This window comes from Balaenoptera ricei, chromosome 1 (genome assembly GCF_028023285.1).
Source record: "Balaenoptera ricei isolate mBalRic1 chromosome 1, mBalRic1.hap2, whole genome shotgun sequence".
NCBI lineage: Eukaryota > Metazoa > Chordata > Mammalia > Artiodactyla > Balaenopteridae > Balaenoptera > Balaenoptera ricei.
In genome coordinates this window covers 89,918,479-89,985,000 of record NC_082639.1, presented here as the reverse complement: position 1 = coordinate 89,985,000, position 66,522 = coordinate 89,918,479, and the positions used below count along the sequence as shown (strand labels likewise).

Genomic DNA, 66,522 nt, shown 5'->3' with positions numbered 1-66,522 from the left:
AAAGCGCTGAATTCTAGGAGCTACAAGTGGTCCCTAATTGATTGCCAGGAGCCAAATGAAAGGAAGTTGAGTGAATGGACACTCAGATCTCCATCTTCTCCAATTCATTTTATTTAAACTCATTCTTTCCATAGCCTACAGTCCCTTCCATCCTCCCCTATGTTATTAGAGACAAACTTCATTAGCCAAAGGCAAGAGGAAGAGACGACTGCTTTCATATTTATTCAGGGTTCCAGTGACTTGAGGCTTACCAAGAGAAGTCAAAATAAGAGAGACAGTACTTCTTGGCTTAGACCAAAAGTGCTTGCATTCTAAATATCAAATTTGGAAGGAAGAAGCATTCTTAACTTTTAAGTTTACACTATCTTTTTACTCAGGTATACATTCATCATGTACATGTAAAAACACACATGCAAAATGCAATAATATTACACTGGCTCATTTTGCAACAAGGGGGGGGGCTCTATTTTAATTTTTGCATTTAAAATGGTCTCCATTTTACAATGGGGGAAGTTCAGGAACAAAACAGTAATATATTAATTTATGCATTAATTTAATACTTACTGATAACCTGCTATGTACTAGGTACTCTCCTAGGCATAGAGAATACCCCAGTGAACAAAATAGGCAATGTTCCTGCTTTCATGGAACTTTATTTCTAGTGGAGAAAACAAATAACAAGATGAATAATTAAAATATATAGGAGCCTAACCTGTGATAAGTTTTAAGGAGAAAAAATGTAAACCAGCAAAAGGCAACGTGAAATGATCAGATGAAAAGTGTAGAAATTTGAGATAGTGTGGTCAGCAAAGATCTTATGAGAAAGTGATCTTTGAATTAAAACAAAAAGGAAGTGAGAAGACATTTGAGAGACTGGAAGCCCTGAGGTGGAAAATTATCTTGCATTTCTGAAGAACCAGAGTGACTCCAGTGAAGGGAAGGGTTATAAGAAATGAGATCAGAGAAATAAGAGGAAGCCAGATCATGCAGAACCTTGTGGTTCATGCTAAATATTTTCACTTTTACCAGGAGTGAAATGGGAATCTATTAAAGAGTTTTAAGAAGAGGAATAACATAATCTGACTTACAATTTAACAGAATCACTCTGGTTGGGGGGTTAAAAAAGGACTGAAGTGGTACAAGGTCAATAATCGGTGGCTCTTGTAATAAACCAGATGAGAGGTGATGATGACTTTGGAGCAGCATGGTGGCAGTGAGAGTGGTGTAAAATGGTTGAATGCTGGGTATATTTTGAAAGTAGAGATGAAAAGACCTATTGATGAAACTGATAAGAGATGCGAAAAAGTTAAGGTTGAAATCTAACTTTTCAACCATGGAATTGAAATGAAGAAGACTACAGGAATGGTTGCATGTATATAATTTTTTGGTTTATTTCTTTTGTTTTCTTTTGTTTGCTGGAGATGGGAAAGGCATATCAGAAGCTCATCTTTTTTAACATGTTCAATTGAAGATGTCTATTAACCATCCAAGTGGAGATGTCAAGTAGATAATTGGATATACAGGTCTGAATTGATAGGAGAGGTCTGCGAGGAAGAAATGAATTTGGGAGTCATTGGCATATAGATGAGGAAGAATCGACAAAAGAGACTGAGAAAGATAGGTCAGAAAGTAGAAGGAAAACTAGGTGGATATGGTATCCTCGAAGACAAGTGAATAAATTATTTCAGGAAGGATAAAGTAAAAGTCTAATGAATGCTATTCATAGGTCAAGAAAGTTGAGGACTGAGAATTGACTGCTGGATTTAGCAACATGGTATCATTGGTAGCCTTGATAAAAGTGGTATCAGTGGAGTAGAGAAGTGTGAACAAAACCTTGATTAGGGAAAGAGAAACTGAAGATGGTGAGTATAGACAACTCTCAGGAAGGTATGCTGTGAAGGGATAGTGAGTGATAGGGGAAATAAATGGAGAGAAAATAGGATCAGGAAACTATTGTTTACCTGTTTGTATTTAAAATGAGTGATATAAGGGGGTGTTTATATCCTGCTGTGAATGGCCCATTAAAGTGGGAAGATTTATTGATGTCAGTAAGAGAGGAAAGGATTAAGAGAGCTGTCATTGAGTTAATGAGATGGATGTGATCTACTCAAGGGTGGTCCAAGAATGGCAGAATGAGCATCAGCTAGGAGACTGTCAGAAATGCAAATTATTTGGCCCTGTGCTAGAGCTAATAAGTCAGACTCTCAGGGTGGAACAAAGGAATCTGGGTCTTATCAAGCTCTCCTGGTAATTCCTATGCATGATAGTTTGAAAAGCACTGATCTAGTGCAGAGTGGGGGAATCAACCTTACCTAGGAACACAAACAATTTATCTGTGGAACAGGAGAAAGGGTAGAGTCATGTGGGCACAGGTGAGGTAGGTGGGTAGGTAGAGTACTGGGACCTTACGGAAGTTCTCTTGTAATTGCTTTGACTTCTCAGTGAAGGAAGAAGCAAGAACATCAGTCCTTTTTCTCTATTTTGAGTTGGACTATTAGCTCCAGAGACCCAGAATGACTTTGTGTCACTCAGCAAAGTTGTATTATTCTCTTCATCCTCTGTGACTGAGTACGAAGTCAGCATAAACTTTAAGCCTCTTCCTCTACTTTATGCCACTCTTCCAATTTTTCCTCCTTGCTAGCAAGAGTCTACTTTGTTTTTTCTAGAGGTCACTTTGGTTCACCTATTCTTTTAGTCAAGCTAGGTTCCCCAGAAACCAACACACACACCTACCATACAGATAGTCCCCAGACTAGCAAGTGTACTGAGTACCAAAGTAATGTTAAACTTTTGTGCTCCAGATCAAAGAAAAATAAAATTCCAATGACAGCACATGCCAATATTACATAAGATTACCTATAAGTCTTTCTTGGTCATTAATTATTTGCTTCATAATTATTTACTATATAGGTTTATCATGAAATCACTCTGAATAATAAAATGTCTACCATAAAATATCTAATGAATAAATATATTAATCAAGTAACTCCTCACATGTATTCAATCACTGAGTGCTATCGATTTCACCCTAATTCTTTACAGTATCCATCCTTTTGAGCTCCACTGACAGTTTCTTGTTCTAGGCCCTCATCATCTCTTGCCTAAACTATGAGAATATGCTCCTAAGTGACGTTCCTGTCTCTGATATGCTTTGCTGTTCCTACAACCCCCATCGGCCTATCCTGCATCATGAAAATGCCAATGTAATAATTTCAGACATGAAACTAATGACTTCACAGCCTTGCTTAAAATTCTTGAATTACATCCAAGATAATATCCAAACATCTTTGGCTGTGAAGCCCTGGGAGTTGGTAACTGCTAGTATTTCCAGCCTTGTCTCTTGCTACTTTACTCCATCAACATTCACACCATGCTTGTGGGACTTCTGTAACCACTGGGTTTCTGGCCCTGAACACAGGTTGCTACATCCACATAGAAAAATCAGCTTCCCCATCTGCAAACAAGAACCCAACTTATAAAATGAAAATTATAATCAATTTACTAGATTATGAGAGCAATGCAACCTATTTAACATTTTACAAATCATAGCTATTTTATTTCCCATAACTAACAATCATTATAATTTAAGCTTTTCTATTTCAATGTGTGCCATTTAAATGTTTTTTTTTTAAACCACACATTATAGCTTTTACATTGTTCATAAACATCATCAAATCATAAACTTTCACTGTTGTTCTCTTTCAGTTCTTCAGTGCAGGTATTTGAGTCTCTGGGAAATTGCAAGAAGCCTTCCATTTATATTGTATTTTTCTTTAAGTTCTTCATTTCTTTTTAATTTGCAAATAAGAGTACTGGTTTCCCCTGACATTCATGCTATATTCTTCTAAAGAAGCTATTATTTTGTTGATTGACAGCTCATTAATAAGTATAATTACCATCTGCCATGTTGCATCTTAAATTATCCAGTAATTGCATTTATATTAGTTTTCAATTTTGGAAATTAAGCTCTTAAAAGACACTCTTCTCCTTTATTAAAGTCAGGTAGAGTTCCTGGTAATTTTTTGAACAACTAGATTTATATATCCACTTTACTTTTTGTTACTGCCACATTGTAATAATAATGTAAAATTTAACAGTCCTTTCTATGAATGCTGTTATTTAATACTAAGTTTAATATATAAACTATGGTGCTTTTATGTTAAATTTTTCATATGATACGATTTTTGAAAAAGACAAAAATACGTAATATTTGGTTTTCTGGGCACTGTGGTTAAAAAATAAGGGTCAGCTGAAATCATCTGGATGTATTCTGAAGGAGAAAATGTAGCCTGGATTTCAAGGTAATATATGCAAGGAAGATTTGAGGAGTCTCAGTATTCACCCCAGTTTAAAGCTGTTTTGAAGAATAAAGGCACACACAACTTTATAAATATCTATGTCTTTCAATTTTATTAAAGATATTCTCTTTAATTCTCCTGCCAAAACTGTTTAAGAAAATACATATCTTTCCAGATACAAACAATTCCAGAATTCTCCTAAGGAATCAAAACAGTATTTTTTTCCTTTTCATATGATTCTTTTTCACTTAATTTTCATTCACCCATATTTCCCTTCATGTCTTCTCTCTGTATTTTTATTTTAAACCACATATATTATATAAGACAATGGTCTCTGATTTATTCCATTTGGGACCTGAGATTTGGATGTGGACAATTTTGCAGTATTTGTAAAAAGAATATAATAAAATTACCCATAAGCCGCAAATTCAATATACACATTTGCCGTCGGAACTCTAATAAACAGATCATTGAATTTTACAGCTGGAAGGGGCCTTGGAGAGCAGGGAGTCCACCCCCCACATATCGTAGGGAAAAAAAAAGTGAAGCCAAGGAGTTTTAATTCACTGGTCATTCACTCAACTAACTGCAAGAGAACAAGGAGCTAGACCTCAGACTCCCTGGGGAGTCACAGAAGCCAAGTCTTGTGCTTTTTTAATGTCACATGTTCTCTCATGACATAGACTTGCGGTACTGGTCTGTCATTCTTCACAAGGTGAAAATAGAGTTAACTGAGTTTGCTGTGTGCCTGAGAAACTGCTAAGCATTCATTCGTGAAAGCAAAACTGGGAACCTATGAAATTTCTTTATCAGGAGCTTTTCTCCAAGGCTGCCTTTTCTGTCTGTTCACATGTAAGGTGCCTAGGGCAATGTCCTCCACAGGCAGTAGCTATTAATCTCTGACATTTTTTTTAAGAGGCAACAGTGCTAATTTTAGGTTACTATATAAAAAATAATAATTTCTTACTCAATATCTAATCATCTTGGATATTCTCTGCAGACTTTGTTTTCATGTTTTGTCTAAAAGCACTTTTTTCCATGCTCAGAGAAATCTGTGGATATTAAATTTGGTGTTTGAAATGGGCGCTTTGACAGACCTCAATTTAAGGGTGCTATGTTTTTTTATGAAGGATAAAGAGCAGCTGATTATACTGACAGAAATCCCAGAGGCAGTAAACTCTGTTGATGGTAACTGACTATATAGTGGAGCAGGAAAAGCTCAAATTTCCTCCTTCCTTCAAGCTCTGCTCTAACAATTACCAGCGAAGCCAGAATATTTTGTTTGATGATCCAGCAGAGTATCTGGTAAAGGAGGAAAAGGAAGAGCAGGGCACTTCCTGTGAGGGTGAGGGAAAGAGGTTCTGTGAGCTTTCCCTGCATGATTAGAGCTTGGGAAGTTGATCTCTTTTCATGCTGTACATGTGGCGTGCTGCAGTCACGCCTCCCGCTGCCAGCCCAGAACCGGGATCTTAATCAGTCACTATGAAAACTCATTAGCTCCACAGCAATGAGTCTTCCACTGCTGAAGCTTGGCGCTGTGCTTAGCACCATGGCAATGATATCAAACTGGATGTCCCAAACTCTCCCATCCTTGGTAGGACTGAACACCACGAGGCTATCAACGCCAGATACCTTAGTAAGTCACTCCGGTGGGTTTGGCCGTCTTGGGAAGTAAGTGCATTAAACCAGTGGGCTTTATTTTGTAAATTGCAAAGGCTGAGATTTTGCTTCTCTATTTACAGGTCTTCTTCAACAATACAATATTTATGTGGTAACTTTAGTCATGGATGTTCCTTTAGGAACACTTTAAAGTTACATCAAAGAATAAACGAACTGCCTGAGAAATTAGCTGTGAAAGGAAATACTAGATTCATTAAATTCTTAATGAAAAGCTTTAATTTATATTGTTCTGAGGTTTTGAAGAATTCTTTCTTTTAAAATGTTTTGTTTCTTATTATTTTACTTCTTTTAACATCTGTAAAATCCCCATAATTTTTCCTACAGAATATGCTATTGGGTATATTCTAGCTAATCTAGTTTTACTATAGCAGGTTCTTCTTTGGAATTCAATTCCTGTGACTGAAATGCATTCAGTCAGAGAAACCAACCTCTTTTAAACATAAATGAATAAAAACAAAAAACCTCAGCAATTTAAAGCATGACCAAAAAAACCTTTAAGAGAGCTAAGAATCATGAACAGAAAACTTACTTGATAAAATCATCTCCCTGTATTGTTTAATTTTTTCATAAAGTCTTCTCCTGTCACAAGTCTAACTCTTGTAGTCTTCATTAGTCTACAATTAGTGGCTTTTTAACCCTTCCCACATTATAACAAATGTCTTTTCTCACGGTTTATTTAGCAATACTCTAAAACATTTCAAATAAAAATGAAAACTATTGGTTTTTCAAATAGAAGCTTACAAATTGAAATAGAAGGAATATCCTGGAAAAACAATTTCCCTGCTAGCAAATAAAAAGTACAGAAACAATTAGTATTCAGAGCCCTTTACCTTTTTATCTTTATCTGTCTTTTACCATTGGACTGCTCCCACAGATCAGAAAAAGTCAGATACTTAAAAAAAAAAAAAGCAACTCTCCATTTTGAAGATATGTTTGCAGTTACTAATAATAATTACTCTATCAATCAACGTGTAACTGAGTCAGATCAAATTAATTACATAATTTACCAGATTCACCTGGTGCTCAGGGCAACAGCAGAGCACATGTGAGGCACACTCTGACCTGCTTTTATATTTTTACCTCCCTTGAATCACTTATGGTACCTCAGTGCCTCCATTATTGAGATTCCCCTCCTTCCCTGTATGACGTGTGTGGCAGGAGGCATGTAAAAGACATTTGTAGTTATAAAGAAACCATGACATGGCATCAATAAGCAATCACAAAACAAAGAAATTTACATTATTTAATATTTACTGAGCCAAATTTCCTCAATGTTCAAGTACCTGGTGACTTTTAACAACTTAGTTGTTGAATTAACTCTTTCAAGAAATGAACCTAAGCTAAGCAATTCATGAATAAGCTATGTTTCAAACTTGGTACCTTGGTTCTGATATGTATATTTTCTGTGTCTACAGATATTGGTTTGGTTATTTCCTGTTTCTTGTTGATGGAGGAGAATCAACTTTCCAAAAGTATGCATGATTCTTTTAGAACTTCTTGCTCTCTTATGAGTTTAAAGTAAATCCATTTTCTTTACCTTCTGATTAGTAATCTGTTGGTTGAAAAATATAAAATATTGGTATGGTCTACAAATGTTCTGCCACAACTGAATCACCCTTTGAGTGACAAAAAATAAATAAAGTTCAGAAAAGTTTACACTATGTTATTCACTGGAATGGAGAAATCATGTTGCAAAAGTGTGTGAGTATGAGTGAATGAGTGTGAGTGTGTGTGCATGCATGTTTTACAGAAGTGCCAAATATTACAGAAGTAATTTCCCCACCTTAACTATTCAAGATAATTGCTCATATCTTAGGATTCCCATGGTGAGAAATGAATGAATCTATTTCCTAGATTAAGATCATTAAATGTTAATGCTGGAAAGGATCTTAGAAACTATCCAGGCCAGTTATTTTTACACTATTTTTTGGCAGCAGTGCCTTTTTTTTCCGAATTAAATCTTATGTAATACATGCAGAATAAATATTTGTTGAATGAATCTTGAGGTGGAAATCCAATATATAAAACAGGTCATGGGTCAAATAATAAATTATGGGGGGGGAGGCATTTACTGTGTCTCTGTCATCTGTTCCCTCCCCACATAATCAACCCCTTTCCCTGGTCAAAATGCCTCCATAGAAACCTTAGAACTCTCAGGAGCTTAGCTGGAAATAAGACTGATCTAATCCAACCTCCTCATTCTGCAAGTGGGAAGAATGATCCCAAATGTTTAAGTGACTAAAGAGATTTCCCCCAGCTGGTTAATGACAGAATCAAGGGTAGAAGCAAGTCACCTGACTGCAGTCCTGACCAGGGAAGTCGTCTCACCCACCTTTGCTCTCCTTGCCCCTCCTGGTCCCTGGTGCCACACTAGGTTCTCTCTGTCCATCTCAGGTGGTTTCCTATGACCCTGGACTCCACTTTCCTAGATGGAAGGGTTGACAGTTCCCTTCCCAGTAAGTAGAGCTATGATGTCCAGCCCTTCTCAACTCTCTCACTCTACATTCTCACTTTAGACAGTACGAATGGTATAAGCTTGCAAGTCTGTATACACCCCCAAAAAAATGAATGAATGAATAAATACATAATGTAGGTCTTAAAATTTGTTTTATGAGTGTTTGTGGGATGTGCAGATGGCAAAAAGTACAGATTTACACAAATATGAATGTGGTCTTTCTTTAAAATGGTAGTTTCAAATGACCTTGAAAAAACAAAAATAAGAAATATAGGGCTTTAATCATTAAAGGCAGTTAAATCTGTTTATGGCAGGTACCTCTGAAATAGGCAGTGTATGTTTGATTGTCTTAAAAGCTGAAACAGGTTTTTAAATTTCCAGGATATTTTTGTCAGTAAGTAGTTAAACACAGCTCCTTATTAGGGGAATAAGCTCCCTCTGGCTTCTCTTAGAATCTTGAAACATCCCTTTATCCTCCTCTTTGGCCCTGTTTCCTTTCTTTCTTTCTTTCTTTCTTTCCTTCCCCTCCTAATCTATAACTGGGCCCATCTGCCTTCGGAGGAGCTGGTGTCTGCAGAGACCAAAGCCTGGGCTCTGAGAAAGCTCAGGCTCCCTCTGGCATGTCTCTCTGATGCAGAGTAACTTCCCCCTGAGGCTGAGCTTCTGAGAAATCACTCACACTGTGGATTCCACACCAGTAAGAACCTGGAAAAGAATAATTAAATAAGCAGAGGACATTTAGCAGACACCAGCTGTTCTCAATCAGCCCCTCCGCTATGGTGGGAAGAGGCCTCCCAGGGACCTGTGGGCATCAGTGATTTGTTTTGCTACATTTTGAAATGTCTAGCCAGCTTCTCCTCATAAATAACTACTCCAATGAGTTAGTCAGTTTTAAGTTCTGGAAAATGAGTAGAATACTCTGATACAAACTCTCAATACTCTCTAAGTTTCTTAACTCACCAATTTTTTTTTTTTTTTTTTAGTCCTGGATGAAGACATCTGACTTCTCTGTTTTGTACCACTGTTTTTCTTCCCCAAATCCTTAGGCAATGTTTATTTTGTGAAAGACCAACTAAACAAATTAAGGAAATGGATGAGAGAACAGAACGGTAAATCTTGAAAGTCACAGAGAATGTGACAATTGCCTTTTTAGAGTAGAACTGTGGCATAGGTAAGAGGGTAGATTTATTCTTAAGTCCTTAAAGCAGAAGGAGGGCAAAAGGGGGAACATTACAAAGAGAGAAGTTCAGAGCCAGTCCTTTAGCTTTCCACCGATGGAAGGGGCTGCCTATGAAGCAGGGAAATCCCTATCATGTAGAGTTCAAGCGGAAACACAAGGAGAATACATAGGAGAAGTGTCACTGAGTGGAAAGACATAGGACCAGATATGACTTCTAAGTCCTTCCCAACTCTGAGTCATTACGATTTCCAGGATATGAGAAGAAGTGATCAACCAACCTGAATTTGAGGATGTCTTCGGTTTTGTGTTTAACTGTTTTTTGTCGTTGTTTTTACAGTTGTTTTTTTTAGAGCCTTGAGGTTGCCTTGAGTGAAGAATATACATTTCTTATTTCAGTTCCAACTAGTCTCATAAGAAATAGGAAAACTGCTATGCAGTGACATCTTTATTAATACATCCTCCAGAACACAGCTTCTTTTAGTGTGGTCTGTCAACATCTCTATTATTCCTGTCCTCACATTTCTTCTCTTCACAACTAAAGTCATTAGCATGCTAAACCACATTTCATTCTCTGAGACGAAACCTATCTTCAGACAGAAAATTTATAAGGACTTTTCATCAGGTATCTCCTCTAAATCATCAGGTATCTCCTATTCTAAATTGAATAGGTTTTAGTAAATGGATTTTTTTCTGCTTTATTTTCCCCTACCTTGTACCCCCCTTTCATTAGCTAGATCCCTTATTCTTTTTTGCCTCAGTCTGTACTTTCATGAAATTCCCAGACATTCAGCATAAACATAAGACCTAGCAATGTTCAACCAGTTGATTCTGTCCTCTTCAAAGAATCAGAATGCTGTCCCTTTGCCTGTCCCTCCACTTGTGTCTTGCCAAGCCTTTACTGCTAATTATTCCTTTGGAGTCCCAACTGCTACTTGTTTCCACATTGTTTGGATAATGCCCTCCACCTCGCTGGGTGCATCTCCTCTAAAGCGAAGTTTTTTCAGCTATTGGTGAATGGACATAGGTGATCTATCTGCAATTTATCTGCAGAGGATGAACATAAAGAGCTCTGATCTGAAAATGGGAGAAAACTGGTATAAGTCCCATATATAGCATATATGCTATATATATATTTATATATATATAAATATATATCATATATATTTGATTATATTATATATGTTATATATAATATATGTATATATATTATATATACATATATTATATATATGATATATATGTATATCATATATATAACATATATAATATATTACTAAACGGGTGACTTCGGAAAACACTGCTTCAGTTCTTTGCGTTTGTTTCCTCATAAATAAGATAATGTCTATTTCTAAGGGTATTGGTTCAAAAGAAGTGAGACTAATATAAGAGAAGGGGTTTTATAAAAAGAAAAACATGCTGAAATGCAAGATATTTTTATTTTTATTTTTACCTCAGTCTTCAGGATCTTTCTTTCCTGTTCAAAGCCCCTGAAGTTCTCAGAGACTTCTCACAAAGTAACTTTGTATTTATAAAGCATAGCTCTGTAATTAAATTGTAAGTAAAAAATCCAAACTTGAAATCCAATTGTTAAAATTATCATTTTAATTCTATTTAGAGCATGCCTAAATATTTCATGAGTTTTGTAATATTAAAAACTGCTAAATAGTTCATTTAGTTCTTCTAATTAACACAAAAGGTTCAAAGAGAATTGCATCAGTAATCACAGTGATTAGCAATGCTTTGGATAGCAATAAACCGTATGCACCCTCCAGGTCCAAGTAGTCAGCTTCACGGTAGTTCAGAAAATGCTATCAGAATTATCGTCATCATATATAAAAGGGAATTTCAGATAACTGGTGGTGCAGTATGGGGGTTAAACTTTCAAGCTCTGATATCAGACTGTGCAAGTGCAAATCTCAGCTCTGCTGATTACCTCCTACATGACCTTGAGCAAGTTCCTTACTGTCTCTAAGTCTCAGTTTCCTAACCTATAAAATGGGCAGAATAACATCACCTGGTTCATAGAGTTACTGTGATATTCAAAGGCAGTAATGTATGTGAACTGCCAACTAATGGCTAGAGCACCATAAATGTTTGCTATTACTATTATATGAGTTTTATTGACACCTAAGTAACTGCTCTTTTAAGTTAAAATGAGAGCAGATCTTTTCTCATTGGTATCCAAAATCCATCTAAATATTTCTTTCCACCTGAGGTCTTAGCTGGTTTTATTTTTATCCTCTTTTCAATGCCAATATGGGTGTCATAAAAGAGAACACTAGACACGCTCATAAAGCTTCCTTTATCACTAAACCTGACACGGAAGTCTCTGTCAAACCCACACAACTGTCAAGCACTCATCTTTTATACTAGCTTTTTTCTCTTTTGAGTTACCTTTTTCTTGCCAGAGAGGTAACTTGCTATAGTTGAGATCATTCAGACTAACTCTGTAGCAGATAAAGCCATGGCTCTTTTCAATAATTCTTACAAGAAGACAATTGAAAGTACAAACAAAACTGGAGTCTACTTTTATTAAGCTGACACTTCAGGAAGAATACTAAATGAACATCAAACCCTATTCACCTTTTCTGCTTCCCTCATTCCAGAGAGCAACTGACACCTTGCCCTGACATTATAAGCTCTTTACTAGTTAGCCAAACACCTGGCAAGAGAACATCAATATTAATGATGCCAGGTTTAATAATCAGTATTTGCACTGCTGTTAAAGATATTTTAATATTATAATTGGGTGGTCCCTGCTCCTTTATACAAAAGCTAAATTTATTCTAGTGAGAAGCCTTAATTTTCTGACATATTTGAGATTTGTGTCCAACGTCAGGAGAAGCCTAGTTGAAACTGTAGAACCTATGTCGAGATATATTCGTTCCATACTGTTACTCAGCTTAAACCTTTAATTACATCATTGAAACTACTCTGCTAAGCTGTACCTATCTCCGTTCTGTAGATAATCTCTTTGCATTTTTTCTTCTTTAGTATGAAAAGATTATCTTTACGATCTTATCTGATTCTAATAATATATAATTCTAAGTACATCTTTCTGTCCCAATCATAGTCAGGCATAAATGCTAGAAAGAAGGAGTAAGGGGAATCAAAAGAAAGAAATGATAATGAATCCAATACCTCAGAAATAAAAGGCAGCACAGGACACTTCTATGAGCTATCTGAAAAAGGAGACTAAAAGACAGGTTTGGCACCATTTCCTTTTCATTACAGACCAAGGACAAGGACTATGACATCTTTTTGAATTTCACGAGTTTATAATTTATAGCTTCCCCATGATTGTTGTTGGAATGCCTATTAAGCACCCTATAGTGATTTTCTCTAAAGCCCTTGAAAGGAAAAAATCTGTGTGTTGGTTGATGGTATGTGACGAGCTAGGGCCTGGGAGAGAATAAGTAGGAGATTATATCTCTTCTGCTGCAAATTACAAGACAGAAGATGCCACAGACTATGGCAGCTCTGTGGAGAGAGGTCAGGCTGGTTTAGTCCTTTTAAGAATCTGCTTCCTACCAGGCAAAGCGCTCCAGTCTAAAGGCAAACAGACCAGCCCAGTAACACTGGGCATTGTGCAAAATAGTTCTCTGCTGGGCACCATTCACCTCCATGTTCCTAGCCCCATCTCAGCCTCTCTTTCATCCTTCCTTGTTCCAGCCCCTCCAGCCTGAGTCATTAAATACTTTCTTTTCTAGACAAAATTCATCTCCCTCTTCTCCTGATAATATAAGAAATATCTCCTTATCTGCTGATTCCCCTGGAAACCACAGAGGGAAGGACAAAGACTGAAGAATTTCAGATCCCAGCTGTAGAAGTTAGTCAGAGCTTAGCTAGAAGGAGGCCCACTGGTTTATCTGACATTTCCACAGGCAAAAGAAACTCAGATGCAAACTGGATGGTTTGTCTATGTAACACCTGTCAGGTAGGTTTTTCAATATCCATATGATTGACCTTTAAGAACGATTATCTGGATGTTCAGCATCATAGTAATATGGCCATAGCAGTGGAATTAAAAGCAAGATTCTATAGCTATACAGTCCAATAAGGAGGCCACTGTGGCTACTGGGCACTTGGGATGTGGCTGGTCCGAGCTGGGGTGTGCTATAAGTGTAAAATGCACACTCAATTTCAAAGAGTGTACAAAAAAGGAGAAAAAAACAATGTAAAGTATTTCATGAGTAATTTTTATATTGAGTACATGTTGAAATGATAATATTTTGGATATACTGGGTTAAATAAAATATTAAAAGTAATTTCACTTGTTTCTTTTTACTGTTTTAAACCTGCCTACTAGAAAATTTAAAATTATACACGTGGCTCTCATTCTATTGGACAGTACTGCTCTGGCTTCATACATAGCTCTACTATATACAAGCTGTGCATTCTTAGGCAAGTTAACTAATTTTCTCTTCTGTGAAATGGGAATAATAATTATTCCTGCTTCTTAGCATCCTTCTTTGTACCCCTGCATCAGCAAGTCAATGGATGTGAGCTATCCCGTGTAATAGGGTCTGACCTTGAGCAGGCAGCATTCTTCAGCCTCAGCAAATCCCAGAGAGAACTCAGCTGAGAGTCAAGCCACTGACACTCTCAGCACCTGGAATAATGAATGAGTGTCTCTCTGGGCAGTGCATTAAGACATCCACAACAGCTTCTGATTGCATAGTGGAGAATGTATGCTCAAAGCAGAGTTCTTCTGAAAAATAACTAGACAAAAAATGAGTTACTGATTTTTGTACTTGATAGAATGTACTTGATATGGCAGATAGGAAGTAGCCAATATATCCTGTAGCTGGATATAGACTAATTATTGAAAAAGACATATGAAAGACAGATAACAATACTAGAAAATACACATTAAGTGCCTAATGAATAACACAGACAATCCTTCAGAAGAGGTTGAAACCATGAGGACTGAGTAAATTGAAGGTTTGTAAGAGGTATTCCAAGTAGGAGAACAAAATGAGTAACATACAAAGATGTGAATCAAGGTTGCACGCTTTCAGGGCACAAAAAGACCAATTTGGTTGGAAAGAAGTTTCTTATAGGAAGATACAGAAAAACTAGAAACAATAGGAGGCAGACTGCAGTAGAACAGGAATGTCACTTTAAGATAGGGTTCTAGTGAGTTTGGGTGACAAGTGCACAAAAGTAATTTGGGAAGGTCAGTTTCAGCGGCCTATGCCAAAATACTATCTTTAACTCTTCTGAGACTCTATATCCTTTGCAAAACAATGCTGGTCTAATTATTTTTACCCTATATTCTCATGTGATACCTTTCCAGCTTTATTAATAATTGACCCTTCAATACATGAGAAGCTCTCTGGGAGAGGACTTTGCTTCAGAATATCACACATGAGTAATAATCAGAAAAATACATACTACTACTAATTACCATTTACTGTTGAGGAAGACAAGCTAACAGACCCTGTGTAGAAAGATTGGTGATATGTGACTAAGTATTGAATATTTAGTAGATACTTCTAAAGTTGCATTAAATTGTCCAAATATGACAGAAAGCATTAGGAAGTGGTGTAGGATCAATAAATAGTTAATAATATGGAATCAAAAGAAAAAGAAAGATTCTCCTTCTGAGCACTGAAAAGGAAGGTATAACTGAATGAAGCTGTGCTGCCTATGCGAATTATTTAATCTCTTTCTTTTTAACTTTAGAGAATAAAATCACAAACTTTAAATATCAAAAAAAAACATGCTTTGCTTACAATTATACAAACCCACACTCTTTCTCTCTTTGTCTGTGTTTTCTGTGTTTTGTGCAATTGATTTCCTCAGACTCAGATTAGCCCCAAAGAAGGATGGCAGGTATACAGCTCAGCACAGGATCCTGATGGACGATGCATTTGCACAGTGGTTGCTCCAGAACAAAACCTGTGCTCCCGGGATGCCAAAAGCAGGCAGCTTCGCCAGCTGCTGGAAAAGGTAGGTGTCCTTTGTCCCCTGTGAATATTTTTATTGAAATCTACCATTCTTTGAAAAGGAAATTATGGGAAGGCAGGTAATGGTGAGGAGGGTTCTTCCAATTTTTGTCCCCCTTCTCAAATAAATGCTTTCCCCTTCCTTGAAAGTAGTACCTCAAGATTCCTGCTCTGTTGTTCTATTTATCTGACTTTTACTTGTCCCAATCTTGCCTTAAGACTGGCTTTCTGTCATATTTCTTAATATCTAGTCTATCTCTCCTTAAGAAGAAAATAGTATGAAGTCTTATTCCAGTGACAGAAATTTAGCCTCAACTTTCAGGATCACACTAGGCTCTTTGAGCTCATACTTTTCGATCTCATCAACAATCTTGCAGGGAAGTTAAAATAATGGCATACAATATGCAAGCTATCTGGACAGATAATGAATAATTCCAAGCATTTAACATCATTTTCTAAGTCATTCCTTTGAACATTAAGTTCTTCAATTTCATTCAATAGCATTCTCTCCATATAATTTACTTAAGCTGGATCCATAACAATCAAATGCAGAATGCCCTTGATTTATTCTCTTTCACAGATGAAAGTCATCTCATGAAAGGTTATTTATGTTTAGTTTAGGGAGAAAAAAAACAATGAATGGTTCTTTCAGTTTTCCTCATTCACACTTTCACTGTGTTGGCCTCTGAATATGGTTGGACAGCTGGGGTGGCCAGAGTGATGGAAGGATGACAACATATTTGAATTTTAAATATCTTCAGGGATAATAAGATATATTAGGTAGTATGTGTTTTTAGAGGATATCATGCTCAACAATCCACTCTGTGAAATATCCTTTCCATGATCATTTACACAATTATAGCACTGAATAGGAAGCTTTAACAGAAAATTAAGAGAAGCTAGAAAAATGAAAGCACTGAATTTGTTAATACAGACATCCCTAGTTTATGCAATTTTAAGTCTAGCTACAGTAACTCTCTTCCACTGCCATATAATTAAAATAACTTTCCTCAGTGTACATTACTTGGAAGTATATTGATGCCCTAAGATTTTAAGAAGACTTATTTTCACATTTTCATACAGAGATTAGTCTGTTTTTTCTGCCCTTATCCTTGGAGTCATCATCACCTATTTGCTTTCTCTTCTTAAGTCTCTTTTTTAAAAAGATCCAGTCTTCCCTGCTCCTTCAATATCTGTCCCCTAAACAAGAGCAAATGTAACTGTCATTCAAGTTAATGACCCCAGCTAACGTGCCTCTCAACTGTTAAAACTGTTCATGACATATGAACTATGATTATTCTTCTCTTCATAGATTTTCTTTATATCTATGAAAAAGTTCAAACATATAGTTTAATATTATTTGGTTACTAGGGAAATTAATTATTTTGGTAAAAAGATTTAATCTTTTAAATCCAATTTTGCTTTTCTATTAACTTGTATTTCCTCTCAGATTACTAACTTTCTACTCCATCTTCTTTTCTACGCAAAAATATCTTCTTTCTACATCAACTATGATGAGAAACATTTTCTTAGACTCGATAATCTTATTTCTGTTACTATTTTCAGTACAGCATTGCATACACACACCCACACATAGACTTGGACATTTCTTCAAAAATCAGCTGAAAAATTCAAATAAACTATGAATGTCAGGAAGTGGATAATACTCTCTTCATGTCCAGAGGGAAATGTATTCCAGAGCTATGATAAAACCAGGAATTAGTAAAGGATGAATAAGGTCTGAAAAGTACAACTAAGGGGATTGATTGAAGCAATCATTGAAGTTTATATGACCATACCATCCAATAGGCAATTTGTTTACCATTTTAACGAAATTCGAGAAAATCACACCTTTAAAAATGCAGCGGCATAGCACAGGGAGATCAGCTCGGTGCATTGTGACCACCTAGAGGGGTGGGATAGGGAGGGTGGGAGGGAGACGCAAGAGGGAGGGATATGGGGATATATGCATACGTATAGCTGACTCACTTTGTTATACAGCAGCAACTAACACAACAATGTAAAGCAGTTATACTCCAATAAAGATGTTTAAAAAAATGCATCAATACCTAAATGACAAAAAACAAAATTTATTAACAAAATCAAGGTCACCACAGGTTAGATTAAGCAAATTCACCATTTGGTAGTGTTATGGAAACAGAGGAATAATAAATTGTGTGTACTATTTAGAGTGGCCTGAAGGAAGTAAGTAGCACTGGTTTGCTGCACTGACCCAAAGAAAAAACATCTGAAAGCAGCATTCCTTATGCAGACTGAGCCAGTCCCTTGCTGGCTTCTCTATAGTTTTACAAATATCCAAGGTACCAGATGGCAAATAGGAGCCTGACCGTTAAGCAGCCCATGTCATTATTAACCAAAGGATTGATTTAGTTTACAATAAGGGAATATTCTTATTGAGAATAATATTAATAACAATAGTTCCCATCTATTATATTTGTATCTGCTCCATTCAAACCTTATAGCAGAGGTTGTTGCCCTTCTAAGTTTACATAAAAGGAAACTGGTGTTTTTTGAGGCTAAAAAACTTATCAATGTCACTCAACCAGTAGACTGTGGAGCCATACCAGATCAACTTTGCATTTTCTCAACACCATGCCAGTGTCATTCAAAATGCCACTGGTGGTACCCACACTTATTTAACTGATGCTCTGTCAAATATTTTGAATAAGTATTTATACTACTGAATATTAGAAAAATTACAATTGGTTTCACAATACATCAGGTCTTAGTGTATACAAACTAAAAATTTTCACTTAAAAAAAAATGCTTGTCTGTTAGCTATGCAGCATCTCTGTACAGGCCCGCATTGTCTAGGTCAATATTTCCTAAACTGTGATTTTTGGAATAGGATGCTGATGACATCCTCCAATAAAATAATTTTAAGAAACACGGTACATGATACTTCACTCTTGAAGATTTCCGTCATACGGTTTAATACTAAAGGTTCTGTGAAGACCTACAATAAAGAAATCCCTGTTTATTTTTGTTAATCCCAACCCTATCCAAGCATACTGAACTGTAGGGCTTCTTTTTTTCAAGTAGCCTCCACACTAATTATAAATGAGAGTGAAAATCTAAGTTAGTTTGTGTTTAAGTTCAGAAAGGCCTCAGACGTTTTATTTATACAAAGAACCAAGGTAAATAAAGAGTTCAAAACATTATCAGCGAAGAGTAACAATGAGCTTGCCACACTATGTAGACAGTCTACCCAGGGGCATGTGTAGACAGCTGAATAGCAGAACATCAGAGATAAGCAGACTAAAAGAGGAATGAGTCTCCTTCCCACAAGTGTAATCATGGGGATCCAATCTCAAGTATCACCAGGAAACTGATTCTCAGTGGGTCTCCATAACCAGTGGGAAACTAAACAGTCCTAGGTACAGCCAGCAGGAAAAGCAAAAGGCAGCCCAGAACCATCCTCCCCAGTTAGACAGCTCCATCTCTAGCTATCACCCCAAATGTAGCTCTTATAATTTTACATGATTCTGCTTGAAGGTCACAATCAAGTCTCAGCAAAAATTCTCTCAGTGCATTTTCGCATAACACAAATAAAGTTGAAAATTAAATTGATAGGGTAAGTTAGAGGCAAAATAAGAGAGGCTGTTTTAACTTTATCCAGGATATCTCACTTGCCTATCGTTTTCTAATTGTATGGATTCTGCCTAAGTACACAGAATTCCTAGGAAAATATTGGACATGCCAGAGATGTGTGTTTTCATAGACAAATGCCATATTTAAATGTGTAAATAGTTTCTTTAACACAAATGGCTTTTCTTTATTCATGCTTAACCATAATGGAGTTGAAAATTATTTTGAAAGCATTGCATTCATCCAAGATGCAGTTACCATGCTTTCAATGTTGCCTCAGTAATTCTGTGCTGCAGTAATTCTGTGTTTTTTTTAAATGAAGCTTTCTGAATGTATGAATGACAGTAAATTAAGAAATATTTGAGGGTCATGTAATACTATAGACAAACCAGTGACAGGAGAAAGATATTTTTGTTAAAATATTAAAATACTTGTTACATATTACTACTGTTGGAAGCCTAAGATAATTTTACCCAATAAATATTTGAGCAATTATTCTGCGCCTAGTTCTGTGTAAGGTCATGGGAATACAAGGTATGAATAAGACACAGATTCTAACCTCAATGAGTTTACAGAAGGGCAGCCACTTTTCTGTTTCCCATTCACACACATTACACAATTAGATTTAATATAAGCTAGACTGTAGTATGTCCCGAAAAGACAGGGTTTATAAAGGACAGGACTATGGATCAAGACAGCAGAAAAAGAAACAGAAAAATATGACCTTCTCTGACAAAAAAAAAAAAAAAAAAAAAACAAGTGGAGGAACTGAGGCAAGCCAAGGCAGCAGAATTCACTGCCTTTTCTGAATGTTCCATTGCTGAGGAATATATTGACAACGGGCTCTTTAAAGCCAGCTGGTCCACTAAGCTTTGTGACTTACCTGATGACAGAAATTGTCTCTGAACAAATCCCTTCCTTATTTGTAACTCACAAGGTTTTACAATGAAAATAACTTTTTTATGTGTTACATAAATAATACTTGTTTATTTTAAAATATATGGAATAACGCATAAAAATATATGAAATGAGGTAAAACTCATCTGAAATCCCATTTTTTGAGCCCATGCTTTCATGTATTCATTTATGAATATAAAATATAATTCTATGCAAATGAATTTATATACAATATTTACCAGGGACCTCTTTCTACAATATTTATTTTGTTACTTCTTCTCTCACCCACACCTTACCACCCCCCACCAGAAAACTAATTTTAATCACCTAATATGTATTCTTCTAATCCTTCCATATCTTTCTCCATGTTTTTTGCTTATATACTGCTTTCTTTTACATATGTGTGCTCAAGTGTGTGTGTGTGTGTGTGTGTGTGTGTGTGTGTACATGTGAGACATAGTGAGAGAAAGAGAGAGGGCGGGAGAGAGGTGAATTTTATTTAGAATAAAAGGATTCAAATTATATTAAGATCTTTACATTTGCTTTTCTCACTTACTTTTCTCATGGATATTCCTCCATGTTAAGCAATGTTTCTTAAAATGTATAAACATAAGAATCACTTAGGGAATCTTGATAAAATGAAGAGTCTGCCTCAGTAGCTCTGGGTTGGGCCCCAAGATTCTGCATTTCTGACAGGCTCACAGGTGATGCCAAGTTGTTGCTCTGTAGACAATACTGTGAGTACCAAAGTATAGAGCTCTATTGTATCCTTTAAATTAGTTTAGTCATATTCTACTCCTCAACTCATTTAATAGCTCTCCTCCTATTAGAGGCTTTCACTTTGTTTTCCAGATTCTGCTGCCATAAGAATTAGAGTAGTCTTTCTTTCCTCATTTCTACATGCTTTATAGGTCACCTATTTCCCACTTCTAAATAGCCTGGGGCTCAATGAACTTCGGATGGTGCCATCACCTTAACATATATTTATTGCCTATCTACCAAACACTTAATGCAGTGGCCAATTTCCAAGTCTCTTAAACAGTATGGTCTCTGAGTTAGGAGGTGTCCCAACGCTACCACCACTCATCTTGCTCAGTTCAGCCTCACCTCTGGGAGTACTTCAGATGCAGCTTGAAGTAACTGTACTGGAATGAATGCACGCTAGATCTGTTAGACACTTCACCACCATCCACAATTGCTAAGCATCCCAGACCCTGAGGAAGTCAGAGTCAGTACTTAAAGAAACAACTTATCTTAACATTTAACAGATTGAGCCATGATAAGCTTACTAAGCCCTGGAATGAATATTCTATTTTTTAAATTTATTTTTCTGATATATCAAAATCTTATTAATATTTAGTCATTTCTAATGCTAGAATGTCCATTTTATTATTTCCTGCCTAGGTACAGTTTTCTTTTGCTAAATTATTTGAATGTTTATCATGAAGAATTAGTCTTCTGAAAGTATGTCCTGTGGAAATGCAATTATGGATGTGGCACTTCCAGTTTTTAATGTTAATGTCATTTTTGCTACTTCAGTAGTGACTGTATATACCTGTAAAAAGACAATAATGCCAATGTTCTTGTTTAACAGGTTCAAAACATGTCTCAGTCTATTGAAGTCTTAAACTTGAGAACTCAGAGAGATTTCCAATATGTTCTAAAAATGGAAACCCAAATGAAAGGGCTGAAGGCCAAGTTTCGGCAGATTGAAGATGACCGGAAGACACTAATGACCAAGCATTTTCAAGTAAGTTTAACTTCAGCAATCTTGTCAGTCCAAATGAGACACTGAGTATGATGGACAGCCACCATGGCACTCAGCTAGAAATAACTGTACATCAGCCCATATATGCAAGGTTCAAAATTCACTGGGGACATCAATCATCTCTCCACTGAAACTGACCATTACCTGGTAGGAATGCATAGAAGACTTGCTATAAAAAGAGCTTTACCCTCCTAGAGCTAGGCAGAGATTCTGGATAGATTTAAAGGCATTTCAATATGTATAACAATGGTCAATCTAGGAAAATTAATAATTAAATTTATCAAAGATTTTCTGATGATTTTATGCCTTGCTAATATGAGGAGAAATACAGAGAATATGAATTATTAAAAGAGGCAATAATACCATTTTTAACAGCACATAAACAAGGGTTGTTTCACAATTTGATACAAAAAGTATTTATTTATTTTATTTTGTTTATTTTTTTATTTATTTTTTTGGCTGCGTTGGGTCTTCGTGGCTGCGCGTGGCTCTCTCTAGTTGCAGCGAGCGGGGGCTACTCTTCGTTGCGGTGCGCGGGCTTCTCTTGTTGTGGAGCACAGGCTCTAGGAGCACAGGCTTCAGTAGTTGTGGCACATGGGCTCAGTAGTTGTGGTGCACGGGCTTAGTTGCTCCGCGGCATGTGGGATTTTCCGAGACCACGGCTCAAACCCGTGTCACCTGCATTGGCAGGCGGATTCTTAACCACTGTGCAACCAGGGAAGTCCCACAAAAAAGTATTTTTTTAGACTTTAAGCTGTTTATTGGTAATTATCTAGAAACACTGAAAATGGAGAAACAATGCTTTTAAGCATGCTATGTGGATTTTTATTAACTATGTATGACACTGTCATAGATTAAAATAAAATCTATGATAATGCTATTTGAGCTTCTATTAAAAAGAAATAGTCTGCCTTACAAAGGCATAGCACATAGTTTATAAAACATACTGTGATTTTACAAGCATAATAGCCTCTGCTTTCCCTGCCAGTTAGGAAGTGAGATACACTGCTAATGGTGAGGGAGTGGGCCTGAATCCAAGTTCTTGGTCAAACATTAGAAGTGCTTTTCATACAAAATTATGATTGGCAGGGAGCTAGTCAGGGACATGAAACAGGGTCTCTGCATGACACAGTTTAATATGGCAGAAATTAGCATGGTTTTGTAATTTTCTTCAGTGGTGCTCAGGAGCCTGAGTAGAAAGGTATAAAAAACAATCTTGGGCTTCCCTGGTGGCGCAGTGGTTGAGAGTCTGTCTGCCAATGCAGGGGACACAGGTTCGAGCCCTGGTCTGGGAAGATCCCACATGCCACGGAGCAACTGGGCCAGTGAGCCACAATTACTGAGCCTGCGCGTCTGGAGCCTGTGCTCCGCAACAAGAGAGGCCGCGATGGTGAGAGGCCCGCGCACCGCGATGAAGAGTGGCCCCGCTTGCCGCAACTAGAGAAAGCCCTCGCACAGAAACGAAGACCCAACACAGCCATAAATAAATAAATAAATAAATAAATAAATAAATAAATAAATAAATAAAATAAAATAACGTGAATATCTTAAAAAAAAAAAAAAAAAAATCTTGCACTGAACCAGTTTTAAAGTTTTCCCAGAAAGGTAAAACAGAAGGACAAGAGGGTAAGAAAGTTTAGGGTATTGACAAGAGAGGGGGCTAAAGTGATGAATCATGAGATTAAATTGAAGAGAGAAGTAAGCAAAGCCAGAAGGTTAAGAAATGATAACAAATTAGAGCAAGGCCTAGAAGATAAAAATAAATTTAAAGATTATTGGAAATAAGAGAATGAGTAAACTAGCAGAATAGAGAAATTATGGGGGAATGGTAAACACAGAAGAGTATAAGGCTGAAAAGCAAATAAATTAATTTTAACCAATATTTATTGAGCACATACTGTGTACAAGGCAGTGTTGGGCCCTCTGCTGGGTATATAATACATAATCTCTCTTCTATGAAAGACAACTAACAAACAGGCAGGTAAAATTTGACAGTAAAAAGAGGCATAAACATCAAAATGGCACAAAGGGAAGAATTATTAACTTTTCTTAATTTTGTTTAGAGAAGTTCAGGGGAAGAGCTACAAGACTTGGCAATATTCAAGAAAACGGTTTTGGACTTAGTGCCCACTTTCCTCCCCAGAAAATACTAAATTACAGAGGAGATTAAGAAAACCAAAAGATGTTCAATGTCAATTTTCAATATTCAGTGTTAGGGTGTAGACGATAGACCAATACCGTGAGCCTGATGCGATGCTAAGGCTATCAACAAAGCAGGAATGATCAGCCGGTACTTACGGCACATAGGGAGCATTCCCAGAAAGGAAGGGGGACAGAAGGAGAGAAGCTCGGGGTTTCCGGCTCAGAGTGAAAATCATTCAAGCTCAGATGGACAATACAGAACTCTGTGACGCCAAGGGACAACTTGCAAGTACCAGGGCTGGCAGAGTTGGTGACAAATGATGACACGTGTGCATCTATGGGAACTTATGGGAGAAGAGAGGAGACAAAGAAACAGAAAGATACAAGTTTGCCTAGCAGAAGCCAAGCCACCAACAAGAAAACTTAATTTTTAGGCAGCTCCATAGAACATGATGATTTTGATTTTCCTAGTTCATGTAATCCACGTGGATACTGAACTTGTATGTCAAACTCCAAATAGCAATAATGATAATAACATCATTTTCTTGAAGGATTACACATATTCAACACATAGTTCCAAGCACTTTAAATATACTATATATTAACTAATCTAATCCTCACAACAATCCTATAAGGTAGACACTGTGTTTATTCCCATCATTCACATGAAGAAACTGATGTACAAAGAAATTACGCAATTCGTCCAGGATCGTATATCTAATATGTATCAGAACTACAAAGTCCAGCTCCCGAGTTAAGCCTCCTAATACCAATGCTATATTACCTCTCCAAGCAGACTATAGCTCTCTGAATTAAATTTAATAATAATAATTAAATGCTCAAGATATGCTTGTTAAATGTATTTATTCACCAAGTCCTATCATGAGTCAGATTTTGCTCTAGCTGCTGAGGTGCCATATATGAGAAGAAGAAATGGAACATTCCAAAAGTAAGTTTAACATTGAAGAATACTTTTAAATTGGAAGAAAATCCTCCTCTGGCACACCCTTTTCAGCTTATCAAAAAATCTAAGTAGGTTGTGTCTTCTATATTCTTTATGATAAAAAAGCTTGTTCTAGTTATACTTGAGACTATCATTCTTATATGAAGAAATCTTGGTTGGGTAAGATAGTCTAGGTATACACTTTGCTATAAGAGCAACATAGTAGAAAATGAAATTCTAGAAAGGATAAGTAAGCACAGATCTGTGTTATTCTACTTTAATCTTTTAAGCATTTGATATGTACATCAGTTGGACTTTCTATTGCTCTCTGACAAGTGTCCAGAGTTAGAATCGACTGCCAATAATTGAATTATAAATTTTTGAAAAGACCCCAAAATTCATATATATATATACACACACACACACACACACACACATATATATAATTTTTAGCTCAGGGGAAATAAAATGCCACCAAAATTGTGACACTGAATTACTCTCTTTTCAATATTCCCATACTAGAATATAAAACTCTTCATTGTAACAGTTGCTATAATACGCAGCAAATGGTACCATCAGAACTCTTCTCATTAAAATCCTAATGAAGCAACTGTGTCTTCCTTTAGGGATAGCAAAAAATGCTCAAACTAATAAGAAGTTTATTTCAAAAGGAGCCACTAAAATGAGCAAAGCTGTGCAATTCTGCCTTTTGACTGTGATATTTATCAATCTTTCTCATTATTAAGACTCTCTGTCCCCTCCCACTCAATATGGACATACAGACAAATTCTAAGTATTCCAATCTTACAGAACAAGTGGAAATTCCCCCCAAGATACACAAGCCCATAAATCAGGGTGGCAATGGGAGCTCCTGCTATGTTAATGCATTGATAGTGATAACATGTTCTAAATGTAATTGTAAAATGCAGTTTTCAGCTCCTTAAATTCGTTAGCATACAGCGCGGTTTCTGCTATGATCATAGCAGTGACAGCTCTTCAGCGAATGCGATAGACTGCAATAAGCTCACAACTGAATCAAACTCATAAAATGTTTTCACTGACCACCACCACCAAGTTAAAAGAAAGGAAAAAAAGGTGACACGTTCAGAAACTGAAAGCGAAACTGCAGGTTTGGCTCAGTCCCAAGATAGGAGTGAGGGAAACAGTGTTGGCAAAGTATACTTCTTGTTCTCTAGACCAAAATCAACGTTTCAGTTTCAAACAACTCTGTGCTCTTTTATCACATAAATTATGAGCACCTTAGCCCCTGAAAGAGTTAATTTCACTACATTGGTAAGCAACTCTGCCTTACATAAAGAGCTCTAAATTATCTTTGCTAAGGCAAATGAAGTCGGAGAATGGGTAATAATTCAAAATAGTAAACAGCAACATACATTTCTTTGAGCTTTGAAAAGCTTTGCATGATTTACTATACTTGCTGAACTTACCTTCCTAATGATGCTGTGCTAAGAAGGATATTAAAAAGGAGGAGGAGTAGAAGGACAGAGTGGTGGAAGCCCAAAGTTGGAAAAATTCTGTTAGGCAAAAGCTGTTCCAGGATCCAAAATTTCCTGTAAGTACCCCTATATTATTAATAATTAGTTAATGGGTAAATAGACTAAAACAGGATATTTGACCTATTTCTAATAATTCGTAACTAGAAGATGGACCCTGCTTCTATTTCCTAACTAAATAATGCATTGTTCACTTTTTAAAATGCCACCAGAAAGCAAGATAGTACATAAACCCAGAACTGCTACCATAGGAAGTTTTGTAATTATGATAAGGATCAATCTGTTTCATAAGCAAGTAACCATTTAAAGAGGTGTTCTTGTATTGAAAAGCTGAGATAAGTGGATTTACTATTAATGATCATGTAGCCACTTACATTCTCATGAAATACACAATTTCAATCAAAAATCAATAAGCAATTGTGAATCTGTCTTAAAAATCTCCCTTAAGTATCATGTGAAAAAGAATGTTGCTGTTTGATCTGTTTAAATGACTCTCATGAATAACTGGCTGCTTTTCACAGGAGTTGAAAGAGAAGATGGACGAGCTCCTGCCCTTGATTCCTGTGCTGGAACAGTACAAAACAGATGCCAAGTTAATCACCCAGTTCAAGGAGGAAATCCGGAATCTGTCTGCCGTCCTCACTGGAATTCAGGAGGAAATTGGAGCCTATGACTATGAGGAACTACATCAAAGGGTGCTTAGCTTGGAAACCAGACTTCGTGACTGCATGAAAAAGCTAAGTGAGTAGAACAATTCCATCTGTCCAGGTTGTGTTTTTAAGTAGTTTCAATGACAACTGCATTCTTACATTTTGGAAATAGTCATGAATTCCTAATTCTAGGGAAACTAGTACCTGCTTTCTAAGTGTAAAATAAGTGTTCCTTGATGGCTTAAGCAGACCTGGTTATTCAAGGTTATCTGATTAACAGTTGCCTGATTTTCAGAGCACCCTGTTAACCGCAGTGGCTTGAAATAAGAGGTCTGGCAAATACAGCAATGCTATTGGCCACACTAATGGAAATAGGCTTTATTCCAAACAGATTATCGGTGATGGTCAATCACTGTGTGGCCACGGAAGAGGAAAGCCATTTCTGGCAGTAGAGAAAGTTAGAGACTGGGGAAAAGGCCATTGCCCTGGGACCAAACGTGAAACAGCAATGATAAGGAAATGAATACAATTTCTCTACTATGCAGAGCTGCCATCTGCTGCTCTGATCCACTCCAGAAATAAAAAGGAGGTACCTACTCAAATACATATTCACTACTCTACAAGGGGCCAAGCATGTGACATGGGGAATGAACTTTAATTTTTGACTCCTAAAATGTGTGGTTCCACCTGGTCTGAATTTACAGACTTTTCCATTGCCAATCAGTTGAAGTCATCATGGGACTAGTTTGTAACAATGTGAAATAAATAAGTGTTCATGAATTGACTAAGAGGGATTGTAAATCCATTTAGGAATAGTATTTTAGTTGTTGACATGCTGTGATATGATGGTGTTAGGTGAGGGGGACTCAACAACCATAGAAAGTGTTCTCTCAAGGTAAGAAGAACTTTTCTGGAATAGGAAATAAACTGGGAAGAGGAGTAAAGAATTTCTAGTAAAGAAACATTCAGAGCATAAATGTAAACACAAAATAAAATTTGGATGACTTATAAAAATAGTTTAAAGACTATTTATTTTACAGATTCAATCCAAGTGATAAAAAAAAGATAGCTAAAATACAATATGTTGCATTCAGTAATCACAGCCTCAAACAAAGTGGGGGATCGCCACATCGGAGGCCCCACTGCAGTCATCTAAGGATTTCCAAGAGAATCCAACAGAATTTATCAGAAGGCAGTAACATAAACTCTTAAGGCTAAACACACGTGCAGCAATCCTCAGCTCCTTATTTCTCATCATGCAAGGCCCATACTTTTTCACCTATAACTGGTCTCCTCATAATCATGACTCCAATAGATTCCATGACTTGCTCTTCTCTACCCACTGTCCACATTATTGCCAAAGGGATTTTTTTTAAGTACAACGTCTGAAATTATTTTCCTCTATTTAAAATTTCCTATGAATCCCTTATGCCCTAGGATACAGCCCATGGCTTAGGAGGCCCTTCATTGTGGCACTCCCTACAACTCCCATCTTAGGTCCTGCCATTTCTCTCCTCATACACTATGTCCCAGTCACATGTGCTCTAACACTCTAACCATGGGGCCACATTGAGAAGCTGTTTGTTCCTTCTCCTGAAACACTCTTTCCCCTGTTTATCCTTGCTTTATCAGTAAACATACTTTCACCTCCCACATGTGACAGACTCCTATTCATTTTGCAGGTCTCAGTTTAAATGTAATGTCTCACCTGAATCTTCACTGCTCTCCCCATGTATCCTCTGCATCCCTGCTAGGTGCTCTCAAATCTTGAAATGATTGGATTTTTCATGTTTCATTATCATTTTGTGTGTTATTGGATGTCTCTTTTGCTAGACTTCTGTTCCATAAGAATAAGTACGTCTATGATATTCACTCTAAATACTGTATCTCCCAATGCCTAGAAAACTAAGAAAAGTTACTCAGTAAATATTTGCTGAATAAATTAATTCTATAAGCAGTCATAGTAACAATTTCTAAACTTTCAACAGAGTAAATATTAGGTATTTCAACAAGTAGCAGAGAACAATCCCCTTTACTTGCAAAACAATGATCTCTTTTAGCCACATATTTGTGTCAAGATGGCATAGGACTGATTAAGATTAAGCAAGGGAAAAGTCATTTATTTAATACAGCACTTAAAAACTCCCTTACATGGTGTGCTTTTATAATTCAAGTTGTGGAGTTTATTGCTAACAGAAAATAGGTAAATATTACTGCATAAAGAAATTCTGCTGTCATATTTTATTCTTTTTTAATCAAGAAATACTTTTAGTTCAATGCACAGATTCATTTTATAGCTTGCCAGATGATGTCTGCACCAAACAAGAAGAAAATCCCAAACCAAGAATTGTTTTAGTGCTCTCAATACCTAAAAGTTACTTTAGGGGTTCAAAGGAGTATTCAAATGCATATTTATTAGCCCATAACATATCTGGGTAAAGATATTCTGTAAATGACAGTACATAGGACTAATCTGTGTAGGGCTTTGATTTGATTTGGAAGAGGTCCATTTGTTGTTGATGAACCATTGAAGACCTTGAGAATCTATTCACTCTGTCATTCCTAGTATCTCACAATAAACCCAAGCCATTGGCTTTGTATGCTAAGTCCAGGCACCTACTTAGCACAAATGGACTCAACTAATAAACAAGGACAGGCAACAGAAAGGTTCTATACCTAGTAATCACCTTGAACCTGAAAGTGTGCCAGTTATGTTTCTGAAGGATTAACATGGAAAACTCTTGGGATTCGCTCTACTTTACAAATGAACTTCACTTCTAACATACACTCTGTCTGAGTTTACTTAGCTAGAAATAATGTCCACCACAGTCAGGAAATTCTACATTCCTCTCAGCTCTTTCATAACTCTCAATTTGTTTTTACTAACCCACATATAACTCCCAACACAGAATCTCCTCCAATATTAGAAATGATATTTGGGACAAAGAGGGTTAATCTAAGTAGACACAGATTCTTCCTATTCCTTCTTACTGAACCATGGATAATGTCTCTATGGTGTCCTTAGGCCTCAGGACTGTGATCTGTAATATATGTCACAGACTTGTTTTATTAATTTTCCCCCATGGACCACAAAGTCTGAAAGACTGTGACTGTCAAATAAATTATATTAATTAGTTAACATTTATTTTTATTTTAACTAATCAAAAATATAAAATCTAGCAACCAATATAGATATCAAACAGCAATAAAACTAGCATTTAATTTTCTTGTTTAATGAAATGATTGCTATTTGAGTTAACTGATATGACCTTATAAAATATTGAAAACAGTTCTCACATCATAATGCTTTAGATTATTAGTGGCCCTCAGATCCCTATTCACTTAGTACAGAGGCCAGTGCCACAAGCAATGACTCTAACTCATTTATGCTTTTGTCCCAAGAACTGGGTACTTTTCTCCATCATACCATGCTTATGTCAATTAATCAAAACCACTTACTGAGACTCTCTTGAGCAGAGAGGATGTCTATCAACTGGACCACAATGCTTAATTGCAATGTAGAAAACATGTCCAGGTAGAGACAGACAGCCCTAACACTGTGAAATCTAAAGCCACATGGTTCCTGAAAAAATACATAAGTGAATCTTCATATTTTTCATTAAAAAAAGAATTATGCCAGTTTCAAAGGAAGTACCTGATAAGGCACATATATTTACAGAAGAAAACACAAACAATTTTGTGTGGCACGAAGTTATAATTTGATTAACACTTTACTTAGTTTTTACAATTCCTGAAAATTGGTATAGACGGGACCAAGTTATCTCTGTGAACTCTTTTAATTCCATGCCTGGCAGTATCTCATAAATAAGGGCCTGAATATCAAAATATCAGAGCACACAGACTCAGAAAACAGATGTTAAATAACATCAGGACCATTCACAGGAAATGTAGAGAAAAAAACATATCAGGGGTTCAATGTTCCAAAAAGGTCTAAAATCCAGTTGCTATGCTGCTCAGATCTAGAGTGGGATATTGGATAATTATGACATCAGCAATATAGTAACAGGAGCAATAAGGCTCATCCATCAATGGCATCTTTATTCTTCACAAAAGCCTCTAAACACACACAGCCAATTAGCAGAGGGTAAAAATGGGCTGGGGAAAGAAAATAAAATTGCAGCCGTGATGAATACATTTCCACTCACCTTTTCAGTGGATTTGCTTTTAGGGAAGATGTCACAGTGCACATCACATAAATTTTAAGAAACTAAAAAACAAACTAGTGTCATTGCCTGCAAAATTTAACTTAATAAGGTGCTGAAGGAATCACAAGTCATTGAGACCACTAGGGCACCATTCAGCTTATTTCTACTAGGGAATTAAAGTTTTAGAGAAGATAGAAATTAGAAAAAATGCTTCAACAGCAATGCATCCTAGTGGCCTGAATGAGGTACAGTAATGTACTTTCCTAAAAGTGCTTAATTTTCTCTATGAGGAACTGAGTAAAGTTCCCTGTGCTTAATTAACACATATCACATTCCTAGACATGCAAAATATAATTGTATGCATGTGAGAATTTGACTGGAAAAGCACAGCTGAAGCTCTTGCACACCCCCTGGGATCACCAATAGCTATTTAATGTAGATTATAATCAGGCTTTCCAGGTTTCCAGCCCTCCACCCCCAACCCACCCCCCACCCCTCCGCAACACTTCCTCGGGTTAGTTCTATTTTAGGGCAATAGTTTGGTGCCATCTAGTGAAGTACAGGATGCATCCTTCTATTAACAGAATCAGTTTTGAGCCTTCATGTTTAACAGAAGTAACAGTAGCATTCAAAATTTGAGATTACAAGTAATCTCAACTTGGGTTACTATTTTTATCATGTTTATGCCAAATTAGTTTTAAAAGAGAAACCAAATTGTCTACGTGGTAGTAGTCTTATTTGTACATTCAACAAATATTTATTGACTCCCCAGTGTGCATTGGCACTTAACCAGGTATTTGGGGCTACAAAGATGAGTAGCAGGCGGTGTCCTCCTACTGTCAGGAAGCTTGCATTATAGCGGGGACAGTAAGCACATAAGTAGGTAACTACAGCAGTGCTGAGAGCCTACTGCTTGACAGACACTATGCCAGCTTTTTTATGTGTGTTAGTCCTAATTGCTCTAAGAACTCAGGGTCAGGTATTATTATTAGCAATTTATGGAAAATAGATACTCAGACAGCTTAAATTAATTTGCCAAAGGTACATGTTGGAGGCAACAACTTTAAACCCAAGTCCTTCTGAGTTCAAAGACTGAGATTTCTTTCCCACACAGGATGTGTTTTGTTGGGTACCTAATAATAGAGAAACGCCCTGGACACCTCAGTAAGTTTAACTCAGTAAATAGAACCCAACTGCTGTAGAAAGAAAGAAGTCAGAGTCACTTTTGATTCTTCCTTGAACTTCACTCACATGCAATCACCACATCTCCCCTCTCCCTCACGATTTCTCAAAACCACCTCTTTTCTGCATTCACACTTCTACCACCCTAGTCCATAGCACCACTGATCACCTCTCAAATGGATTACCGCAATGGCCTCCTAACCACTCCCCTTACCTGAAGTCATTCCCTCTCTACCACACTAGGAATTTAGAGTAATCTTTTTGACATGCAAATCGAATTATATTATACCTTGTTTAAGTGATTTTCCTTTAAAATTCATTCTAAATAGCTTTGCCTCGTTTGTCTTGATGACGTGGATTCTGCCTAACTCTAGCCCTTCTCTCTCAAATTCTCACCAGGCACTCACTCTAAGCGTTAGTCATTTTAATCCTTTCAGTTCCTCAATCGTGCATGCTTCTTCACCTCCTGGACACTGAACTTTCTCTCCCCTTTCATGGAACACTCTTCCTCCCTACCTTACCTACCCAAATTGTAAGCTTGCTTTTTCATTTTACAGACCAGATACCAGCTTTTCTGTGGAGCCTTCTCTGATTGCTCCTTAACATGGTTGAATGCCCCTGGCACAGTCTCCCACATGCCCCCACCGCACCCCCGTGACACTTCAGATATTTTACAGAAAATTCCCATTTCCTTTTCTTTAATCTTCACTACCTTATAGACGAGTTGTCCTTGCTCTGAGAAGTCAGGGATCATCTGTGTCTTGTTCCAGTTGAATCTCTATAGACTGTGATAAAACATCTGAAACATAACAGGTAAAAACTGGTATCTACAGAGTTTCTGAGAGCAAATATTATTTTTAAAATAAAAAGCTTTATGTTGCTTTCAAGAAATAAATCAGTGTATGTCAAAGATAAAACATCTATATTTTTTACAAAACAAAAAATCTTTTGGGAAAAAAGACAACAAAAGCACAGTCTCTTTTTAATCCTTGTTTTTGTTGCCATCTGTTCTTTCTTCAATGGCAATGCAGTATTTCATTCCCCAAACACCTGATATTTGGCTGTACTTAGTACTTAAAGCAAGAGACAGTGAAAATCTCAGTGAAAGAAAGAATTAACAGGAAAGTCAAACTGTGTGCCTGGGATGAAGAAGAGTGAGATTTAACTTGGAAATATAATGGGAGAAATTTATAAGAATACCTCCTCAAATTAAATTGAGGAGATCTTCAAATAAGTCATTTACCAAAGAGTCCTATTCTTCCTAAAATTCCAGATTATAATATGGAATGCAATTTCTCTGGTATCCATGCACTTGATGACGATTCATTCTTCTGGAACCCTGAGACCCTAGTGATTTTAGCACATTTTTGGGGTAACTGGTATATCCTGTTTTACCATAAATTGATTTATTGTTTATCTTTCTTTTTATGTCCTAAATTTTCCTAGATTACAACTAAATTATAAGCCTTTTAACAATATAAAGCCTGTGTTTTCAGAGGCAAGCCAAATTATTCAGTTTTCATAATGCAATTCAGCTCCATTTAGTCTGGATGTTAGATAGGCTTCTCCTTAAAGATATGTTCATAATATAAGCTTTATTTCAGAAAAAGTTCAGGCAGTTTTTAAAATAATTTAAGAGTAAAATTGTGTTAACTTTGGAAAGTGGAGGTATTTAGACACATATTATTCTTGATCGCATTTACCAGACACCCACTGAAAACTCATTCCATGCCATGCAATATGGCGTCTGTTATGTTCATTCTTATCCCCACGTTTCCTTCAGCAGTATAGTTGGTAAGATTAGACATACAAATAAAAGGTTAAATAATATAAATAGATTTCAGTATCAAACATATGGTAGAGAAAAACTTACTTTAAGTAGCTTTAATAGATAGGCTTTAAAGATCAAATCATATCTACTTTTTGCTACATGAGTTCTCCAATGGCCTTAAGTAAAAAGAAGTAACATTCTTTCATAAACATATTTGCCACTCCATTAAGTTTATTTATATGGGCATGGCCTTAGGATTCAAATCCAGAGCTATTAGTATACAATATTACAAAGTACAATTATATATTAAAGAAATAAACAAAAAGATGGTTTTTATGCTTCATTGATCCAAACAACTGATCTTCCTGCTGAATCCCAAATGATACCTTTTCCTGAGCTACTTATTGATAAATATGGATTGTAACTGATAATAAAAAAGTTAATGTCTCAAAATCATCAGAGTATTAAAATGGTTACTTTTCTCAACTACCCATTCAGTATATTTTCTGAACATACAGAACCGTGCACATGTAATATATTATAAAATGCTAATATTTTCATGTGTCTCACTGCAGACAGAAGAGCATAGCAGGAAAAAAATCAATGAAGCAAGACTCTCAACTTCCTTCTTTGCCATCCACTTTTGCAGGAACATTTGTCTTCCACGCATTTGGGGAAATTATCCTTTCTGTCTGGCTTCCTTTGTCCTCATAGAAAGTGAGAGTAAAGTGAGAAAAATAATGTTTATTTGAACAAAAGCTAGTTTGGGGGAACCAATAAATGGAAATGACTTTCACTGTTTACTTTATAATTTCTGTGCTCTGTTAGAATGAGAATACCTGTGTTTACTTAATACTACCACAAATTATAAATAAAAAAGTGGCCAGTTTTTATAAATTCCTACAACTTTAATTTTACTAATATCATTTGACCAGATGAATTTTAGCTTAGGACTCTAATAACTATTTTTAAGAGAAACTCCTACTGGGAAGAAATCAACATCAAGAGTCCTTTCTGTGTTTTGCTTCCCAAGAGTAAGGGTAGATGATGATGATGTCCATGATCATGATCACCCTGATGACATGTGTGTGTTTTACAACCACCACAAATAATACCACCTTCTCCCCATCAGCATAAATGTCTACTGATCCCATATCCATTCCATGTTCCCTTAGAGTAACAAAATGTCAAGCTTCAGAACTTCCATCTTAGAGATGAGGAAACTCCACCCTGGAGAATATTGTGGCTCAGATTAGAAACCAGACCTCCTAACACCCACCTCAGGATTCTAACCTGGATGAAATATACTACACAAAGAACATTTCCTGGAAAACTGTGGAAGTCAGAACAGAGAGACAAACAACAACAACAAAACTGTTAAAAGATAGAGGCATAGTTAATAAATAGATTAAACTACCATTTGCTTATGAAATTCATTTATTTAATTATTCTCTTTCATAAGTTTCTCCCTCTCTACTAGATTATTTATAAAGGCAAACAAATCTTTACTAAGCAACAATAGTAACATCAGCACAAGAATAAAATTTCCCCACAACCTTATGTTTCTTCATCCTCTTTTCTCTGCTTCTTCTTCTTCAAAATAATCTTTTATAGCTGCTGCTTTGGTGTGCAGTCTTTTCTAAACCAACTCCAATTCAGCTTCTCATCTCAACATTCTCTTCATTTCATTTTTGTAATCACCAATGACTCCTTGCTGCCAAATTCCATGTCATTTCTTTGATTTTCTAGACACCTCTGTATTTCCCAGAGGTCAGTACATCATCCTTCTTAAAACATTTTCTTCTTTAGGATTTCTTAACACTGCACTATTTTTCCTATTCCATGTATAGCTTCTTATTGGGCTCCTTTGCTGGGTGCTAGAAATATTGTGATATCCCAGAACTCTGTTCTAAATGCCTTCCTCTTCTTTGTGTATGTCCTCTCACCAAGGCTCTGGCTTTCACTATCTTCAGTGTGCTGAAGACTGTCAAAACTGTGTCTCAGAAGAGTGTCTCCTACCTACATTTACATACTATCTTCTCTACATCTCTACTGGCATGGATAATAGTCATGAACAACTTTAAATAATCCATAGTGAATTCTTGATTTTTCTTTCTAAACCCATTCCTTCCTTAGCATTTCATCTGAATAAATGACAGTACAATCTGACCATCTGAACAAACCAAATATCTCTAAATTATTTTTCAGTTTGAGATTTTAATTTCTCTTTTTAATTTTCATCCTAATGTCTAATCCAAAGCCTGGTCCTATTGACTTTATCCAAAAAAGAAAAGAAAAGAAACCAAAACAAAACCATAACCCAAATCCATCTACTTTTCTCCATCTTCATCACCACTTTCATTATCTCCCACCTGACCAATGTGATGACATTCAATGCGTCTCTCTGCCTACACTCTATCTCCTCTACAATTAACTTTCCACATGTAGTTAGAGTGATCTTTTTTTTAAAATGTAGCTCACATTCTGTCACTTTCCCATCTTCTTAAAATCCTGCAATAGCTTTCCATCATACCTAGAATAAAATCCAAATACTCTGATTTTACAAAGCTTTATTCTGTTCAACTCTCCAACCTCATCTTCTACTTTTCCAAGTTTGCTCTGGACACACTGGCCTTCTGCATTTTTATTTCAATTTCTCTTAACTCACCAAGCATATCCAAATCCACAAGAACAATAATAGTAGCTAACATTTATTAGACAATTAACTGTGTACCAAATACTGATCAAAACACTTAGCATTTATTTTTTACTTAATCTTCCCAATAACCCTTTGAGTTAGATATTATTACTGCTGTTATCCACGAGACACTGACAGGTTAAAATTTGTTCAAGTCCTCCAGAGAGTGAGTGATAAAATCAGGATTCAAATCCAGGGAGATTTCTTAAACCATGCCTCCAATTACTTTAAAATCCTACCTTTTTCTGGTTGATTCAATGCCTAAAGATCTTTCTCTTCAAGGATCCATGGCTGCCTGCTTGTCAATTAGATCCCAAATTAAATATCACCTTCTTTGAAAGGTCTTCCCTACTCACCAGTCTAAAGCAGCTCCCTTGTCGCTCTTTATCAAATTGCCCTATTTAAATATCTGTATTACATTTATTCCTACCTGATATATTAGCTTGTTTGCTCATTTGTTCATTTATTTTCTCTCTCTCCCTATCAAAACGTAAGCTTCACCAGAACAGAGGTGTTATGTCTTTCTCATTATTGTAATTCTAGTACCAAGAACAATGTTTGATGCTCATTAAATCTTGGATGAATGAATAAATGAGGGAATGAAACACACCTAACTGAAGACCACATCCAAAGGCCCTTCTTTCAGGGTGTGCTTTCTGAGGCAGAATTGACTACAATAAGAATCAATTACTCCCACCAAACAATGTAGATGGTAAAAGAATTGATTAATCAATAGGCCACCCCACCATGATCACCCAAAGTGGAAGAACTTTATGCAAAGCACTTTATCCATGACACAGTGTAGAGTAAAGGACATTTCCATACATAATTATCATAGACCTATTTTGGGTTTTAAGCAAGTTTATTGCCATGGAGTCCAAAATTTTCAATGTAGTCACTTTTTCAGACTAAGAAACTAAAGGACTCATTTAAGATAAACATAGACATTATTTTTAAATTGTTAATACTTTGGGTCATTAATTCTTCACTTCAAGTGTATTTTTTACACTAATACTACAAAACTTGGTTTACTCAAAGGCTACAACTTTGGGATGAAAAGTTGTGGTGGACTGAGTTCAAATTCCGAGTGGTGCCAGGAAGACAAACGTTAGCTTTGCACATTGTGAGTCACTAGGCAGAGGGGAGATAGCTAATGGAGAAAGAAATACACAAAGAATCAAAGCAGGAAAAACACAACAATCATAAATGTTCATAGAATCTTCCCTGGCCAGAGACTAGACATGAAATATCTTTATTTGAAACTAGAGCTAACATAGTTTCACATGCATATTTTGAAAATGGTTTTTATCTAACTTAAAAACCCATTCACTGAAATCTCCCAGAGTTAAAAGTTTGCAAATTTATATTGATTTACTAGATAACAGAGATAAGTTAACTTTCACAAAGACAAGACAACTACCATTAAGACACATATGCAGGACCAAATCAGTGAGACCTAATAAGTAATATAACTGTAGTAAACTTATCCTTTCTAGACTCTCACCTTCATTTTTTTACAGAAAACGAACATGGGACATTAGTTGAATTTGCTTGTTTCTTTCTATGTTTCACAGTTTAAGGGTATGTTTTGTAGAACAGTAGAGGTAAATGTGTTTTAAAATGAGATAAATTTCAAGTTATCTAAGAAGGTTGTCTTAATGAAAGAAGTGCTATTATATATTTTAGTACCCAGGGCTGAATTTCTACAATTTTTATTTATTTTCAAGATATTCAGTGCACTCAATGCTACATCCTTTTTTTCTCAACATAGATTTGGCCTGAAATAACTTCTTAACTTTCCTTGCCAGTTAATTCAAAAAAAGAAAAAGAAGAAAAGAAGTAGAAAGGATAGCATATAAGCAATGGTACTTTGAGAAGCTACAACCTATGGACCTATTTTGTCTCCCTGTTCACCTTATATCCCCAGTATCTAGCACAGTCCTGATACATAATAACTTCTTCGTGAATGGTTGTTTAAAAAATAATTATTTTACATTTAAATCATAACTATTTATTTTATCCTCTACCATATTTCAGAGAAAAACCCACTGCTACAAAAAGAAAGCAAAGTCATTTTTAGTTGAGATGTCAGAAGCCTTTAACCTCTGGTATAATTTCTGTCTTAATTCCTGGCCTAAACATTACAAAGCTTAGCAGTATCTCTTTGCCATATGGATACAATACTGGGTTAGAGCCAAATACCCCAGAAGCCAAGATACCCCAAGCCACCAATGCATTATCAGTATCTGGAAATGTTGATTCATGAGATTCATGGCATGAATCCTAGTCCCAGAGATTGTTCTTATTCAGATTTTACTAACCAATCCAACTCAATTCATACTAAAGTTATGTTGACATTAACTGAATCCAGAGGATCATTTAAACCCAGAAAACAAATCAACATCTAAAATATGCATATGCCTGAGAGAAATATGAGCTCTGTGTCTTCTTGCTTCGTCCAAACTATGCTTTAGCCTTCAGGCAATAGAGGCCACCTATGGCAAAGGGGCCAATTTTGCTGATAAGGTAGGTTAAAAACCACAGTTTGAGGTTTAATTTTACAGTTTGTCCCTCTAAAATGTTATATAAAACTTTGTAACTACAAAATCTCTATTCACTTTTAGTATCAGAACAACCTAACATCATCATAATTTCTTACTGATTGTGTTACCACTTGGTCATTTCCTCTGGGTATAAAGTTTTCTGGGGATGAACATTCCATTATGTTTACATTTCATATTTGGGATATTATATTGACTATATCCAGAACAAATTTAAACTGGCACCTGAGATTCTTTGTATTTTTTTTTCAAATGACCATGAAATATTATTCATCTTTAAAGGATATTTTTCAAGACATTTTAGACTAATTTTTCCTCTTACAGAAAGTAGGTATTCAACAGGAGCATATTTTTCCAAGGTCATAATCACTTACTATTTTGAAATAAAATGTACATTTCTACTTGAATCACATGATTAGTATCTTTTAGTACAGCTCCTCCAAATGTACTAACCAATGTTATCACTTACTAGCTTTTTTTAACATCTATATGAAGTAACTGATGAATGTTAAAATTCATAGTATGGATTCTAATTTTTTTTAAGATTAAAAGAACTAGAGAGAGATTACATTACCAATTGTAAGACAGAGCTAGAAGTTTAAAGAACACAATTTCAAACTAGTGCTTACGGTACTGAAACCAAATTAAAATGCAATAGTATTCACAGCTTCCAATTCTGGAGACTTACTTACATCTTCAATTTCCACCTACTTCCTAAATCTGCAAGGAAGCATGGCAAATAAAAATCTGGAAACGAGGGGCTTCCTTGGTGGCGCAGTGGTTGGGAGTCCGCCTGCCAATGCGGGGAACGCGGGTTCGAGCCCTGGTCGGGGAGGATCCCACATGCCACGGAGCAGCTGGGCCCGTGCGCCACAACTACTGAGGCTGCGCTCTGGAGCCCGCGATCCACAAGTACTGAATCCCGCATGCCAGAAATGCTGAGGCCCGTGCGCCCGGAGCCCGTGCTCCACAATGAGTGGACACCGCAGTGAGAGGCCCGTGCACCACAACGGAGAGTAGCCCCCACTCCCTGCAACTAGAGAAAAGCCTGCGTGCAGCAACGAAGGCCCAATGCAGCCAAAAATAAAATAAAAAATAAATTAATTTAAAAAAAAATCTGGAAACGCTCTTTCAATAGGCAGTATATAAATGTGACTTTTGCTTTTTAAATTTAATGTCTGCTTTTAAGTTTTTGCAACTATTTTAACTTTTTAAATTATAATTAAATATTGTATGTTCATGGCTAGAAAATTATATGCTTAAATAAAAAGGACCTGGAATAAGAAGCAACAGTCTCCTCCTGCAGCTCTGCTTTCCAGAGGCAATCACACTTAATTTTAGGGCTTCAGGTGGTGAAATTTATGGCTTCAGGTGGTTAATATGCTTTTTTCCACTTTTTTTTGGTTTATCAGTTTTGGATGTTGTTTACTGACTTTCTGCTCTGCAATGTGAGCATATAGATAGCCCAACCAAAGCCACTTTCTTTCTTGTTTCCTGATAATATGCTTTCATAACTATTCAGAGTCTAATCCTTATCAACTTTGTAACTTCAAGCCTTATATTTAAATATTTATTATTTTTTCCTCAACTCTAGGAAAACTCTCTAAACACCATATTTTTAAATACAAAGACAGTTATACTCCCATCTTTCTATCATTTCTTCTTTCAATTTTTACTTTTCTCACAGTGTGAACTTTACCTATGCTTTTATGTTATCATGGTTGGAAACATTTTGTCTTTTCGATAATCACAGAACAGATGAAATGTCTGTTAAATATTCTGTAATTAGTTCACAGCCTGATTCTACAAGTTAAACATGAGTGCTTGCATTATTATCACAATGCTTATGTTGTTCTTTGGAAGCTAAGTGGTGGACTTCAATGTCTCTAAGTCAAATGTCACATCAGTGCTATTCAAATGAGACTGTTACTAGAGTTAAGTTCAAATGAATTCTCCTCTTATGTACTCCAATAACTGCCTTCACCATAACCAGTTTCTTCCTAGAAGGTCTCATACAGTATTTCTATAGATTAATTCCTCTTATTTCTGAGACCACCCTCCTAGAGATTCTGTCCATTCTGGACTAACTGTTCTCAAGGCCTTCTGCACAGCTGTCATTCTGAAACAAGAAATCATATTTTCCTGATTTTCCACTGTCTGTATATTTGCTTATTGTGCTGCAATATAACCTCAAGTAACTTCTTAAAAAAGAGTGCATTGTAGGTAAACTTTGAAGTTTGCAAGTCAGAAAATATCCTTATTCTCTCTTCCCCTGATTTTTCTTCCTAAATACAAAGGCACTGATTATTATCTTCAAGCATCCAGGATTCATGAAAAGCCAATATCAGTCTAGTTCTTATTTGTCTGCATGTGTCCAGGTCACACATTTTCTGTGAAAAGATCCAATTTCTTCACTTCATTCAGTATCTTCTAAAATTTCACAGTAATTTTTTTAGGAGTAAATATTTTTTTCATTTATTATGGTATAGGCTTTTATTCCAAATATTTAGGTTTTGTATCTGGGGAAATTCCCTGAATAATTTCTTTGATAATTTTCTTTACTCTTTTTCTCTCTCCTCTCATTCTAGAAAATTGCTTTTCAGATGTTGGAGCTTCTGGATCAATCCTATATGCATCCATATATTTTGTCTTATTTTCATTTTTATCTTTTTCTTTTAATTTTGGGGAAAACTCTTTTTATCTTCCAACCCATTATTTTTTAAAATGAAATCTGTAAGCATTGTACTAATGTATACTGTCAAGAGTGCCTTTTCCCCACAGTTTTGCCAACAGAATTTGTTATCAAATTTTTGGAATTTTGTCAATCTGATAGGTGATGTGTATCTCAGTATGGTTTTTAAATCTTCTTTATTGAACTAAATTTTCATACAGTAAAATGGACTCATTTTAATTGTATACTTCAAAGAGTTTTGACAAATGTATATACCTGAGGAACCAACACCCCCAATTAAGATATAGAACATTTTCATTGCTCCAAAAAAAATTAAAAAAATTAAAAAATGAAATCATATCTTTAATTTCCAGTAGATCTTTTGTGTTTTCCTTTCACAGTATATAGTCTACAATATACAAATCTCTTTAAAGACACTAGGATTTCTTCTGCTCTCTGAATTATCTCTCTTTTTATGGTGGTCTGGTTTTTCTGCACATTTACGTTGGTCATTCTTATTGTAAGCTTTTCAAAAACATATGCTAATCCTTGTTTAACCACTGATTGTTTTAAAGATTTGAACAATAAATCTGCTTGGAAACTCTGTATTTAGGTAGGACTGGACACTTCATTCCATGGTGAGTAGGCAAGGAAACTACCAATGTCAGAATGCAAGAACCTTTGTTCTGGAGCTCCAATGCTTTCATAAGTTGGCCTAAGTCTCATCAGGCAATTAACACAGTTTTGTAGATTTTTTAAACTGCCTTCTGGGGTCCCACATCAAGGATGAATATGGTATCAATTGCTCTTAAGCAATTCTTTCAGTGATGTTCTTGTTTTCCGGGTCCTATCTCACCTGTGACATCCTTTATACCCATGTTTCTGAATCCCTAACTTTTTAAACAATTTTTTGTTATACAAGTTTCAGGGGTACAGCATTATAATTCAACATCTTTATATACTACAAAGTGATCATCACCACAAGTCTAGTTATCATCTATCACCAAACAGCTGACCCCCTTCACTTATTTCTCCCACACCTCAAACCCTTCCCCTCTGGGAGACACTATCTGATCTCTGTATCTATCAGTTTGCTTTTGTGTTATTTTGTTTGTTCGTTTGTTTTGTTTTTTAGATTCCACATATGAGTGAAATCATAAGGTATTCGTCATTCTCTGTCTGAATTTTTCACGTGGCATAATACCTTCAAGGTCCATCCACATTGTCATAAATGACAGGGTTTCTTTTTTATGGCTATGTAGTATTCCACTGTGCATACTTCTTTATCCGTTCATCCATTGATGGACAATTAGGTTGTTTTCATATAATGGATATTGTAAATAATACTGCAATGAACACAGGGGTGCATATATCTTTTCAAATTACTGTTTTCATACTCTTTGGATAAACACCCAGATGTAGAATAGCTTAGTCATATGGTAATACTCTTCTTATTTTTTTTGAGAAATCACTATACTATTTTCCATAGTGTCTGCACAAATTTAGTCCCACCAACAGTGTAAAAATGTTCCCTTATCTTCATATTCTCTCCAATATCAGTTATTTCTTATCTTTTCAATAATAGTCATTCTAACAGGCATAAGTTGATATCTCATTGTGGCTCTGATTTGCATTTCCCTAATAATTAATGATGTTGAACATCTTTCATATTCCTATCGGCCATCTGTATATTTTCTTTGGCAAACTGTCTATTCAGATCCTCTGCCCATTTTTAATCAGCTTGTTTTTTTTTGTTGTTGAGCTGTATGAATTTTTATATGTTTTAGATATTTTTTATATGTTTTGGATATTAACTCCTTATCAGATAGATGATTTGCAAATATCTTCTCCCATTCAGCAGGTTGCCTTCTGGTTTTGATGATGGTTTCCATGCTGTGCAGAAGCTTTTTAGTTTGATGCAGTCTCATTAGCTTATTTTTGCTTTTGTTTCCCTTGCCTTTGGAGTCAGAGTCACAAAAACACGGCTAAGACCAATAGCAATGAGGTTACCACCTACAGTTTTTCCTAGAAATTTAATGGTTTCAGGTCTTACATTTAAGTCTTTAAACCATTTTGAGTTCATTTTTGTGTGTGATGTAAGATAGTGGTCTAGTTTCATTTTTTGCATACGGCTGGCCAGTTTTCCCAACACCATTTATTGAAGACTATTCTTTCTCCACTGTATGTTCTTTGCTCCCATGCTATAAATTAATTTTCCATATATGTGTGAATTTATTTCTGGGCTCTCAACTCTGTTCCATTGATCTGTGTGTGTGTGTTTCATGCCAATACCATAATGTTTTGATTATAACAGCTTTGTAGTATAGTTTAAAATCAGTGAGCGTGATACCTCCATCTTTATTCTTCTTTCTCAAAATTGTTTTGGCTATTGAGGATCTCTTTGGTTCTGTACACATTTTAGAATTATTTGTTCTAGTTCTATGAAATATGCCATTGGAGTTTTGATAGGGATTTGCACTGAATCTGTAGATTGCTTTGGGTAGTATGGACATTTTAATAACAATATTAACTCTTCCAATCCTTGATCATGGAATATCTTTCCAGTTATTTGTGTCTTCTTCAATTTCTTTCATCAGTGTCTTACGGTTTTCAGTGTGCAGCTTGTTCACCTCTTTGGTTAAATTTATTTCTAGGTATTTTATTCTTTCTAACACAAATGTAAAAGGGATTTAAAAAAAATTTTTTTTTCTGATAGTTCTCTATTAGCATAAGGAAATGCCACAAATTTCTGTATATTGATTTTGTATCCTGCAACATTACTGAACTTATTTATCCATTCTAACAGTTTTTCTCTTTTTTTGGGGTGGAGTCTTTAGGATTTACTCATACAGTACTGTGTCATCTGAAAACAGTGACAGTTTTACTTCTTTCTTATTGATTTAGCTGTCTTTTAATATATTTTTTCTTCCTAATTGCTGGGGCTAGGACTTCCAATACTATGTTGAATAGAAGTGCTAATAGTGGGCATCCTTGTCTTGTTCCTGATCTGAGAGGAAAAGCTTTAAGATTCTTACCATTGAGTATGGTGTTAGCTGTGGGTTTGTCATATATGACCTTTATTATGTGGAGGTATGTTCCTTCTATAATCACTTTATTGAGAGTTTTTATCATAAATGGATGTTGGATTTTGTCAAAAGATTTTTCTGCATCTATTAAGATGATCATACAATTTTTATGCTTCATTTTGTTAATGTGATGTATCACATTGATTTGTGGATGTTGATCCATCCTTGCATCCCGGAAATAAATCTTGCTTAACCATCGTGTATAATCCTTTTAATGTATTATTGGATTCAGTTTGCTAATATTGTGTTGGGGATTTTTACATCTATGTTCATCAAGGATATTGGCCTGTAATCTTCTTTTTTGTGTTGTCCCTGTCTGCCTTTGGTATCAGACATACTGGCTTTGTAAAACGTGTTTGGAAGATTTCTCTCCTCCTCACTTTTTTGGAAGAGTTTGACAAGGATAGGTATTAAATCTTCTTTTAATGTTTTGTAGAATTTTCGAGTGAAGCTGTCTGGTCCTTGGCTTTTGTTTGTTGAGAGCTTTTTTATTATAGTTTCAACCTCCTTAGTAGTAATCTTTGATTCAGATTTTCTATTTCTTCATGACTCAGTCTTGAAAAATTGTATGTTTCCAGGGATGTATCCATTTCCTCCAGGTTATCCAATTTGTTGGCATATAACTGTTTGTAGTAGTCTCTTACGATCCTTTGTATTTCTATGGTATCAGTTGTAATTTCTTCTCTTTTATTGCTGATTTTATTTATTTGAGCCCTCTCTTTTTCTCTTGGTTAGTCTAGCTAAAGGTTTGCTGGTTCTGTCTTTTCAAAGAACTGGCTCTTAGTTTCATTGATCTTTTCTATTATTTTTTTAGACTCCATTTATTTCTACTTTGATCTTTATTATTTCCTTCATTCTACTAATTTTGGGCTTCATTTGTTCTTCTTTTTCTAGTTCCTTTAGGTGTCAAATCAGATTGCTTATTTGGGATTTTTCTTGTTCCTTGAGGTAGGCTTCATTGCTATGAAATTTCCCCTTAGAACCAGTTTTGCTGCATCCCATAGATTTTGGTGTGTCATATTTTTATTTTCATTTGTCTCTAGATATTTTCTGATTTCGCCATTAATTTCCTCAATAACAAACTGGTTATTCAGAAGTATGTTGTTGTTACTTCATGATTATTTCCCCTTTTTATCTTCTGATTGATTTCTGGCTTCACACTATTGTGGTCAGAGAAGATGTTTGACATGATTTCACTCTTCTTGAATTGACTGACACTTGTTTTGTGACCTAACATGTGATCTATCCTGGAGAATGTCCCACATGCACTAGAGAAGAAGGTGTATTCTGATGCTTTTGAATAGAATGTTTGGATATTTCTATTAAACCCATCTGGTCTAATGTGTCATTTCAGTCCAACATTTCGTTATTGATTTTTGTGTCTGTAATGGATTTTTGTATCCATTACTGTAAATGGGGTTTAAAGTTCCCTACTATTATTGTATTGCTTTCAATTTTTCCCTTTAAGCCCATTAATATTTGTTTTATATATCTAGGAGCTCCTCTGTTGGGTGGCTATACATTTATAAATGTTACATTTTCTTGTTGGATTTACCGTTATCATTATGTACTGCCCTTCTTTGTCTTCTATTACAGTTTTTGGTTTAAAGTCTATTTTGCCTGATATGAGTATGACTACTACGGCATTCTTTTCATTTCCATTTGAACAAAATATTTTTTCCATCCCTTCACCTTGTTTGTGTGTGCCCTTACTTCTGAAGTGAGCCTCTTGTAGACAGCGTATAGATGGGTCTTGCTTTTTTATCCATTCAGCCACTCTATGTCTTTTGATTGGCGAATTTAGTCTATTTACATTTAAAGTAATTATTGACAGGTGTGTACTTACTGACATTTTTGTACACTGTTTCTGGCTTTTCTTGTGGTTCCTCTCTGTTCCTTTCTCTCCTTCTCTCTTTCCTTCTGTTTTGGCAATTTTCTTTAGCGTTATGTTTAAATTCCTTTCTCATTTTCCTTTTTGTATTTACTGTAAGTTTTTTCTTTGTGATTACCTTGTGGTCCTCATAAAAACATAGTATGTTAATAGCTGTCTTTTTTCAGGTGGCAGCAACTTAAATTTGAACATATTCCAAATCTTTATTTTTTCACACTCACCCTCCCTCATATTTTATACCTCTGATGACACATTTCACTCCTTTAACGTCTGCTTATCTAAGAAATTCTTGATCTCTCCTTTAAATTTGAATGATAACCTTGTTGGTTAGAGAATTCTTGGTTGAAAGGTTTCTTTCCTTTTAGTACTTTGAATATGTAATGCCCCTCCCTTCTGGCATGTACAGTTTCTGCTGAAAAATCTTCTCATAGACTTAAGGGATTTCCCTTGTATGCAACAAGTTGTTTTTCTCTTGCTGCTTTTAGAATTCTCTCTTATGCTTAACTTTTACCATTTTAATTATGTGTTTTGGTGTATCTTTGGGTTCATCTTATTTGGAACTCTCCAGGCTTCCTGGACCTGGATGCCTGTTTCATTCCCCAGATTAGGAAATTTTCAGCCACTCTTTCTTCAAATAATTTTTCTGGCCCTTTCTCTTGCTTCCTCTTCTGAGATGCCTATAATGGAAATGTTATTCCACTTGATATTGTCCCAAAGGCCCCTTACGGTAACTACACTTTTTAAAATGCTTTATTCATTTTGCTGCTCTGTCTGGGTGAGTTTCATTGTTTTGTCTTCCAGTTCCTTGATTCCTTCTTATTCCTTAACTGGTTTGCTGTTGAACCCTTCTAGGTTATTTTTCTATTTCCGTTATAACTTCTGTTTGGTACTTTTCTTATGCTTCCTCTCTCTTTGATGAAGCTCTGTGTTCATCTATTCTTCTCCCAAGTTCAGTAAGCATTTTTATGACTATTAATTTGCACTTTTTATCACGTAGATTGCTTACGTTCATTTCATTTAGTTCTTTTCCTGAGACTTTGTCTTGTTCTTTCTAGTAGAACATGTTCCTCTATCTCATTTTGCCCAATTCTCTGTATGTGTTTCTATGTATTAGGTAAATAAGATATTTCTCCTAGTCTTGAAGGAGTGACCCTATTTAGGACATGTCCTCAGGGGTTCAGAGGCACAATCCTGCCTGGCCACCAGGCACTTCAGTCGTGTCCCCTATTTGGGCTGCATGCACCCCACCATTATTGTGGGTGCGACCTGCTAGTGGACAGTTCTACTCCTTGAAACAGCTGTGGGACCTGGCCATAGCTGCTTCTATGTACTGGTTGGTGGGGCTAGGACTCAGACCACCTATGGACCCAGCCGCAGCTGCTGCAAGGCACAGGTTGGCAGGGATATTGCTTGGTCAGCCGTGAGGCCTAGCCAAGGCACAGGGGTGGGTGGGGGTTTCAGAGGGATGCATCCACTGGCACTAACAGGTTAGAGGAAGAACTGCAAAATGGCAACCACCAGCACTGGCATTAGCAAGGTAGCCTGAGACTGCAAAATTGCTCCCACCAGTGTCTCAGTCTCCAAGTAGTATCCCAACTGCTTTCTACCTCTCCAGAAGATGCTTAAAAATTAGGAAGTGGGTCCCCTTCACCTTTGGTTCACAAGCTTTTCAAGGTGGTGCTTGATTTTTCCCTCAGCAAGAGGCCCCATCTGCCTTGTCTACCCATCTCAATGCTGTCCTTTTACCATTGGTTGTGGAGGCTCTGTTCATCCAGCTTTCAGGTCCCTTTCCAAGGGAATTATTCCATATGTAGTTGTACATTTGCTGTATCCATGGGAGAAGGTGAGTTCAGGATCTCCCTACATTGCTATCTTGAACACTCTTAGATGCTAAGTCCCTTATTTTTTTTATTTTTTTTATTCTTATTAGTCATCCATTTTATACACATCAGTGTATACATTTCAATCCCAATCTCCCAAATTATCACAACACCACCTCCACCCACTGCCACTTTCCCCCCTTACTGTCCATACATTTGTTCTCTACATCTGTGTCTCAATTTCTGCGCTGCAAACCAGTTCATCTGTACCATTTTTCTAGGTTACACATATATGTGTTAATATACGGTATTTGTTTATCTCTTTCTGACTTACTTCACTCTGTATGACAGTCTCTAGATCCATCCACATCTCTAAAAATGACCCAGTTTCATTCTTTTTTCTGGCTGAGTAATATTCCATTGTATATATGTACCACATCTTCTTTATCCATTTGTCTGTCGATGGGCATTTAGGTGGCTTCCATGACCTGGCTATTGTAAATAGCACTGCAATGAACATTGAGGTGCATGTGTCTTTTTGAATTATGGTTTTCTCTGGGTATACGCCCAGTAGTGGGACTGCTGGGTCATATGATAATTCTATTTTTAGTTTTTTAAGGAACCTCCATACTGTTCTCCATAGTGGCTGAATCAATTTACATTCCCACCAACAATGCAAGAGGGTTCCCTTTTCTCCACACCCTCTCCAGCATTTGTTGTTTGTAGATTTTCTGATGATGTCCATTCTAACTGGTGTGAGGTGATACCTCATTGTAGTTCTGATTTGCATTTCTCTAATAATTAGTGATGTTGAGCATCTTTTCATGTGCTTCTTGGTCATCTGTATGTCTTCTTTAGAGAAATGTCTATTTAGGTCTTCTGCCCATTTTTTGATTGGGTTGTTTGTTTTTTTAATATTGAGCTGCATGAGCTGTTTACATATTTTGGAGATTAATCTTTTGTCCGTTGATTCACTGGGAAATGTTTTCTCCCATTCTGAGGGGTGTCTTTTCATCTTCTTTATGGTTTCCTTTGCTGTGCAAAAGCTTTTAAGTTTCATTAGGTCCCATTTGTTTATTTTTGTTTTTATTTCCATTACTCTAGGAAGTGGATCAAAAAAGATCTTGCTGTGATTTATGTCAAAGAGTGTTCTTCCTATGTTCTCCTCAAAGAGTTTTATAGTGTCCGGTCTTACATTTAGGTCTCTAATCCATTTTGAGTTTTGTTTTGTTTTGTTTTTAATTTTATTTATTTATTTATTTATTTATGGCTGTGTTGGGTCTTCGTTTCTGTGCTAGGGCTTTCTCTAGTTGCGGCAAGTGGGGGCCACTCTTCATCGCGGTGCACGGGACTCTATCGCTGCCTCTCTTGTTGCAGAGCACAGGCTCCAGACGTGCAGGCTCAGCAGTTGTGGCTCACGGGCCTAGTTGCTCCGCGGCATCTGGGATCTTCCCAGACTATGGCTTGAACCCGTGTCCCCTGCATTGGCAGGCAGATTCTCAACCACTGCGCCACCAGGGAAGCCCTGAGTTTATTTTTGATTATGGTGTTAGGGAGTGTTCTAATTTCATTCTTTTACATGTAGCTGTCCAGTTTTCCCAGCACCATTTACTGAAAACACTGTCTTTTCTCCATTGTATATCCTTGCCTCCTTTGTCATAGATTAGTTGACCATAGGGGTGTGGGTTTATCTCTGGGCTTTCTATTTTGTTCCACTGATCTATATTTCTGTTTTTGTGCCAGTACCATATGTCTTCATTACTGTATCTTTGTAGTATAGTCTGAAGTCAGGGAGTGTGATTTCTCCAGCTCCGCTTTTTTCACTCAAGACTGCATTGACTATTCAGGGTCTTTTGTGTCTCCATACAAATTTTAAGATTTTTTTTCTAGTTCTGTAAAAAATGTCATTGGTAATTTGATAGGGATTGCACTGAATCTGTAGATTGCTTTGGGTAGTATAGTCATTTTCACAATATTGATTCTTCCAATCCAAGAACATGGTGTATCTCTCCATCTGTTGGTATCATATTTAATTTTTTTTCATCAGTGTCTTATAGTTTTCTGCATACAGGTCTTTTGTCTCCCTAGATAGGTTTATTCCTAGGTATTTTATTCTTTTTGTTGCAATGGTAAATGGGAGTGTTTCTGTAGTCTCTCTTTCAGATTTTTCATCATTAGTATATAGGAATGCAAGAGATTTCTGTGCATTAATTTTGTACCCTGCAACTTTACCAAATTCACTGACTAGCTCTAGTAGTTTTCTGGTGGCATCTTTAGGATTCTCTAGGCATAGTATCATGTCATCTGCAAACAGTGACAGTTTTACTTCTTCTTTTCCAATTTGTATCCCTTTTATTTCTTTTTCTTCTCTGATTGCCATGGCTAGGACTTCCAAATCTATGTTGAATAATAGTGGTGAGAGTGGACATCCTTGTCTCGTTCCTGATCTTAGAGGAAATGCTTTCAGTTTTTCACCATTGAGAATGATGTTTGCTGTGGGTTTGTCGTATATGGCCTTTATTATGTTGAGGTAGGTTTCCTCTATGCCCACTTTCTGGAGAGCTTTTATCATAAATCGGTGTTGAATTTTGTCAAAAGTTTTTTCTGCATCATTGAGATGATCGTATGGTTTTTATTCTTCAATTTGTTAATATGGTGTATCACATTGATTGATTTGCGTATATTGAAGAATCCTTGCATCCCTGGGATAAATCCCTCTTGATCATGGTGTATGATCCTTTTAATGTGTTGTTGGATTCTGTTTGTTAGTATTTTGTTGAGGATTTTTGAATCTATATTCATCAGTGATATTGGTCTGTAGTTTTCTTTTTTTATAGTATCTTTGTCTGGTTTTGGTATCAGGGTGATGGTGGCCTCATAGAATGAGTTTGGGAGTCTTCCTTCCTCTGCAATTTTTTGGAAGAGTTTGAGAAGGATGGGTGTTAGCTCTTCTCTAAATGTTTGATAGAATTCACCTGTGAAGCCATCTGGTCCTGGACTTTTGTTTGTTGGAAGATTTTTTTTTCTTTTTGGCTATTTTTTTCTTATTTTTTGGGCCATGCGGCATGTGGGATCTTAGTTCCCCAATCAGGGTTCATACCTGTGCCCCCTGCATTGGAAGTGCAGCATCTTAACCACTGGACCACCAGGGAAGTCCCTGTTGGAAGATTTTTAATCACAGTTTCAAGTTCATTACTTGTGATTGGTCTGTTTATACTTTCTATTTCTTCCTGATTCAGTCTTGGAAGGTTATACCTTTCTAAGAATTTGTCCATTTCTTCCAGGTTGTCCATTTTATTGGCATAGAGTTGCTTGTAGTAGTCTCTTAGGATGCTTTGTATTTCTGCGGTATCTGTTGTAACGTCTCCTTTTTCATGTCTAATTTAATTGATTTGAGTCCTCTCCCTCTTTTTCTTGATGAGTCTGGCTAATGGTTTATCAATTTTGTTTATGTTCTCAAAGAACCAGCTTTTAGTTTTATTGATCTTTGCTACTGCTTTCTTTGTTTCTTTTTCATTTATTTCTGCTCTGATCTTTATGATTTCTTTCCTTCTGCTAACTTTGGGTTTTGTTTGTTTTCTTTCTCTAGGTCCTTTAGGTGTAAGGTTAGATTGTTTATTTGAGATTTTTCTTGTTTCTTGAGGTAGGCTTGTATAGCTATAAACTTCCCTCTTAGAACTGCTTTTGCTGCCTCCCATAGGTTTTGGATCGTCGTGTTTTCATTGTCATTTGTCTCTAGGTATTTATTTATTACCTCTTTGATTTCTTCAGTGATCTCTTGGTTATTTAGTAATGTATTGTTTAGCCTCCATGTGTTTGTGTTTTTTATGTTTTTTTCCCTGTAATTGATTTCTAATCTCATAGCGTAGTGGTCAGAAAAGATGCTTGGTATGATTTCAATTTTCTTATATTTACTGAGGCTTGATTTGTGACCCAAGATGTGATCTATCCTGGAGAATGTTCTGTGAGCAGTTGAGAAGAAAGTGTAATCTGCTGTTTTTGGATGGAGTGTCCTATAAATATCAATTAAATCTATCTGGTCTATTGTGTCATTTAAACCTTCTGTTTCCTTATTAATTTTCTCTTTGGATGATCTGTCCATTGGTGTATGTGAGGTGTTAAAAGTCCCCCACTATGATTGTGTTACTGGCAATTTCCTCTTTTATAGCTGTTAGCAGCTGCCTTATGTATTGAGGTGCTCCTATGTTGGGTGCATATATATTCATAATTGTTATATCTTCTTCTTGGATTGATCCCTTGATCATTATGTAGTGTCCTTCATTGTCTCTTGTAACATTCTTTATTTTAAAGTCTATTTTACCTGATATGAGTATTGCTACTCCAGCTTTCTTTTGATTTCCATTTGCATGGAATATCTTTTTCCATCCCCTCACTTTCAGTCTGTATGTGTCCCTAGGTCTGAAGTGGGTCTCCTGTAGACAGCATATACACGGGTCTTGTTTTTGTATTCAACAAGCCTGTGTCTTTTGGTTGGAGCATTTAATCCATTCACGTTTAAGGCAATTTTGTATGTGCCTATGACCATTTTCTTAATTGTTTTGGGTTTGGTTTTGTAGGTCCTTTTCTTCTCTTGTGTTTTCCACTTAGAGAAGTTCCTTTAGCATTTGTTGTAGAGTTGTTTTTTTGGTGCTGAATTCTCTTAGCTTTTGCTTGTCTGTAAAGCTTTTGATTTCTCCATTGAATCTGAATGAGATCCTTGCTGAGTAGAGTAATCTTGGTTGTAGGTTCTTCCCTTTCATCACTTTAAGTATATCATGCCACTCCCTTCTGGCTTGTAGAGTTTCTGCTGAGAAATCAGCTGTTAACCTTATGGGAGTTTCCTTGTATGTTATTTGTCATTTTACCCTTGCTGCTTTCAATAATTTTTCTGTTTAATTTTTGCCAATTTGATTACTATGTGTCTCGGCGTGTTTCTCCTTGAGTTTATCCTGTATGGGACTCTCTGTGTTTCCTGGACTTGGGTGGCTATTTCCTTTCCCATGTTAGGGAAGTTTTCGACTATAATCTCTTCAAATATTTTCTCTGGCCCTTTCTCTCTCTCTTGTCCTTCTGGTACCCTTATAATGCAAATGTTGTTGCGTTTAATGTTGTCCCAGAGGTCTCTTAGGCTGTCTTCATTTCTTTTCATTCTTTTTTCTCTATTCTGTTCCACAGCAGTGAATTCCACCATTCTGTCTTCCAGGTCACTTACCTGTTCTTCTGCCTCAGGTATTCTGCTATTGATTCCTTCTAGTGTAGTTTTCATTTATTTTATTGTTCATCTCTGTTTGTTTGTTCTTTAATTCTTCTATGTCTTTGTTAAACATTTCTTGCATCTTCTTGATCTTTGCCTCCATTCTTTTTCGAAGGTCCTGGATCATCTTCACTATCACTATTCTGAATTCTTTTTCTGCAATCAAATCCCGCTGCCTTCAAAGTCTGATTCTCTAGGAATTCCTCCTCCCATTGCGGGACCCCCAGGTTGGGAATCCTGACGTGGGGCTCAGAACCTTCACTCTAGTGGGTGGACTTCTGTGGTATAATTGTTCTCCAGTTTGTGAGTCACCCACCCAGCAGTTATGGGATTTGATTTTATTGTGAATGCGCCCCTCCTACAGTCTCATTGTGGCTTCTCCTTTGTCTTTGGATGTGGGGTATCTTTTTTAGTGAGTTCCAGTGTCTTCCCATCGACGACTGTTCAGCAGTTAGCTGTGATTCTGGTGTTCTCGCAAGAGGGAGTGAGGTCACGTCCTTCTACTCCACCATCTTCGAAGACAATTTTAATAAAAATGACCTAGGACAACTTTAAGCAGTGTAGTATATCAGTAACCCTTGCAACTGCTACAGGCTTCTTTCCTCCACACTGTTTCCAAGACAAGGCTGCGTGTCCTCTAAGAGCCGCTTCCTAAAATAGTCCTCAGGTATATTATGTTAAAAGACAAAGGTTCCTCCCATTTGGTTAAAAAATCCACCTATGAAATCCAACTATGCTCCACTTATAGGAAACATATCTATCTCCCAAGGCTCCAGTAAAGAGTCATAATATGTATGGTAAATCCTTTTAATTTAATCAGTTCTCCTACCACGTGCACATCACGGCAAGGTGTCCCTTACTTTCCTTCAAGGCAGAGCAGCTCCATCCTCAGCTCTTATCTCCTCTGCTTAGACACTAGTGCATCTTATTTCATCCTACACCTTTAACTACCACTCTCCATCACTTTCTGCCTTCCAGAAATTTGTTAAAAATTTCTTCTCCGGGCTTCCCTTGTGGTGCAGTGGGGTTTCCCTAGTGGCGCAGTGGTTAAGAATCCACCTGCCAATGCAGGGGACATGGATTCGAGCCCTGGTGCAGGAAGATCCCACATGTCGCAGAGCAACTAAGCCTATGCACCACAACTACTGAGCCTGCGTGTTACAACTACTGAAGCCCGCACGCCTAGAGCCCATGCTCCACAACGAGGAGCCACCACAATGAGAAGCCCACATGCCACAACAAAAAATAGCCCCCGCTCACTGCAACTAAAGAAAACCTGCACATAGCAACGAGGACCCAACGCAGCCAAATATAAATAAATAAATAAATTTATTTTAAAAAGAAAAGTTTATTCTCCACTAATGGCTCTGTACCATTCTCTTTGCTTTGGGTTTTTTCCCCCATGTTTTACTCCTTTACTATCATTTTAATGAGATTTTGCAAAATAAAGGAGATAAAAGCACCATCATCTTAGCCAGTTACTTTTCATATTTTACCTATTTTTGCTATTTGTATTCTGTTCAACAAAAGTATTTATTATTCATGCATAAGGAAAAAGTCACATATTTTATTTGTGGTGTTTTTTAGGGGGAGCGATATCTTTCTATTTATTTCAGTATACTTATAGTTTAAATTTTCATGCACTTACCATTGTGAATTTAGAAATATTTATGTAGGCCATCATTAAAGATCATATTACTTTCACTTATTTAGTGCATTCAGAGAATATACGCAACTTATATTCTTTCAGGATACATTTACTTTTTTCTAGTTCAAACTGATACTATTTTATTCACATATTGTTCATGTGTTTATACCAAGTTGAGCTAATATATTCTAAACAGGTTTAACTGAAGATCTTGCTATTCAATATAGATAATGCCATAAAGACTTCTGATTTGCTCAGTTTATCAGGTCTTAGGAAGTTATAAAGTAATTCCTTTATATAAAATATATAAAGATGCTATCACATCTAGTTTCTTCAAAAAAGAAGAAAAAATATATTCGGTTTAGGTTTCATGAAAAGCTGGAGATTACTAAATGTGTAGTTATCACTGAAGTAATAGCACAAAATATGTTATCGTTCATCCTCTTTCTAACTGCATGGCTTAGTATTCTGCCAGTTACAAATTATTCTTATGAGGCACATAGAGAAAAATGAGGCAAAATAAGCCCTAAGTTACAATTAGTTTTGTCCTTTATTTGTTTTGGGGATCTGTTATTTCCCTTCCAAACACACAGGAACTGACAGGCACTAAGTAGAAATTTATCAGTTCTAAGGATAGGCAGAGGAGGATCTAAGAAACACGAGCCATATAGAACAATTTTTTTAAGTAAAAAAAGAACACAAAGAAAAAAGGAGTATAAATGGATAGGAAAATTTCTTTGTTTAGACCAAAAGTCAACATTTACAGGCACTCATACTGCCTTTCACAATGTGTACAATAAATCACTTTTAAATTATTCTGTTGTAAAAATCTCACAAAATCCCTGGGTTTCTTTTTGGTTTAGACTTTGGCATTTATGAAGTCCAAGCTTTTCCTAAGATTTTATTCATAGATAGAGTGATAAAAAATATAATTTTTCAAGAAAGTCACTAATTTTTTATCATGTATTACATCAATTGATACTACATCTTTCACTGCATGGGACTACAGGGTATGAGGGCTTGAGTTTTGTGGGATTTTTTCCCTGTACCTTTAGGGCTGCTCTATCAGGCTTGCACAAGGCATTTACCTTTCAAAACTCTACGTCTTTCAGGTAGATTGTGATTACATTTTTATTATTATATTCTATAAATGTAACTTTCACAGGAGCTGCTCATTTACCAATACAAACTGAAAATCGACTTAACAGAGTTCTTTCTGGCTTGCATAAGTAGTCCAAAGTCTCAAAGCATGAGCAGAGAGGGTCAGGTGAAGGGAAGCTGATGATCAGGTAAACAGCGTCATGGAAAATTTAATTTTGCTGACTTCTTTACTTAGAAGAAGCAGCTGAACTGGTATAATGATAATGACGTTCCTCATTTATTTCTTTCCAGATTGTATAAATAATTTCCCATTTTAAAATTCCACACTTTAGATTTAGAGCACTGAAAAAGCAACTACTCATGGTTCAAATTATAGTTAAATGTATAGCATCCAACATGAATGATCATTTATTCAGAATGTGATATTAATTCTATTTGCTTTGTTTTAGGACTCCTTTCTTTGCTCTTGGTGTAAGTATGTGTGTTGGAATCATTGGCCATGTTCACCCAACATGTTCATGTTACTCTAATTTCAGCATGTGGCAAATTGATGAAAATCACAGGCCCAGTTACAATCAAGACATCTGGAACCCGATTTGGCGCTTGGATGACAGATCCCTTAGCATCTGAAAAAAATAACAGAGTATGTTGCTTCCTCAAATGCCTTTGCTTAGAATTATGTTTTATTTAAGCTTTATGCCTACTAGACTATCCATTTTTTTTTCAGGGATATAGTTTCACCTTGAAAAGTGTTACACTGTTTGCAAATATTTTCAGTTTGATAATATTAACATATCTACAGATACATGGCAAACTTATTTTAGTAAAATGTTCTATCCTATAATTCATCAGTATAGTGAGTCTAATTTTTTATTGGTTGGTCCTGTTTTATGCTTGAAAAGGGGTAGTTACAAGTATACCAAATTTTCTGTATATTCCTTCTAAAATTTGCTCCTTAGTGTGAAAAAAAACACTAAATAAGTAAAAAAGCTCAAGAGCTAACCAATTCACTAAACAAGCTAAAATATACCTAGAATCTAGGGGTAATTTTAAAGAAAACAGCATAGAGGGTATTTGGCAATGCCTGTATTATGCAAATCAATATACTAGAGACTTACCATAGCTCCATTTATGTTCTATTACAGAACTCAGTATACATTAGGATTCTCACGGGTTACATCCAAGCAAGTTTAGTAGCTAAATTAGTAAAATTATTTCATTAAAAGGTGGTTGTACCTATAAGCTGGTCCAATGAACAAGTATTACTAGAAGGTTCTGTGGTATACATAAAGGAAAAATAAGTTGAATGTGCAAAATTAAGCCATATATTTTTCAGAGCAAGGGATGGACTAAATAAATTTTCTGAACGTGATGTTTTTTGCAGTTAATCAAATTGATCAGGTAAATGAACTAATCAAATTGATCAGGTAAATGAACAAAGTGATGTGATTTGCATTGATATATGTTTGATTCACTCAGTGATATGCACTGAATGGTAAAAAATTTTTAAAACAACAAAAAATGAAAGGACAAAAAGCAAATCAACTTCAAGGCAGTACATTTAGTTGTTTGCTTTCCACACAGACCATGTCACTATTTTTGCCAAAGCCTGCAGTACTATCACACTGCAGCAGGTTAAGTGGTAAGAGAATCTTCCAGAGCCTGAGAATGACAATATTAATATGCGCTGATTCTCACTGTCCTTATTTTGGAATTCTCAAAAAAGTACAGAATTTAATTACTCCATTTTTTCCTTCTTTCCAGGTTTGGTACATGGACAGTTATACTAACAATAAAATTGTCCGTGAGTACAAATCAATTGCAGACTTTGTCAGCGGGGCCGAATCGAGGACATACAACCTCCCTTTCAAATGGGCAGGAACTAACCACGTTGTCTACAATGGCTCACTCTATTTTAACAAGTATCAGAGTAACATCATCATCAAATACAGCTTTGATATGGGGAGAGTGCTTGCCCAAAGAAGCCTGGAGTATGCTGGTTTTCACAACGTTTACCCTTACACATGGGGTGGGTTCTCTGACATCGACTTAATGGCTGATGAAATCGGGCTGTGGGCTGTGTATGCAACTAACCAGAATGCAGGCAATATTGTCATCAGCCAACTTAACAAAGATACCTTGGAGGTAATGAAGAGCTGGAGCACTGGCTATCCCAAGAGAAGTGCGGGGGAATCCTTCATGATCTGTGGGACACTGTATGTCACCAACTCCCACTTAACTGGAGCCAAGGTGTATTATTCCTATTCCACCAAAACCTCCACATATGAGTACACGGACATTCCCTTTCATAACCAATACTTTCACATATCCATGCTTGACTACAATGCAAGAGATAGAGCTCTTTATGCCTGGAACAATGGTCACCAGGTCCTATTCAATGTCACCCTTTTCCACATCATTAAGACTGAGGATGACACATAAGCAAACGTAATTTGTGTTCATTGATCTAAACTGTGTCATCTGTGATAAACTCTATAGGACCCCTTCTGGTTTTTCTTTATAATAACTTTCATCATTTCTCCAAAGCATTTTTTGTTATAAAGTTGGTGTTTCAAAAAACATCTGAGCCTGTATAAACTAACCTGTTGGAAACATCTTAACTCCTAAATTTACAAGGCCTGTCATGTTCTTGTCATGAAAAGCACTAAAATGAGGTTAAATGGCTAAAGTCATAGTTTTACAAAAGATTAATGATCTGCCTTATATTAGAGTCAGAGATTAATGGTGGCTTAAATGCATGAATTTTTTTTTTTTTAACTCTGTCATTTTTTTACTGTCTTTTGCTCCACATCAGAAAATATTTTGGTAGGAAGTAGGAAAAAAAAAAAAGCACTTTCCCCCCATTTATTTCTAAAAAAGATTTAAGGATCTTATTTATATGAGAAAATATTATTAATCATTTTGCTGTTATACAGTTCTCTGATGCGGTGCTGTACAGTCATTTTTAAATCTCTTGCTAACATTTTATTGGCAATAGGTATTTCTACCATTGTAACCACCATTGTGCAACTGTATCTCTTCACTTCTGTGAAAGTAAGTAATATTTTTTATAAAATACACTGAAGTTTAATCTCAGTAATCATTATGGGTCACTTTTCAAGAGTGGTCAAAAAGGAAGTATCTTCTCAGCTTACCCCTTTGCATAAGCATCATAAACTAAAAAGAAAATCAAACCAGATTCCTTACATAGAGTCTTTATTTTACCCCAAGTTTACAGGACCACTGACATGGAATCCTAAAATTGATTCAGTAAGGATGAGTTATTCTGATCACTCCACTGAAAGCAACCCATATAGTTGCTTGCAAAGATGCAGCTGAGTCACAACTGACTTGAGTTGACTCTACTCATTTATTACACATTCAAATTCTGTTCTTTATAATTAAATATATTAATGTTTTAAATTAAATTTTACACACAACTGGCAATAATGTAATTTCTTGTGTCAGGACTCTAAAAGTACAGGAAGCACATGTGAAAACTCTTAAATATAAAATTTCCGTAATGTCATCTAGACTTATAAATTCTGGAGAGCTACTGGCAAGATTTGTGCAACAGAAAATTGTGGGAAAACTTGGGAGTTGTCTGTGTGGTTTATTGTATAAATAACCAATTTAGAAAACAAGATGGGACAGCAACCCCCTGTTACCCTGATTCATTGTGTGCAGAAATACTGTAACCAAAAAATAAAGCTTTAATAATATTTTATGTTAATAACACCAAAAACATATAATCAATATATATAAAACATGTCACTGAGTTTGGAGGTACTTTCCACATACTTACCTAAGGCAGTTTTATGGAAACTAGTGTGGGTTGGTTTTACAATTTAAAAAGCATATTCTATAATAAATAATATATAACTTAAACTGTTGTGAATGTTTAGTTTCACACATACATAATATCATCATTTCCTTTGTAAAGTAAGGATATAATAAATCAGATAAGGCATTGTATAAAGAAATAATACTTAAGAGTAATTCACTTCAAATGTCACAAGTAAAACATCATTCTCAAATATCTCACTGTCAAAACTATAGTATGAAAAATTCAATCTCAAAATTGTTAAAATTTAACAAAGATTTCTTTTTTTGCCTACAAAAAGTTAGCATGATTTAATGACCACTCTGGGTTCTTCTGCAATGCTGTCTTCTCTTTTAAACATTTATATATGTTCTCCTCTGCTTTTGAAAGTTAGAAAATTTATGGGACTCACTTGTCATTGTACACACACCACAAAAATAATCAGCCAATACTTTGTACATCAAGAGTTTGTATGAAGAAAGAAAGTCAATTTCAGAAATGAATGAGTTTTTAGTAGATGGCCTCTAGCAGATATCTGGGTCTTCATTACTTGTTTTTTAAAAAAATAATGTAACATGATATCACGTAAATTCAAAACCTCAATGATCACAGCTTTTTTGTGAGATGTATGGCTTGTAAAGCACTTTATTGTTTTCTATGTAAGGGTTCATCACCACATCCAGGTTATAGTGTATGTGCTGCTAGAGCAGGCACAGATTTTATTATTGTCACTAGAAGTGGGGTTGACATGGGTTTAAAAATGTAATTTGCATTAAACACTTAGTTTAAAAGCATTTTTCTTAATAAATTATTATCAGTTTGTGTCTGAAATAAATAAGAACTTACTCTAATCAGTTTTTTTTTTTAATCTCCAACAAATAAAATAAATTTTATGAGGGAAATAATGACTATTTTAAAATCATACATGTAATCCAATCCATAAAGAAATCCAAGCTCAGAAAGTTTTAATTCTAAGTGAACTGTGTAATTGGAATTTTCTGAATTAACCAGATCATTAACAAACTTCCATGTCATTTAAATAATATGATCATGGTCTGATTGTGTTTGTGTGACATTTGTATTTGTAGCACTTGAATCATAATATTTATTACTTGCACCTGCACTTACATCTATGCGTTCAGAAAATGACAGTCTGTTAGTGCATTACCAATATGTAGAGATAAAAGAGAAAATAATGACAAGTACCTATATGCCACATTCCATATAGTGATAAGGTTGTGATAAGATTTACCATGAACTCAGAATCTCTGGTTCCTATCACCATACTCATAGAGTCATTTCATCGTTATAATCTATAGTATTCTCTGATGAAATCTTACCTTCATAAAATTGATTCTTAGTCCTAACAAGAAAATGGTGATTATAACTGAAAATTACTACCAAACTTAAAATTACAACTTTTTCAAACAGAATTATTTTAAAAGTGTTAATATAAAATTGTACTTATGTTCATCAACAAATGAAACCAGTTATTTTTCTACTAAGGTAAATTATATATACATATAATTATACATATTATAATCTATAATATGTATAATTATACATATTATATATATATATATATATATATATATATATATATATATATATACACACACACATATAATAATCCCTTAGCTTTATTCTCCTTAAAAAGATTTTTTAAAAACCCTATCTGAGCACTCAGGATTACCAAATTGTTTCTTTCTACAAATGCTAAATTTGAACGCAACTGATAGCAAAATTCAAAGTATCCCTTCAAGTTAGAGCAAATATGAAAAATTATTGACATTACAGAGTTTCTAAAAGCCAAGCCTTCTAGAAATATGGGTATTTTTGAAAAAGAATAAAAAATGGCATCTTGCTGACTTGACAAGGTAGGTATGATTATATCCTTTACTAAACATACAATTTGAGTTCCTATGACAATATAAAAGAAATGTGAATTTATAGACAAAGCATACTTTTCCTCTCCATCATCACATGATTAGTGGACCATGAGAAAAGCTACTAAAAGTGGTCTACCTAGCACAACAGGCAGGGAGCATTAATTAAAATTTAGATGCTATAGGATGATACAAAGCCTTAATCTCTGACTGCTCATAGCTAGAAACAGTCATTTCTAGAAAGGCTCAGAGGCACTAAATATCATTCATTTCAGTAGGCTGTATCCATATTGAAATCAAGATCATGGAATGATTTCTGTTTCTAAAATTAAGTAAGCTCAGCATAAATCTCTTAGCTGATAGTTTGTCATAATCAGTGACTCTTCATAAAAGGTCTTGAGCTTAATAAAATGTGTTCTTTTGAATTGCTGAACTCGAACTAGAAAAAACACTGTGAAAACATTAGCTGATGGAAGAAAAACCAACTTCACCAAACTCTTTTAGTTATTTTTCTATCAAATAATGAATTCAATTGATGGCAATCTCTTGAATAAAGAAAAGCATTTACTCTATTATTTAACCGGTCAGAAAGAAATCCTCCCCAAACTGACTTTACTAGGCTGATTTTTCTGAATCATACCTTAATATTATGTGATATAGTTTATCCCTCTTCATCAGGGTTAGAGGCACTTTAATCGTGTTTGGAGTCTGCCTTGTCTCCAAAGCGTCAAACTAATTGGCAGAAAACGTATCCTCTTTGAAGCTCAGTCCATTGATCGCCAAATAAGTTTTACAAGTATAAATTATTATTAAACATGACTTGAAAATAATATAAAAAAGGACATAAAGTTGTATCTTGTTAAGAGTACACAGTACTTTTCATAACTATAACCATCTTAAAACATTATTCATAGTTAGAGATATGAAGCAAAATGGTGAATACGAAAGAGATCTCAGGAATAGAGCTGCAAGAAATCTGCTGGTAAACCATACACACATACGCAGTTCAGTACAAAGTTACATCCCCACCAAAGCTATAGTCTTCCCAGAAGAGACTGCACACATTTTTAAAAAAATAATTAAAATATTGCCATAAAATATCATTCTTATCACAGTTAGACTTGGAAATATTGCATATCATTCAGACATTATCAGAAAGTAAATACTATATGACAAAAGTCTTGAAAATGGAGCAAAAAATGAGCTGATGAAAAGAAGCATTAGCCATTTTAAAGGTCTTCATGGGCTTACATTCTAGTAAGAACAAGCAGCAACAAAAATATTAATGAAAAATAAGTTTTGATTGTACTAACTGCTATAAAGGAAGTAATTCTATCTCATAAAGAGTGACTGGGTGTTTACTAGGGGCAGGGTGGGATAGGAGATCTTTGGGTAGGATAGTCAAGGTAAATTCAGTCAAGGAATGAAATGTCACCATCTGAACCACACAAAAAATTTTACCTCTTCCTTTCCATTCCTAGAAATCCATGGATCAAATATTTCTTAATATTTCTCTATTCAGAAGTTTGTTTTGTTTTGTTTTGTTCATTTTTTGTTTTTTTAACTTGGGAGTTCAAGGATACACTTCTGATGATGACTGAACTCCCTGAAAATATATGCTAAATTTAGTGTGTGCTTGCACATTCTTTTATGTAGGGGACTTATGGCTTTCATCACATTCTCACAGAAAGCCATGACCCAAAAGATCACCACTATGTCAATGAAATTTTAATACCAAATTTATTAAGCATCTTTATGACAAGCACTGAATGTCCGTCATCTGTCTTGCAATCCTCAAGAATTTAGCTTGTTTCAGAGAGGAAAGAAATTAACATCCTAGTATTACCCGTATTTTTTTTCTTCAGAAGAACGCAAGATTAAGCTGTTCCCAACTAAAAACAAAACAAAACAAAACCTCTAAAGGGACTTTTTTTATATTTGGACCAAATCCCATTATTTTTTTGTGATCCAGCTTTAGAGCATATTCTTGCCACATTTAGTGGCCAAGAGTCTCTATTATGAGGTCTGTCCTACATCTATTGGAGTCTGGAGAACATTCTCTTATAGTTCTAACGCAGCCTTTTAGCAGCACCATTAGAATCTGACTGGAATTGAGGAGATGTAGTGTGCTCCATCAAATTTAACTGCAAACTCCTCTTCTGAAATTAGCTACCGCAGCAACGCATAAACAGCAAAAGAAAAGACTGTAACACTTGCCTTGGTTTAGAAGCTATTGTGGTTGATATGCATGTAATCAACAGCTACAGAAAATAAAAATAATTTTTATTTAAAAAAATAACTCTAGTCATGTTTATACAGATAAAATCATGCTGAGTAGATAACTGAGGCTGCTTCCATCAGTGATATTTTGATTGATTTCTTTTTGTTCCCCAAGGTACTTAAGAAGACATTCATTAACTTCCACTCTGATATGAACCAAAAATAATAAAAATAAATATCTGCAATGTCTTTATTAAACTCCATTAGAAACTATTCTTGGAAGATGTAGTACACATTGAAAAAGAAGTTGAACATGTCTTTGTACAGGTAATGAGTTCTTATACTCAAATGACATTCTTGTCCTTCAGGTAAAGTCTGGCTCAGAAAAGTGGTTAAAATGTATAATTAATTTATTATTAGCTTTTTTTTTTTTGCCATTCTTCCTTAGAAAATGTACACTAAACAAATATAAAGAACCCTTTCCATTTCATTGTTTTCCATTTTTCAAGGCTATTTCATTTCTATTCTTTCATGTAAGGCCTTACAACATCCTTATGGAATAGGGAGGGCAAAACATATCATTCTGATTTCACAAATGAGTAAACGGAACATTTATGTTTCCATGTTTATATTTCTCCATAGATAGTTCACAGGCACCTCACACTCAGTATGTTTCAAACCAAAATCCTTATCTCTCCTTCACCTGCCCCCCAATCTATTTTTCCTTCCTACCCCAGTTAACAAAAATACCATCCCATCCACAACCTTGTTTTCTACCACACCTTTGGCTCTTGAAACACACCTGTCCCTTCTATTATCAGATTACTATGATAAATAAATAAATCTAATCATATCTAAAATCTAAATCAATGCTATTCCAGATATTTGTTCTCAACCATTATCTTCCAATTTGTTTGGTTCACTCACTGTTTCCTGCTCTATTCAATCAACCCTCTAATCTTCATCTCCATGCCCAGAGAAACAGATGCCCTCTTTGGAAACACCTCTTATGTTTACTGACCTCTGATTCCTCTCCTATATAATCAGCTTTACTTTTTGCTTTGGCCAAGGGCCACTTCCATCAGCTATGGCTTTATAGAATACTTCCTGATCAAGCAAGCTCCCTACTTTCCAAGTCAGATTAAATGGTGGGCTTTATACCTTTACTCATAATTCACATTTAAGACTGACCTCTTACTCTCTAAATTTGTATTTATCATTCAAAATTCACTTAAAATACCACCTTATTTCTGAAGCTTAGAAAACATCATTCTCTCAAAGTACTGATCTTATATTATCAAAATTATTACATCACATTTTAATTATTTGTTTCTTCCAAGTTAGTGTGGACTCCTCAAGCATAGGGACAATGAGTTATATTCCTTATATTTCCTGGCACAGTGTCTGATATAGAATAATCTCACAGTAAACATTAATAACCAAAGAAGTATAAGACTGAATGACAAGGTGACCACCTTCCCATATCTAAAAACATTGTTCCATTCTGAGAACATCGTAAGAAATTAACTTTTCCAAATTTACTGTATTGAAAATAAATTTCCATTTCTTACTAAGGTCAGATTCTAAATATAAGAAGCATAAAGACAAAACGGAGCTTAATTTACTCTTTGGTTAAACTGATCTCTCCAAATAAATT

The 66,522-nt window shown here is 35.7% G+C and overlaps 1 protein-coding gene across 2 annotated transcripts; it reads left to right on the top strand.

Annotated features, from left to right (window-relative positions):
• Positions 1–5,805: 5,805 nt before the first annotated feature.
• OLFM3 (olfactomedin 3) lies at positions 5,806–59,378 on the top strand. 2 transcript variants are annotated; one of them, XM_059900612.1, is made up of 8 exons: positions 5,806–5,951; positions 7,621–7,640; positions 8,298–8,299; positions 15,428–15,568; positions 21,665–21,820; positions 26,959–27,178; positions 57,473–57,579; positions 58,701–59,378. In XM_059900612.1, exons 1-8 carry the CDS (start codon positions 5,806–5,808, stop codon positions 59,376–59,378), a joined length of 1,470 nt encoding a protein of 489 aa, XP_059756595.1. The 2 variants fall into 2 exon arrangements, with proteins under 2 accessions (XP_059756595.1, XP_059756587.1); XM_059900604.1 differs by lacking the exons at positions 7,621–7,640; positions 8,298–8,299 and having other exon boundaries at positions 5,806–5,934; positions 15,422–15,568.
• The last annotated feature ends 7,144 nt before the right edge of the window (positions 59,379–66,522 follow it).

Coding starts and splice junctions, on each gene's coding strand:
- OLFM3 (XM_059900612.1), top strand. CDS start 5,806: ATGAGTCTTCCACTGCTGAAGCTTGGCGCTGTGCTTAGCACCATGGCA. Junction 5,952..7,620: donor TTAGTAAGTCACTCCGGTGG/GTTTGGCCGTCT, acceptor AAATAAATAAAG/TTCAGAAAAGTTTACACTAT. Junction 27,179..57,472: donor TGACTGCATGAAAAAGCTAA/GTGAGTAGAACA, acceptor CTCTAATTTCAG/CATGTGGCAAATTGATGAAA.